Source organism: Bidens hawaiensis, unplaced genomic scaffold (assembly GCF_021521415.1).
Source record: "Bidens hawaiensis isolate Kalapana, Puna unplaced genomic scaffold, B.hawaiensis_p1.1 tig00005080_1, whole genome shotgun sequence".
In the NCBI taxonomy this organism is placed as follows: domain Eukaryota; kingdom Viridiplantae; phylum Streptophyta; class Magnoliopsida; order Asterales; family Asteraceae; genus Bidens; species Bidens hawaiensis.
In genome coordinates, this window is record NW_027491324.1 from 742,843 (window position 1) to 814,931 (window position 72,089).

A 72,089-nucleotide genomic window follows, 5' to 3' on the forward strand; every position below is an offset into this window, starting at 1 on the left:
TTGATGAACATAGATACTTTGAACGATAAACCGAGTCCGAAAAACATGTGACGAACATCAACGAAACTTGGGAATATAATAAAACATATTATAAAAATAAAATAGTAAAAAAAATAAAAATTCAAAAATTCGAAACGGGCCGGGTTTTCGGGTTTGAAAAGTAACGAATGTTACAGGATTCACAACTTTTGAGAATTTCGTCCCGAAATTAAAATAAAGGTAAAATTTTATAAGAAAAACAACTAATATGAGTAGTTGTTTAAAAGTTTTAATAATTGTTTTATGTACATATTTAAATACAAACAATAACGTCGATCTTTGAATGACCCGAAAGACGCCACAAATGGTAATATGGCAAGGACACTTATATATAGGATTTACCAGCGGCGTATCCACAATGCCCTTATCAAATTTCATTTGTCCCGTCTTTCACAATCATTCCAGGTTTTGAGTTATTGCACACAACGTATTTATTATGTCTTCCATGTGAGGAGTTGAATAATTATGTGTCGACCCATAATTACCTTTGTCGTCGAATGGTCCACATAATCCATCCCATTGTGTGGGTTTTAGGATAAATTAAATTATTATATGAAAACTTTTAAATCAAGAACAATGAACTATAAGGATCAAAACTAACAAAAAAAATATATAAGCGAACCCTTGAGGTCAAATATCAAGATAAATAATGTAGCGTCAGGGTTAGCAACAACCAACGAAATAATTGAATAAATTTAGATAACGAAGTTCTAGAATTAAAGAATATCCAAACATAAGGTTGAATAAATTAACAGGGGATTAAAGCCAAAAGAAAACCCTTGGTATTAAGAATATTATGGTAAATGAGAAATATTCATCATAAATTAAATACATGAAACATCGGGGTCATAAAAGACTAAAATTTGCGAAAACATATGGTAACCACAAGAAGCTATCAAATAATTAAAAGAAGAAATATAATGACGCAAGGATTTGAGCATTATTAATCTCGGGGAAGTTTAACCGCCACAAGGAAGGGTTATGTTTGAGACGTCCACGTTGAGATAGATATTGGTAACACACAAATATAATATCAAATCATTGAAACAGAACAAGTGCATGAGGCTCCTATTAGATAGCTATGTCTTACATAGCCCCAGTTTGAAAGTAAACCGGTCATAGGCAGCCAAAACTGTGATTACGGTTTCTATTAGATAACCATGAACATGGTCCCGGTTCCCACTAACACTTACATTTAGGGTTGACCGGTCATAGACCGCCGAAAAGAGTGATTACGGTTTCTGTTAGATAACCATGAACATAACCCTGAACATGGTCTCGGTTCCCGCTAACACTTACGTTTGGGGTTGGCCGGTCATAGACCGCCAAGAAGAGTGATTACGGTTTCTATTAGATAACCATGAACATAACCATGCACATGGTCCCGGTTCCCACTAACGCTTACGTTTGGGGTTAACCGGTCATAGGCCGTTAGATTGAATTAATTCAAGAGTTAACTAAATCTTATTCTATAGATAACGTATGGAATGTGTGTCATGCTTTGTGAGAATAGTAAATTAGATCAATAAAATGCAAACATAAATTCACCAATACCATTGAAAATTTAGTGTACATGGAGACATTATTCAAATGGTAAGAACAAAGACAAAATTACAAATGCAAAAAGAAAAAGAAAGTTGTCCGCAGCGTTTGTCTTCTCGAGGGTAGGTGTGTCCTTGGGTAAAAGGGCTAGTGTGGGCCGATGCCATGATTTCTTAGCTAAAAATCATTGGCGTTGATGTATACGCGTCCTTGCGTACCTTGGCTGGTTTGACCTACTTGGGTTTGATCGGTTTGGTTTAATTGGGTTTGAATAGCTTTGATGGGTTGGGCTTGCATTGGTTGGGCTTGATGGGCTTGTGCTTGATTGACTTGGGCTTGTGGTTGGAAGGTTTGGGCTTGATATAGTTGTAGTTAATTGGTTTGGTTTGGGTAGGTTTGGATTTGATAAATGAGTTTTGGGCATGCGTTGCGTAGATGATTTGGGCTACCACAATGATAACAGGCTCGTAGGGTTGGGAAAGTGGAGCCAGGTGGTTGGGCATATGATTGTTGGAGTGGTTGAATAGCGGGCTGTGGGATGAAGGGGTGCGTGTTGAGTATGCATTGATGCTCGACATGTGTTGATGTGGTGACCGAAACAATCACAGTTGGAACATCTTCGGCATTGAGCGCTAGTGGGGTGGTGGAATTTACATGTCTCACACAAAGGGTGTGTTCTCGTGTAAGGCTTTTTGTTAGATTGGGTTTGGGTTGAGTTTGTGTTGGCTATGGCATAATTTTTGTGTTTTTTGTTGTGGTTGGTGTAGGCTGGTTTGGATGACTCAGGTTTAGTTTCTTTTGGTTCAGATGGTGATTTCTCGTTGTTTTTCTTCGAACCCTTCATTGTCAAAGTCCCGGATTTGACATGGTGAGGGTTGCAGCAAGGTTAATGACGTCACCGAGTTCTTTAGGAGAACTGCTGAGGACACTGTCTTGGATTCCTCTTGGTAGTCCTCTGATGTACTTGTTGATGGCACGCGAAGTAGGAGTAACAAGGTGTGGTACCAACACGCTAAGTTCATTGAAACGGGAGATGTAAGCAGTGTGCTCACCACCTTCCTGCTTGAGGTTCCAGAATTCTGCTTCAAAGTTCATGATTTCGTTTGGAGGACAATACTGTCGAGTCATCAGGTCTTTCAGTTCGTCCCACGGCAAGGCAATGGCAACTTCACCACTGCGGGTCGACTTTTCCTTGACCCACCATGTAAGAGCACCTTTCTCAAAAACACTTGTAGCGAATCGGGTTCACTTATCATCAGGACACTCAATTTGGAAAAACACGTTGTCCATCTTTTCGTACCACTGAAGTAGGACAGTGGCACCTTGAGTTCCGTCAAAATTGGTAGGTTTGACATCAGTAAAATTCTTATAGGTCACAACGGGAGCTGAAGGCGGGAGAGGAGGGTTAACGTTAGCCATGATGTTCTGGTGCATCTGGGTCATGATATTAGGGAGGACCACTGTCATGTGCTTAGTGATTTGGGAGGTTATCTTGTGGCTAGAGGTTCCAGATGATCGACGCTTAAGGTTACGCGAAGCCATGCTGCGAACAAGGGTAACAGAAATGGTGAGACTCGGAATGGTGCATGATATATAAAGAAATCTTTGATAAAGTTTTGTTAAAATATAAAATCCATAATAATGGTAAGTGTTGTGAGGAACTTAGAGTTTTCATGAACCACCATGGACTCTTATGTTCCAACACAAAAATTGAAATTTCGAAAATAAATCGAACCAAAAGCTGATTATTCATCTATCACCATGACTTAACAGACTTTCGATTAAAACACATTGTAAATCATTGAGGGTTGGAGTCATACGTCGTATGAACCACCATGACTTGTGTGACATCCTAAGAGTGCAACCATATCCTTATCACAAAGCCTTGGATACGTCGTATGAACCACAATTTGTAAGTTTTTGAAAACTTTGTTTTAGGCCTAAGCCTTGGATTTTGTGTGTGAACATGTGTGTAGGCGACGTTAAGAAATACTATAAATATAAATAAAAGCAAATGAATGAACTTGTAAGTGCGGGCACATAGCACATAAAGTATACATGCAGTTTGGGCCCTAAAAAAACTATAACTATACTAGGCTAATACGTCTAACAACCTATCTTATAGTTACGACTCTGATACCAATCTGTAACACCCCGGCTAAAGCGGAATACACCCGGGTGTGACGTACAGATCACTCATAAGCTAGTAACGCTATTAAAGCAATAATAATTATATTTATTTCATTTCATACATCACAAATACACAATCAAATAACAATACAATATTCTTTGAATTTCAGTATGATGTGTTTCTAATACCCTAATGGTCTGACTAATCTAGTCTTCAATCCTTAGACTTCAACCTGCAGCATGTTTAAAATAATATAATTTGTCAATGATGTGCTAAAAGTAGTTATATGAAAACACGCTAATCTAGACACTAAGTAATAAATTATAGACTCTTAAACTTAACTAAACTACTAACCGGCAAGTGAACCGATCGACTCTAGTTCAGCTAAGTAAGTCCGGATATCGAATCCACGAGACTCTTTGAATTACGTTTATTAGCTAATTAGACTCGACTACAAAACACGACTTATTATTTATATTTGTTTGGGGGGGTTTTATTAAAAATAATAATTTAATACTATAATTAAAAACTAATTAAGAAAATAAGTAATTTAAACGAAAACGAAGATTTGTTATGAAAATAAGATGATGATGAGAAAACTACCTAGGCTAGACTCCCCTAAATTTCAGTAATGAATTGACTCGGACAAATATTTAGTTATGGACAAGGATCGTAAAATAGACACTTAAAAGAAAACCCAAATAGGACCACTGACCCTTCTCAAGAGAAACCTATGGATTTCTAACAAGTTTTAACGTACACTAGTATTAAAAATCAAGTTCGTTTACGGTCACCTAATTATTTATGACTTAGTTTCTTTATACGAAATCCTACCTTACAGGGCAGAAATTGAAGGCAGTTTAATATATCAAATTGATTCAATAGACAATAATTAAATAATCAAACCTAGACGGACTCCTTATGAAGAACTAAATCTAGCAAGATTAAATAATAAAGATCTATCAATAACCTAGCACCTTACAGCTATTTAGGTTAGCAGCACACTTAGGTTTATTTAATTAATAATTATTATTCCTATGATCTTAGTGTACATCAATCATAAAATAATCAAAAACACAAAGTAATTGATCTAATAGCAACCTATCATAATGACAAACAATAATCAAGGCAACTATGGAATAATAATAATTAATCAAACAATCCTAAATATCCATATGCATCAATTTAATATAAGTAAACCTTTTACTAGATCATAAAAACCATAACGTAAATAAATCCCAAAGTCAAATCAAAACATCAAAAATAAGTTCATCATAAGCCTAGGCAGTTCATGCAATTTAGACTAGCATTTTAGATTTAAGCAAAACAAACAATAAATAATTCATGGTGATAAAATAATGAAAACGAAAGAAACAAAAGATAAAACCCGTGTTATTCGCCTTCAACTAATATGCACAACACCAGCTAATTCTCTGACTCCAAAGCTGCCGGAAACTCGTCTCGGACTCCTCGGAACTCACCAAATTCGTCTGGACTTTATGGTATGCTTAATGGTGAGTGTAGGGGTCTTTTTATAGGCAACAGGTGTCCAAAAATAGGTTAAGACGGTTAACAAAACGAAAGTTCTGGAAACTCACACCGCTGCGCCGCGCGACGGGCACTCTCCCCCATTGCGTGGCGCTTCGGCCAGGGGGAGGCCTGGTCCATCCTGTCTGGTCTGGTTCACTTCTGGTTCGGTCCGGTTTGTTTTCTGATGCGTCGGTTCTCTTATTCGGCTTGTTTTTGCTTATTTTTCGCCCTCTTTTTACCAAAATTAAAACCCGAAACCTAAAACATAAAACCATGTTTGTAGTATACAAATCTTACAAGAAACCGAACAAAACTAATAAAATATACACGGGAATTAAGTATAATAAACGTTATATCAAATATCCCCACACGTAACCTTTTTTCGTCCCTGAAAAAGTCTCATTGCAACGGGATCAGAATCGGAGAATTACAGTATTAACAACATATAGGTTATCTTAATTAATTACAGAGAACACAAAAACCGCGATTGCCGATATTGTTGTCCACTTAAACCCAACCGCCGACAAATCAGACCTTTAATCATGTTTTACATTAAGTTCAAGTTAACACTCAGTCTAAAGGTCTCACACCTAGAATCACAAATCCACCTAATTTGTTTCAGGCATGTTGAAGCAAAGAGAAAACCAAAAAGATTTTATTCTACCAGTACACCCTAAAAACTTGTAACTATTAAAATTTAACTACATAAATAAATACTTGAATTAATTTGAGCAATTTAATATTTCAACATAATTTAGACCTCACCCATGGATGTTCTCACCGTGGTTGCTAGCCCAGTGAGAAGCATGTAAGCTGTTGGTCATTACTCATGAACGTTCTTTTAATCCTCACCTAGAGGCCTATCAGTCAAGCTACCAACTCGAAAGAAAACACATAGGTTGTTGGATTTTATTTATTATTTTTATCGATCCTCATCCATAGATGTCATATCCAAGTCACTATCTCAGAGAGAGACACATTAAATTATTAGATCTTTTTCAACTTTATTTATTTATATATATATTTATATGCTCAATACTTATGTATATGAAATCAAATTTTAATATTTACAAGGTTTTAACCTACACTGGTGTTTAAACATTACCTTAGACATTTCAGTTTTTCTATTTTCCTAAGATGAGAACCCACAAGACTTAATGATTTAATTATAGGTATATTTATTACATTCTCAAAAGCCTTTCACTATTAGCTGGGCCCACCGACACATCCCAAATTAAGTGTGTTCCTGTTTTTATTATATCTTATTATTAGTAGTTTGAAAAACCGATTCCCGATAAGTATCCTCATCTCCCATTTAAACGCAAAAAGAAACAAAATCAAGGGACATTTTTCAAAACTTTTTTTTTTAACTATGACTCAAATGTCCTATCCCACCACTTAAATTTTGCATTCTCCTCAATGCAAGGATAAGGACTAAAAATAAAAATAAATTCGGATTACAAAAAATTAAAAACCTAAAAATAAAAACAAAAATAAAAAATAAACAAACAAGATAGATTAATCGAAAAGACTTAGCTGAAAATATGCGCATGAAATATGATGCCAAAGTCTTCTCATAAGTGCCCTCCATCTCCGAACGTGCTCAGCAACTAGTATCTTTTTCTCTCGTACACGAACGGAAACGGTGAAAATAAAATCTATATCTAAAATTCATCTTATCAACCTCGATAGATATTAATCATTCAAAGTATGGAACCATAACACCCAACCAAACCAATAAACATGAATCAAAGCAGCAAATAAATAATAATAAAAGTATACGGCTACAGCTGCTCCATCCCCACACTTGAATGTTGCATTAGACTTCATGGGGATCTCTTTTAGCTCAAATCCTACAAAACTTAAAAAAAAAACAAAAACAAGGAAGAACTACGAAAAACTACGTTAGTGACTCGACAATTATGCAAACTTCGCGAAACCACCCCACACTTGAACTTAATCCGGAGGTTTCTCTTTCACCTGGACCCTATCTAACCCGTTCAGTTTCACCCGGTACTTGTTAAACATTAAACTTTTCTCGATGGAATTGAAAAATACTTTAAAACTTCTTAACGGGTCAGACCACCAAAATTTAAACTTAACTGGCAAGAACCGAGTGCATGACATGTATCAAGAAGACTGGTCATTCTTGAACTTTAATGGCTTCTTCTTTCCTGTATACCATCTTCTGACTTGCAAATTATTTCGGTTCGCAGATGTTCTTCTCTTCGCCTTATCCCGTGGCTTTGATTTATGAGCAACATTTGTAATAAGTGCCACGGGCCAGCTATGGAGGTCTTCCACTACCACTACTTCTATATCTTCTAGCAGGGATTCAAAAAATGCTAAGTCACCCTCCGAATCAAACTCTCCTATTTCATCGTACTCAGGAATCCCTTCTAACTCCAAATCCAAAAACTCATCCACCTCACACAACTTATTCTCAACCTCTTCCTCCACACCAAACATTAAATCAACTGAATCTCCCAAATTTACTTCATCCTCTATCTCTTCTTTCATCACTAACGACAACTCAAATGAATCTCTCACACACACTTTCTCCTCTATCTCTTCTTCAACACCAAACATCAACTCAAGTGAATCTCTCAAATCCACTTCCTCCTCTATCACTTCTTTCTTCACTAAAGATCTCTGATAAGCAACCCAGTCTTCCTCGTCTACTTCATCATCAGAGTCACTCCAGTAATTAGCAATAGTGACCTGTGAAACCGGAGGCGGGACTTCATCATCCATTTTTTTCTCCGTTACTTGAGTGATCCATTCATCTAACTTGTCAACATAATCCAATAACTCCAATCTCTTTTCTGCTTCCATTTCTTCATTCAATCTCCTAGTAATGCTCTCTAATGTACGTTGGAGATCTGTAATAACGCTCTGCCAATTTTTCAAGATGATATCATGCTCAGCTAACTTCTGTTGGGAATCTAAAGCCAAATATTGAGCCATCATATTCTCTAAATTCTTCATACTACTCTCGGACAAACTATTCTGAACAGGGTTGTTATTAGAATATTGACCATCAAATTGACCCTTATAATGTTGGGGCTGCTGATATAGATCATCATAATAATACGAAGGAGGCCCCTGTAAAATATTCTGTTGTGGCTGCATAGGAGGGTTAGCATAATAATGTGATAAACACCCCACATATTGAGGACATATATGCGTAAAATGGGGTCCACCACAAATCTCACACATATTTACGATACTCAAAAGAAATAAAAGTCACAGAAAATTAGACTCCTACTGATACACCCCGACCAATGAAAGCGGAAACGTCGATGCGCGACATGATTGCTCATTGCACAATGACACTATAAAGTTAGAATATTTAAACAACTCATTTAAATCCATATCATCAAAAATAACACAACAATTGTTCATACAAAATGCCAAATAGATAGATAAACAAATAACTTGTTCTTTTATTTTCTAATATCCTAAAGCCAAGATAATAAGTTTCTTCAAGTAATCCAATCAAGCTAACATCAAACCTGTAACATTGCATAAAATAGAGTTTGTCAACACGAAGGTTGGTGAGCAATTTTCATAGTTTTGGACAATAAGTATATAGTATAAAATCCACAACTAGTATATGAAAACAATAAATAATAGCAACAATTTAGATAAATGAAACCGTCAATATGAATACATTGACGAACCGTCAATAAGAATACATTGACGACAATAATGAAATCGTCAATAAGAATACATTGATGACACCTTTCTATATGGGGATACCATATATACTCGGAATTAACGTATGATCATACTTTGATGAGGCTACCCGCCTTAGCATTCAAGAGGCTACCCGCCTTAGCATTCAAGAATTTGCACATAATCATGTAAAGCATATAACACCAAATCGAGTATTTATTTAAGTAAACATATACAATACGTGTTGTGGTTTAAGACTCAAGTATAAATCATTTGAATTTGAATAAGTATGCAATGCCACCCCCAAAACGAAATATGGAAAACGGGGGATGAAAAAGTACTCACATTAACAAGTTACTTGAAAGATAGTGTCGTGAATAATCGGAGAGATCGGTTTAACGAGCAAGACCAATATTAAATGGGTCTTGTGTTAGTAGGTAGTCTTGGAAGGGTTTAAAATAAAATACATGACAAATAAAGTAAATAAATAAAGTTTAGGATTTAAAATGTAAATATTTGAGAAATTAAAGAAACGAGTTTTGTAAAATAAGTTTACTCGAAACCGGGTCTCGGTATTTTATTCATTAGTTTTTTTCTTTTTTTTTTACTCAACCTATGTTAAGTAATAATGTGGGTTAAAATGCAATATTCCAAAACCCTTGGTTATAAGAATACCAAAACAAGGTTTAAACGAGTGTTCGGGTTTGTCGGTTCGAGACTTGATAATTGACCAAGCTCACAGTTAACTTCCCAAAATAATAAATGTTATGAGATAACTCAATAAAATCAAAATAGACTTAACCAAGTATGTAGTTCTATTGTGAAGAACCTTAACGTTCGTTAAGCGAGTATACGACCTTATCGGTTCGAACTTGTTATAAGATCAAGTTGGTTACCGACATGCCAAGTATGTTTAGAAATTAACTAAAATTGATTTAAAATATAATCTTGAAGAAAAATATGAGTTTTGGTGGCTAAAAACACACTTGTGTGTCTTAAGCGAGTGAACTCGGTTTAGTTCGGTTTTTGGTTCGGTCCTTGACTCGAAATAAGACCGAGGATGGTTACCACATACCCAATTACCATGGAACTTGTAAAATAACTTATAAATAATAATACTCAAGTTTTACATTCAAAAAGTTAACAATAAAGCTTTTAAACAAAAGTTCGGTTTTTGGTTCCGTCCTTTACTCGGAATAAGACCGAGGATGGTTACCACATACCCAATTACCATGGAACTTGTAAAATAACTTATAAATAATAATACTCAAGTTTTACATTCAAAAAGTTAACAATAATGCTTTTAAACAAAAGTTCGGTTTTTGGTTCGGTTCTCAACTCGGGATGAAACCGAGGCTAGTCACCACATACCCAATACCATGGAACTTGACAAAAATGAACAATAAACTAAAATATGTAGAAGTTAAGCAAGTATAACAAGTTATATGGTTAGATTTGTTAAATATATAAACAAGGACTACAAAGTCCTCCATGTAACCTTGCCTTACTAGCCCGACATTTCAACCGGCCGAGACCGGAGAAATGAAAGACCGAAGGTAAAAAAGAGTGTATATTATATATATGTTGTAACATCAAGCTTTAAGTATTGAGAAGTTAGTTAAAATGAAAGATTAGCTTATGAAGAACAACCTTAGAATTCAAGAATTTGAGAGAGAAATGAAGAAATGAGCAAGCACAAATGAAGAAGATGGGTGTGTATATATAGGGTAAGTTGAATGGGTCTTTCATAAAGGGTGTTTCATGAAAATGGGTTGGTTATAGACCCAAGAAAGCACAAACTACAAATGGGTCCTTCAAGTCTCCATTTTGGTAGTTTTAGTCCCTGGAGTTCGTTTTGAGCGTTTTCGGGGAATTTTAAGAACCGAAAAGGGTGTTTTTTTTTATCCAACAACTATAAAACAAATATTTAACATACAATTCATCATTTTGATAATATAGAAAGGTTCGGGATACAAAACGGGTCGAGTTTACATTAAAAATACAAGTATAAAATAACCCGAAATTGACAAATGTCACACCTACGACTCTAAAATAAATACTAAATACAAAACAAACTACTTAGCCTCCTACGACTTAAAAACAAAAAAACATAGGTAGCACGTATGTAGCAAACAAGTCTAATCAAAGCTAATAACGCAATCGCCTAGAGTCTCCGGCAACGGCACCAAAAACTTGATGTGCTAAAAGTAGTTGTATAAAAACACGCTAATCTAGACACTAAGTAATAAATTATAGACTCTTAAACTTAACTAAACTACTAACCGGCAAGTGAACCGATCGACTCTAGTACAACTAAGTAAGTCCAGATATCGAACCCACGAGACTCTTTGAATTACGTTTATTAGCTAACTAGACTCGACTACAAAACATGACTTATTATTTATATTTGTTTGGGGGGTTTTTATTAAAAATACTAATTTAATACTATAATTAAAAACTAATTAAGAAAACAAGTAATTTAAACGAAAACGAAGATTTGTTATGAAAATAAGATGATGATGATGAGAAAACTACCTAGGCTAAACTCCCCTAAATTTCAGTAATGAATTGACTCGGGAAAATATTTAGTTATGGACTGGGATCGTAAAATAGACACTTAAAAGAAAACCCAAACAAGACCCCTAACCCTTCTCAAGAGAAACCTATGGATTTCTAACAAGTTTTAACGTACACCAGTATTAAAAATTAAGTTCGCTTACGGTCACCTAATTATTTATGACTTAGTTCCTTTATACGAAATCCTACCTTACAGCGCGGAAATCAAAGGCAATTTAATATATCAAATTGATTCAATAGACAATAATTAAATAATCAAACCTAGACGAAGTACTTACGAAGAACTAAATCTAGCAAGATCAAATAATAAAGATCTATCAAAAACCTAGCACCTTACAGCTATTTAGGTTAGCAGCACACTTAGGTTTATTTAATTAATAATTATTATTCCTATGATCTTAGTGCACATCAATCATAACATAATCAAAAACATAAAGTAATTCACCTAATAGCAACCTATCATAATGACAAACAATAATCAAGGCAACTATGGAATAATAATAATTAATCAAACAATTCTAAATATCCATATGCATCAATTTAATATAAGTAAACCTTTTACTAGATCATAAAAACCATAATGTAAATAAATCCCAAAGTCAAATCAAACATCAAAAATAAGTTCATCATAAGCGTAGGAAGTTCATGCAATTTAGCCTAGCATCTTAGATTTAAGCAAAACAAACAATAAATAATTCATGGTGATAAAATAATGAAAACGAAAGAAACAAAAGATAAAACACGTGTTCTTCTCCTTCAACCAATATGCGCAACACCGGCTAATTCTCCGACTCCAAAGCTGCCAGAAACTCGTCTCGGACTCCTCGGAACTCACCAAATTCGTCTGGACTTCAAGGTATGCTTAATGGTGAGTTTAAGGGTCTTTTTATAGGCAACAGGTGTCCAAAAATAGGTTAAGACGGTTAACAAAACGAAAGTTCTGGAAACTCAACCCGCTGCGCGATGGGCTCTCCTTCCCCTGTCGTCCGGCGCTTCGGCCAGGGGGGGGGGGCTGGTCCATCTTATCTGGTCCGGTTCACTCCTGGTTCGGTCCGGTTCGTTTCCTGATGCGTCGGTTCTCCGGTTCGGCTTGTTTTTACTCATTTTTCGCCCTCTTTTTACCGAAATTAAAACCCGAAACCTAAAACATAAAAACATGTTAGTAGTATATAAATCTTACGAGAAACCGAACAAAACTAATAAAATAATAAATAAAATATACACGGGAATTAAGTATAATAAACGTTATATCAGTCAACAATAATGTTGGTTAGAATTCATATAGTTTTGCATATATATAATACGAAAAGTGTAAAATTCACAAGTCAAGATGTATTGCCTAAATCATAAAGCAAAGAAAAGTAAATACATGATAATCCCGTTTGCTTGACAAAAGTTAAATCTACTGAGGAACCCCTGTTCGCCGCGCTACTTGGAGTATAAAATAATGATACCGCCATTTAAAAATGGACGGCGCAGGTACGCCCCATCGAACTCTCCCACTATGAATATGTGTATGGTACCGCCATTAACAAATGGACGGAGCAGGTACGTCCCGTCGGACCCTCCCACTATGATATGTGTATAAAAAAAAACAGTAAACAACTAGCACATAATCACACAGTTTACAAGCAATATGATACAAAACAAATACATACAAGACACGCATGTGAATTTTAGTTTGACACAAGAAAACCAAGTTTGGACGTGCTACACCCCAAAACGTGTAAAAGTAAAAAGGGGTTATGAAAACTCACCTTATAAGTTGATGTGATAAAGAAATCCAATATTGCTGAAAAGATTGAGAATGGTAAAGGAACCCGAAAGCGTCTCAAAAGTCCAAAAGAGCAATTTACACTAACAACGAAAAATAAAAAAAACGAGACTCAATTGATAATCTAACGGGGTTAAATATTGTATAAGCTTATATTGAAAATTTAGGAATTATTTTACTACTTTTATAGATTTTGATTACTATTTTAATATTTATGTTTTAACGGAAACGCGGTTAATGTTATAATACTATTAGTTATTGACAAAGACGCAAAGTTAACATGTTCGGTATTCTAGAATTAATAATTATAAGTTAGATATTTATTTAACGTGTTAACGGAAATGGGTTTTAATATTTTAAATGCTACGATATGGATGTTTAGCGATTTTTAATTAACGTATTACGAGAGTGGAAGTTTGGTTTTCAAGTGAAAAAGGGTGAGATAGAATTTATACTTAATTAATATAATTTTTAATTAACTTAAACTGATTTCTATAATTTATTTATGAATTTAAAATGATTATATATATATATGTATATATATATATATTAATAATAATAACAGAAACAATTAAAACTAAATAATGCTTGAACCGGGTTTCGAACCCGAGTCTGAGTGTTATGAGTGAAGCGTGTTAACCAGTTGATCTAGGGGATATATTTGTTAGAGGTATGGTTTTTATTATTTAAATATACTATAAGTTTAAAGGATATATTAATTATTATTAATAAAATAATAAAACGGTTGACCCGGGATTCGAACCCGGGTCTTTAGTTTAACAAGACACAAGCTCAGCCACTGGACCAGTTTAGATATTCGTTAAGACATGGAAAACAATAATATATATATACAAATTAGATTCGTCTTCTCCAATTGAAACCCTAGGTTTTCAATTGGAGAAATCGGCTCCATGTACGATGAATTAAGCTTAGGGGTTTGTATCATTGGTTGAAAATCGGTCATTTGCATATTATGATTACCTGTTTAAGACCTTGGTTCGTTGGAATTGGTAGTTCGCCGGAAAACGGAAGCAAGAGGTTGATTACGGCCAATATAGAGAGGTTAAGAGTGATAGAAGGATGTGAGCGAGTAGAAGAGGTTGTGCAAGGTCCTATTTATAGGTGAATTGCAACGAGGTGGTCAAATCTTGAAGTTAATTTCCCAGAATTAAGGCCGGCCGTAGTCACGGGATTTATGGGCAGTTATCGGTTAATATGATCAAATTAACTGGTTAATTATAGTATAATACCAGTGGTTAGTGATTTTCATTTATCTTAATGGAATAAAATAATGAGTTTAAAGGTGAAACGGAGATCTCTAGCGCCGGATTCCGGTGACCGGAGGGTTGCCGGGAAAACGGGGAAGGAGGGGGTGGGGTTGGGTTAATATATTATATTTTAAAAATGTTACAAAATCAGCCATTCAACTATTAACTTTTATTCAAACAGTTTTATTATTTGTATTTTTCCTTTATAACCCTGAACTTTAAGACTAATATGCCTTATGCTTTAAAATTTAGATTTTAGGATATTACGCATTTGACCCTGGATATGTAAACGAATAAACGTACCAACAATTGAACAAACATTGAACATTGATGAACATAGATACTTTGAACGATAAACCGAGTCGGAAAACATTTGACGAACATCAACGAAACTTGGGAATATAATAAAACATATTATAAAAATAAAATACTAAAAAAAATAAAAATTCGTAAATTTGAAACGGGTCATGTTTTCGGGTTTGAAAAGTAACGAATGTTACAAGAATGGTATGCTAAATGTATTAATAAATACTATAAACCTCATGTCCACATTTGAGTATAGCTACTAAATGTTACACATGATCTATTAGTCTAGTAGTATATTGTTTATCCTTCATAGACATGATAGTAAATTTAAATATTGAATTTTAGGTGTTAAAAATGCCGTTAAGAAAAAAAATATTAAAATCTCTAACCCGTTAAGAGAAAGGGCTTTGGGGGGGGGGGGGGCACTCATGAATACTACCCATGAACCGGTCAATCCTACACTACCACCTTATTTCTACTCTCAAGTACCCACAAACAGCAAAATCACTAGTAGCACCTACCCATAATAATGTGTGAAAAATAATTATTAAGTCATTTTAATCCTCCAATAGTACAATTGTGACATTTGAGCCAAAACAAGGTACACCTCAGTACGTATTTACCGATTAAGCAAATAAACGCCTTTTGCGTAACAAACGAACGATTAACCGAACAGGTCGGGTTATGACCCAGATATCTCAAGGGTCCATCTATAAGTGATATACGATCAATACAAGCTAAAATATTAGAAATATGGTCTTAGTTTGATAGCAAACAAGTTAAACGAAAACATGCTCGTTTAACCGCCCGCTATAGATTTAAACGCGAAAGATAGTTACAAACCAAGCATTGCATCATCCGTTAAGCCGAAAAAGACTTACCAAACACTTATTTGAAATGTTTTAAGCGATCCGTGAAAATATTTTTGATTTTTACAAACATATAGTATGTTTTTATAATTTTACACAAAACTAGCCGAAAAACACTCGTTTTCGCGCTGTTTAACGCACCCGATAAGTTTTTCGCGCCAAAAACCGAACCCGAACTAAATTTGGACCGGGCTTTTCGTATTTGGTCTTGAGGAATCAAAAACTTGGGCCAAAATGAGCCCAAGGTGGGCCCATATAATCCCGATCGCAATTCAGCAGCCCCCCCCCCTTTTAGTTCTTTCATATTTAAACTAGATCCAAGATATTTTAACATCATTTCCTTGAAAATTCTAGACACAACTTCGTCTCCAGCCAAAAACAGCAAGAAAACCTAAGGTAAGAGCTTAAATAAGTAGCTTTTGAACTTGTTTAAACTTGTTTAATACCATAAAAACATGTCTTGGTTACTAAAAATCATTCCTAACCGTGTAAAAATCCTAAAAATGGTCCATAAACATGTTTTGATCATACACATGGTAAGGAACCTGTTTTGATAGTTTTTTTGGCCATAAACACGGATTAAAGGGTTGAAACGACGTTTTTACGGTTCAAAAGTTCGTTTTTGTGCACTAGCCGAAACCCTAACTTAAGGGCTGTTATGTTGATGAAATATTGCTTGGTTTATGATATAGGACTTATACCTAGCTTGCTTAGAAGCACAAGAACCTGAAAACTTGATTAAAAGGTCAGAAACTAGCCAAACCCGCTAAGGTAATGCCGAAACACTCGCTTACGGGCTATTTAGGTTACGGTTGTTATGTGCATATTGTTAGGACTTAAAATTTTTCAGGGACATCAGGGACCATGTCAATGAGTCCCTGTTCAAATTTGGTAATTTTTCGACCATCCGAGAATATTTGGCGAGTTTATTACCGAATTGGGACGTTTATTTGGGAAAAATAGCTAAAACACTTCAAAAATTATGAAATTTTTCTGGGAATACATATTTGATGTATTTTTATCACATATGAATTTTGGGATCATTTGGAGAAGTTTAAAGGTGTTTTGTTTATTTGCGTTCGTGTGAATTTTTACAGCCGAATTTGGGCCGAAAAGAATATCGCACGAGCTTTTTACATTCTGGAATTGATACAGGTTGTTTTGGGGCATGATTTGAGTATTCAGGAATTTTTGGTGAATTTTTGGAAATTGTTTGGGGTAAACGGACGATTTTCAGACGAATTATAGTTGATAAAAGGAATTTTTATAAATGAACAAATCAATAAATAAATTCCAGAAATATTTTTATAAAATCTACATATTTTAATTGATAAGTGGTTAAATTTTCATAATTTAATTATTAACGGTTAATTAATTATGCTAATCTGAATATTAAACAAATTCAGTTTTTATAACAACCGGCAAGTTCGCGACTAATGAACCTGCGGAAAAATCAAAACACCAAGAGTGATCAAAAATCATATGTTTGGACTAATTAAGTAAAAATGAACTTTTCTATGAGAAACATAGACAATTCGGGTGGATTGTGCGCGTTTCTTCTTAAATCAAACTGAATAAACGGAAACGGGCCCCGTGGCTAATCCGGGACCCCAGTATGTGATCATTTTTTATAACTTAATCATTTTATTAACCAATACATTTACCCAAGCTTATTTTCCCATAATTGCTTTCTGAACGCGTAAACGAGCAACTTGGCCAGCTAGGAAAACGGGAGTCTGAGCCAAGTTCAGTTTTAAATATTAGACATTGAACAACATCACAACCTAAGCCTATTGCCACTTTCTGGGCGTTCCAGCTACACCCAGATTAGTTATACAGCCCAGTTTAGTATTGAAATTATAATAATATTAAAATATTAATATTATTATAATATTGATTATAGGAACTACTGATAGCAGACCGATCAAACCACGAGCTGATACAGTACTGAATATCTACTAAACAGTGAGTTTCATGACCCCACTTTTAAACTGTTTTACGAACTTTTGGAGTGAAAAGCATGTTTGATTACATATACATACCTGAAACATGTACTGATGTGAATTATCTAAGTGCTAACACACGAAAGTCCCCACGATCACAGTGATTAACTTCGAGCCGGTGGCTTGTGAATAGTACTATTGGTTTGACAAACCCAAACGGAATCGACCTGGTTGCCGTGTCACATAGCGCCGTTTGCACATGACCATATTTATACAAACAGGCTATGTAGTGTTAGACATAGCTACCGGGGCATGTTGTGGCGGAAAGGGGCCACAGTGGTTGATTGAGCGTGGGAAATGGATGCACGCAGCACATACAGTCAAGGCTTCACTGTAGCTTAGCATAATTACATCATTTACATACATACATACTTATTTCATGATTACAAGTGTTGACTTGTGAATACTCATTACTGATTTCTTGAAACTCGTGAAACTCACCAACTATAGTAGTTGACCCGTTTTAAACTGCTTTTCAGGTGTACCTAAATCGGAATGATTGGGTGATCTGTTACTTACCTGAAGTGTGTGGTTGATGCTATGTGAATAGAAGCAAGGGCGTTATTAGTAAGAACGTTTAGTTAACGAACTAGTTTTGTTTGTACCACCTAGACTATAAAACAATGATAGAACGAAGAAATGTAATATAATGTAAATTAGTTTGTAATGTTTCTTTATAAACAATGTGTTGATACCAGAGGTGTCTGTTACATTCCCGTTTTACGCTTCCGCATTTTGCTAGTCGGGGTGTGACAACAATAATTATACAAAAGAATCAATTTTATGTGACAAAACTTTGTCATGGAATGAAGCCATAATGTAGCCATGTATCATACCCAGATTGGGCAATAGAAGCTAATAGGTTTATTTGATTTGACATAAAAGTATGCTAATAGTAAAAGCAAACTTGAATGACTTTAATATGACAAAAGCTTAAGTGAGTTAAAAACTTAAAATGCAGTGAGGTCTAGCTTTTCCATCCCATACTCAATTGGTTTAAGAAACAAACACTTCACAAATTCACTGGGTAATTTGCATAACTTTAAATAATGTCTCGTGTTAGTGCTTGAAGCAAGTTTGAGATGATGCGGCTCAATCTATTGTGGGGACTAAAACGTAATCAAAATTTAAGGTCTTTTGATGAAACTCTCCTCTTTTATTCGGGCTTGGGACCAACAACGATAAACTAAAAAGTTTATAGTCGGCGAAATTAAAAGATTTTATGTTTATCTATATTGGTGGGCTCGCAAATTTTGTCTCTAGCGGGGCCATTTGAGGCGATCTATTAAGAACCGTTAGAACTTGAAAAGACCGAGTTTAATATTTAACTAACTTTTTAAAAGTTTGTTGGGATCTTGAAGTTTTCAGTTATGAAATTAAAGAAGAATCTTTTGTAAGGGAGGAGGTTCTTGGTCAAATTGAATAGTTGTCTTGAATTTTATGCATCTTTTTTTTTCACTTGTGTTCATTGTTACATGAAATATTAATCAAAGTATCTTCATATGTGCATCATATGATTCTCAAATTACAACCAAATTACAACCAAATTACTAGGGCTGTAAATGAACCGAACATATATGAACGGAACTTGTTCATGTTTGTCCATAACTTCAATTGAACAAACGATTGAACACATACAAAAAAAAAAAAAGCGAATGATTTTTCTTTTCTGGAATTCCATTTTTTAAGAAAATGAACGTATTTGTGTTTTTTATGTTCGTTCATTAACAATATAAATGGATGACCCACGTGTAAATGAACGGATGTATCTGAATATAGATGAACGAACATAAATGAGCCAAAATCAATTAAAAGGAAATGTAAACAAGAATGTGCCACGCCTAAAAAATTAATAAAAGTAGATAATGAGCCTAACAAATTTAAATGCATCTTAACAAACGTAAACGAAAGAATAAAGCTGAACTTTCACGAGCATCTATGAACCAATAAAATATGTGTTGATGTTCTTTTGTTTAACTAAATAAATATTTTTTTCATCTTCGTTCCTTAATTACTTAATAAATAAATATAAAAGAACTTCATGTCGAAGTTCATGAACGATTTAATGAAAGATTGGTTTGTTTACAAGCCTACAAATTACTATTACTATTGATAATTACACGTTAGGGAACAATCATAATTAAGTGAGGGAATCTTTTTCAAAAAACAATTCGTTATAAAAAGTTTTTTGGATTGGGAATTTATATAAGTTCAAAATATTATGTAATTGGACTATAATTTTATGGTTTTCTGTACATATTTTAAATGATCAACTATTTTGAATTATGTAGATTGTAGTTGTTGGTTGAAGCAATTTTTCGTCCATGATTGTTATAGATCATGTCGTGAAAGATACCAGTGTGGTCATGTTATAAACCTTCCATCATTTGATTTATATAGTTTGTAAACGTGTAATTTGCTTTATTTAAACAATTACAATTTACAATGTCAAAATCACAAAAGATGATAATCCAAAACCCATATAGAAAGCCTAGACTTATACAATAACTAGATAATTTTAAACTCTTATGAACTTTCAAACCAACAATTTCCGAATTTCATGAAAAAATCTTTCTTAACATTTAATCCTAAGAAAGATTGCGTGACACAATTAATATCTCTATTTATATTTATACTATATATAATATGGGTTAGGTTCAAATAAAAAGTTTGATTTTTCTAAGAAGGCTAGGAAGAAGGGTACTTTAGTCAAACACTTAAATATCAAAACTCATTTACTTTAATCTTAAAACCCTCTTACATAAAACCCAATTATATCTTCACTCATCTCCTACAACCACCACCACTCCACCGCCCACCGCCACCACAACCGTCACCCACCGCCACCATATCGCCGGAAAAGTTCAAAAAAACACAATGAAAAACACAATGTAAAAAACACAATGAAAAAAAAACACTATGAAAAAAAACACAATGATAAAAACAATAAAAAACAAAATTGTATGACACAATGTAAAAAATACAATGGAAAAAACACAATTAAAAAAAAACACAATGAAAAATAATATTGTATAACACAATTTTGTAAAACACAATTTGGTAAAACACAATTTGTAAAAACCCACTAATTTTTTTTAATTTTTATATTACAATATGGTACTCATATTAAAGATAAAAAGACACTCGTTATTATGGTGAATTTGTTTTTCAATAAAAACGTAGTAACAAAATGTTATGGACGTTTAAAAATGATGGGGGAATTTGACATGTGCCTTGCATGTGGAGAGAGAAAGTCAACAAATGTGTTATTTCTTTTATATCATTTCCCTTATGCTCACACTTGTTTTCCTCCTAAACTAATCTCAACCCTCCATGTTCAAAATTAATGGACAAGATTACTTCTTATCCTTCCTACAAAAACTATACTTCCTATTATAACCTAACCCTATATAATATATCAAAGAGGGGCAAATTAAGACATTTCATATTTAGGGATTTATAAGCAATATTGCACATGATACAATCATGAATGAGGACAAAAGAGTCATTATCGCATTAAAACTCACGTTTATTTAATATAGTTATAATATTGTCCCATTAACTATAATCAACACTTGTAAATATAAATAATAGTTACAACTATTACCCTTAATCTTTTACCTATATCTTATTTTAATTTTCACTTTTAACCCCCCCCCCCCCACCCCCCAATGATTTTTTAAGCGTAATAACTTTTTCATACTTTAATATTTTTAAACTAATTACACCATAAAAACGGGCATATTTTTATCTTTAATTTGAGTATGATATTGTTATGGTTTTTTTAGTTAAAAAATAACATATTTTACGTGTGTGTAAGTGTTTGTGGTCTGGTTTTGATGATTTTAAAGTTAATCGTGAGCAAACCGTTAGTAACAGTTTTTTATTGTTGAAAACCAAAACAAAACCTTTGAAAATTGAAAACGACCGGTCAAAAGTTAAAGAATAAAAATCACCGTGAAATCAAATCGATGACCAGTTTGAACTGTTTTACGGTTTCAAACCGAAAAATTAACACCCATAAACTATTACGTGATTACTATGGTCCGCGTTTCCCACTGCGAGGCGCGGGCACCAATATAATTGGTACCTAATGTTTAATTATCAAAGATAGGTTCGTTACAAGTTAAGAATCATATGTAGATTAAAAATGTACTTTGATGATTCATGTAATTATTAACACAAGCGATAAATGAATGATGCCCCGAATTTATGAACAGAAATTCGAATCACGCACAATTCCACAAAGAACATCCTCCCTCTTAATGTTCTTTGGGATCTATCAAGAAAACATTAAGATCCATCAAACTTTTAAGCGATTAATTAGATATTAAAGCGTATCTTATATTTGATTGCACAGTTCTTTTAGCCTCAAATGGTTCCCTTTTGACACGCAATATCGTTATCTTTGTATTGGTTAGAGACTTAGGGTATGTTTGGTATGACGTAATTGAATGGATGAAGGAATGGAATGAACGTGAGAATGGAATGTACAAAGAAATGAAATGGACCATTACCATTTCATTATCATGTTTGGTTACCATATAGGAATGGAATGATCATTATTACTACCACCACTACCACTACTACTAAATAATATTATTAATATGAATATTCGTATTAACTCATTTTTAAGACATGCGAGCTTCAACAAGACCACTAAAGAGAATAAAAATAACCATAAAAATGTTGAATCACGCATGCGTGCTATGAAGCGTTGATTTGTCAAATAATTTTAATAATATTGATAATACGATAATAACTCTAATATAATAATTGTTATATTATAATATAAAAAATAGTGATAATATAATGAAATTAATAACGATAATATAATAATATGATAATGTAATAATAATTCTAATATAATAATAATTATAATATTTTATTGTTGTTGTTGTTGATTCCATTCTTTGAATGAATAGAAAAAAAAACACATACTCCTTAAAGAACGAAAATACTATATTTGGAAGGAATTTTATTTATTATGGAATGGTTCATTTCATTACCACATGATAACCAAATATAGTTTTTTTTTCATTCTTTTGGAATGACTCATTTCATTCTGCCTCCCATTCCCTTCTACCAAACGCTACCTTAGAGACATATAATAATACAGTTTTTTTTTAATTAATAATATAGTCATACCTCATATATTCATACTTCACCAAACATAATCATAATCAATTAATCAAATATAAATATACGTAATAAAATGTACACAATATCCATCAAAACACATTAATCTTTGTTTCAACAAAATCGAAACTAGTTAGCGATGATGTAAGTTCTTTTGGTGTGGCCTTTCTTCGGCTTGTGGAGAGGGGCGTCTTGTTTGCCCTTTTTACCGGTTTCTACATAAAATTCGAACTTCGGAAAAAAAATAGTTAGTCATATTTATTTTTTAAAATATAATCTCTTTAAATTAATTTGTTAACCCATTACGGCATTACCTGTTTAAGCCAAATTTTATAATAAACTGCAAAATAATCCAAGCTTTAAACTTTGGGTTTCAATTACCAAGCATGCTAATTATTAGAAAAAATTCCCAAAATGTCCCATTAAGGAAGATATATTCTATTTTTGTCCACTTAAATAAAAGTTTCTGAAATGTCTTCTACAAACACGTATTTGACTATGTGTTAGGCCTCAACGCGTCTTTCACGATCTGTTAGTCTCCAACACGCATCTTTCACGACCTGCTAGCCTCTAACACGCCTTTCACGACATGCTAGCCTCTAGCACGTCTTTCACGACATGTTAGCCTCTAATATAAATTTATATATTATTTCACGACCTTTAATATGTAAATTTATATATAATTTCACGACCGTTAGCCTCTAACGCGTCTTTCAAGACATGTTAGCCTCTAACAGGACACGAAAGACGCGTTGCGGCCTAACACGTCGTCAAAGATATGTTTGTAGGAAATATTTTTGTAAACTTTTATTTAAAAGGACAAAAATATCTTTCTCTATTAATTAGACATTTCTGGAATTTTCCCTAACTATTAAGTTGTTATGCACACATTAATGACTATTCACAACATTTTATTACCTAAAATATAATTATCGCTTAAATGTCAAACTTAAGCAATTCTTATTACAGAATAGATTTTGTGTCGGTTGAAAAAAGATCCCTTTTATTAAAGAAGTCTCCATGTGGTCAATGTATAGTTTACGTAACAAACAAAACTACAATAATACTTGAACACCACCCTATAAACTTGTATTTAGAGGTGCACAAACCAGTTTTTTTGACCTAAACCGGTTTCAGGTTAAACCGAACCGGTTTTCAGTTAAAAAAGTTAAAACCGGTTTTGGTCTAAACCGGTTTGAATCTGAACCGGGTCTCTGCAATGGAAGTCACAAACTGGTCTAACCGGTTCGGGTTGGTTCCCAACCGGTTTTTATTGAATCGGTTTAAAACCATTTTTGCATGTTGCTTGTGTTGGAATTTGAAATGGCACTTGCAAACTTTATTTGTTTGAGACTTGCACCAATTAATGTATTAAATGCAAAAAGAAAAACTAGTTTATATTTTTAAATTAAATGCACTTGTAATTCGAACCGGTTTTCCATATTGGTTTTGAACGGATACATTGGTTATTCTTAATTTATTTACTCCAAAATTTGGAACTTTGACTTAAAATATTCTAATATAGTCTCAATATTATATTATATAATGATATTATGATAAACATGGAATGTATTTGGTTGAATCATTAAAATACTTATCATATTTAAGGCATATTTAAATGATTGCATTTGAAAATGACCATATTAAAAGACATTGAATGCACATAAATATCTACCACTAATTTACATTTACAAACCGGTTTGTAACCGGGTCAAACAGGTTTTTTTTGAACCGGTTCCAACCCATCTGGTTCAACCCGTTTACACCTAAGAAACTCCAAGCCGGTCCTAACCCGGCGGTTTACAGGTCCTCAAAACCGGTTTTCATAAATCGTGTTCAAACCGGTTCGGTTACGGTTCAGTTTTCGTTTCGGTTCGATTAACCGGTTTGTATGCCCACCTCTACTTGTATTGTACGTTCCATATGTGTTTAAATATTGCAATACAAAGTGAAATAAGGAAACAATAACTACTTGGGATATATAACAATAATAGGAGATTATGAATATCTCAAACATTTTATGGGAGATCTCGAATTAATAATTACCATGGTAAAAAAGTACTTACTATACGTACAATAATATATATATATATATACACACATACTAGTAGAGGTGCTCGCGCATTGCGGCGGGAGAGGCGACGAGGATTTGGTTGGTAGGGGTTTGGTTTGTTATGTACCGACAAAGGGAACCAAAATAGGTTATAGTAGTTTTGTGTGAGGCAAAATAAAAGGCATGCAAAGTAAACTAAAAACAACCAATTTACAATTATCAATTTGGAATTGTTCAACAAAATCATGTTTGAGGCAAAACAAAAAACAACCAACATTGTTTATAGTAGCTTTGTGTTTGTGGCGTGGCAGAACACAAAACCTAATATTTCAAACTTGTATTCTCAGTCATGACTCTTGATCAATCACACTCACCCAAAAAATATGTTAATCTCCAACTCCTCCACTTTAGCATCACCTAAAAGTTGCACTTTCTTAAGTTCATTAATAATCTCCAACACTCATCTGAAGTTCATAGAGCATGAAAAAAGCAGGAAAGCCAAATAAGCCCATTCTTATGCGCTCGTTGATAGCCCTCAAAGCTATTAAAAGCTGTTCATTTTATCGACACCTTCACCAATTTCAATCACTGCAAAATCATAATTTCATTAATAATACAAATAAAACACAAAGATAAGATGTTTTTAAAAAATGTTAATTAAATATTTACTAACTTTGACTTTTGCTATGATGAAGTCAAGATAAGCATAGGCCATTGCATTTTCACTTTCTGTAATTAATTGAACTGAGGGAAAAACAAGCAATCAATTTATTATGATATGTAAAACATAAACCTTTTGAGCTGCATCAATTAAGGGTGGCAAATTCAATATCTCCATTACCTGCAAAACGACCATCTATCTTAGCAATAGCAGCAAAGATAATTTAGAAGACAAAACGGAAACAAATGAACATGTCAAACTTCAAACTCGATCAAAGTGAAATGTACTTGGAAGTGTATTCAAAACGGGTCAACGAATTCAAATGAGCCAAATGGTTTGAATCACTTAAATGGGTCACGTGGACAACAAGCGCAATTTCTAGACCACTGTCATTGTGGACTTACTAATAGTTGGACAAATAGTATGCATAATGAGGCATCTAGATAAGGGTGGGCAAGTAACTCACAATATAACAACCTAAATCAAAAAATGAGGTATTAAACTTCGCGTAAATCCACGTATATTTAAAGCCGCTGTCAAAGTCTACTTGAAACATTGGTATTATATGGTTTAAAAATTAATTTGGAAGTGCTATGAGAGAAACAATACCTTTGTGGAGTTTGGTAAAGCAAGTTCTTCAAAGTCAAGCCTTTTTTCTTTCATATAGCTAAGCCTAAACCCTATCTTTGTACAGGTAAGATGATAGTTGCACATAATGATGTGAAAATAAATTATAAGCATTTTATCAAGCAACTTATGAGCTCCCTTTAAAATAAAGGGAAAAAGGGCCTAGGAGGAAGATACCAAAACGATGTCTCACATGCGGCTTTTTTTTTGCATTTTGAATGACCGACATTTCCGCATGGAGGGGGCGTAAACCGAAATTTCATCAAAGAAAGTCTTAGAAGGCTCATAAACGCTAGGTCATCATGGCTGCAACTAAATTGCCATGCCAAAACAACAAACGTAGTAGTTTTTTTCATCATCGCCTCCAAAATAGGAACAATAGTCACGCCTCATACAAGGTATATGTGATTCATAAACTCAACTCTGTTTATGGTCTTTAAACAACAACTACAACGGATGAGCTAAAGACATATGGCTGCAATGCCACAAGTCAATAAAATAATGATAATTGCCCATATTTTTAACCCACGTATGAAAGAAGCAACATGATAATTACATAGAACACGAAAGCACAAACCGTAAAACCGTAATTTCAAAGAAAGTCTTAGAAGGCTCATAAACGCTAGGTCGTCATGGCTACAACTAAATTGCCATGCCAAAACAATAAACTTAGCAGTTTTTTCATCATCGCCTCTAAAATAGAAGCAATAGTCACGCCTCATGCAAGGTAAATGTGTCATAGTTGCATAATGCAACACATTAAAGACCAAGGTGATTCATTAATTCAACTCTGTCCATGGTCTTTAAACAACAACAACTACAATGGATGAGCTAAAGACCTATGGCTGCAATGCCATAAGTCAATAAAATAATTACATAGAACACGAAAGCACAAACCATCAAATTGTATCGATGTAGCAAACAAAACTCGCAGGCTCAAATTCACATCATTGCCTCATAGATTCAAGTAACAAAGTTGTTAACAATGGAGCCTCATGTGACCGTTATAGGCTCATAACCTCATCAATTGTTACATCACCACATGTAAAACTCTTGATAGAAAATGCACATCATATAATGCAGGAAAAACAACAATATTCGCCAACTCCGCCGTTAGAACAATCAAAATCTGAGATTGACAATCAAAACCGGGGCCACAAAGGTGGCGTGTGCAACATCACATTCTTTCATCCGCCACCACCGCTGCCTGGGTTCCAAAATGGAAGCCGAAAATAGTCGTAATCTGAGCACAAATCGCGAGAAATATCAACGTCACATAACTGGGAGCCGCTTACATGTGACAGTCACTTTCATATCTTTGTCATTCTAAGTGCACATACAAAATTTAAATTTGATCAAGTTCACCTTTATTAGTTTTACCAAGACTTGCAACAGCTAATGGGCTTGTCTTCTGTCTTCTTTTCAAGTGAGCTAACCGAACCCGTGTTGGATGTGGCCACATCATACTACAAAACGATTCTTGTAAGAGACTGGGACTAACGTTTAACTAAATTATGTAATTAAAATGGAGGGGCGCAGGTCTGTTTTGGGCTCAATCTGAATTAAAAACCAAAAGCCGTTTTTAACACCTTTCGGCTTCAGTTTTTTGGTCTGGGTTCAGCTTTGTATTTTTAATTAGCGAGCATTTTTTTAACTAATGCTTGGCCCCTTTAGCAAATTGAACCAACCCGTAAAACATTTTATATCAAGCTCATCTAACACAAGCATAAGCCCAAACATTTACAAACCGAACCAACCTGCTTACTCGTTTACAACCAAGCCGAATTCAAATCTATCAGCTCGGTCATTCTTTTTTATATGTAAAGATAAATACAGCAATAGGGAATGAAAATGCTAAAAAATTTAGACTGTAGATATGTCAAAACATTTGATTAAAAGGGTAATAACCATTCGAAGACTTTTGGTTTTTAACTATTAGTATTACCATATTAACTATTTATAATTATAATCTTAAAGTTAATGAAATACAATTCAAAGAAAAAATAATACCTTCAAATTCCCTGCATGCAGGTCATCTAATCACACTATCTGGATGTACACACTGATTTACAAATAAAAACAAGGTTATAAAATCATGTAATTTAATGAAACCCTTCAAATGAGTTGAATTAATTAAGTTCTTACCACTAAACCTAACGGTTAAATCTTCAAATATACAATCTTCTACATATACTCTAGGCCCAAAATTCCCTAAGATCAACATTATGTAAATACATAAAGTCATAATATGCCTCGATCTAAAATCATAACACATGAATTGTAGATAAATGAAATAACAAACCTGTAACAAAATATGTGTTTTCATAATCTGCTTTCAATATGATCGTAATGTCATGTAAGCAAGTAGATAACGGGTCAATTGATTGCACCACTACAACATTCAATTGGCAATTTATATTAAGGTCGTCTGAAGGAGAGAGAGAGCGTAGAGAGATCAAAAGTTGCCTATATGTTTTATAGATTAATATAGATATAGATAATATAGATTATGCAAAGCTTTAGAATGACTCGTCAAATGGCGGGTGTTCTTTTTTCTAGCTTCTCACTTCATTTTTGTTTAACAATAATACTTGAATACTATAGACAAGGAGAAATTTCACCACCCTATAAACTTGTATTGTACGTTCCATATGTGTTTAAATATTGCAATACAAAGGGAAATAAGGAAACAATAACTACTTGGAATATATAACAATAATAGGAGATTATGAATATCTCAAATATTTTATGGGATATATCAAATTAATAATTACCATGGTAAAAAAGTACTTACTATACGTACAATAATATATATATATATATATGAGGAGCTTTCAAATGAGACCCCTTTGAGTTTTAAGAACTCGAAAGAACTCAGTGTAACGATTTTTTTTACACATGCGTAATATATGTAAGTTATATACACGTAAAAAAATTACATAATTTTTTACGCACCGAGTCGACTTTTTACACATGTGTAACGGACGTAAAAGTTAGTGTAACCACTTGCATCTTTATTCTCTCTCATATTTTGACTTTTTTGTCAGATTTAATCTCAACTATATATTCCAATCCACCTAATTAAATGTGTGGCCTAGAATGGAGTTCTTAAGATCTTACAACTCAACATGGTTCTCAAAAGATCTCTCTCCTATATATATATATATATATATTATGCAAAGCTTTAGAATGACTCGTGATCAAATGGCGGGTGTTCTTTCTAGCTTCTCACTTTATTTTTGTTTAACAATTTTCATAATCTTTCAGATTGTTTGCACCACATCTGCGTTTAATGATTTCTCATCATTGTTTGACCCTAGCAATATTAATGCTGAAAATGATGTCGTATCATTTGGTGTTCCTGGTCAATCAGTCTCATATCCTTTAGGTATTTCCTTACATATTCATAAGATTTTATTTTATTTTCTGTCATTGATGTCATATAGTTGTTTTTTTAAATAGCATGCAGATGTATTAAGCTAAAAAGTATGATGCTTTTTAAAATTTGTTTGATATATATATATATATATTCAGGGCTTGAATTGATAAGTTTGATTCCGAATTAATGAGCACCTTGTGTGTTTTTTTATACTTTGTAATATTTTGATTACTAGATTTGTAATCTTAATAGTTTAATTGTGTATTAATTACTTTATTATGTTTTAAAACATTAATTTTCTAAACAATATATAAATTTGTTTACATGCAGGTGGTGGGGATTTTGGAAAAGGGGCAATTAATCTTGGAGGATTAAAAGTGTATTAAGCTTTGTACTTCAAGAAAATATGGACAACACACGGTGGTGGTCCAAAGGGTCTTGGTGCAACATTTTATGAACCAACTTCCATCCCAACCGGCTTCAGTTTGATCGGTCACTACTGCAAACCGAACTCTAAGCCCATGGTTACAGCAGTTCTTGTAGCTAAAGACACCACAGGTAACCCATCACATGGTGCACTAAAGAGTCCCATAGACTACACTCTTATATGGACCAGTGAGGGTTTGAACGTAAGCAGGCGAGAAGACGGTTACATTTGGCTCCCAATTGCGCCCTACGGTTATAAAGCCGTAGGTCACATTGTCACGACTTCGCCTGAAAAGCCCTCACTTGACAAGGTTAAGTGTGTTAGATCCGACTTCACGGAGTTAACCAAGGTGGGCAAATGGATATGGGGGCATAAGATGGGGATGAGTTCAAGTATGGTTAACTTGCATACCACAAAACCAAAAACTAGAGGCCGAAGTGTCCCAACAGGTATGTTTTTGGCGCGAAATGGCTGGAATGCACACGAGTTAGCGTGTTTGAAGATGGTCAAGAATTACGCTTATTCTGCTATGCCTAATCCCTCACAAATCAGTACAATGATCAATGCTTACGCCCCATTAGTTTATTACCATCCTGATGAGGAGTACTTTCCATCATCGGTTTTGTGGTTCTTTGAAAAAGGGGAGGCGCTACACCAACTCGGTCAACCTCCAAGTGGGGTGATCAACGATGGCGATAACCTTCCGAACGATGGGACAGCGGATGATGCATTTCTAGACCTCCCTTCAGTCAGCCTTCCAGTGAAAGGGTACGAAAAGGGTCTTTGTCCAGTGCAGTCGCTTACATACATGTGAAACCCGCACAAGGGGTACGTTTACCGATCTAGCCATATGGTTGTATTACCCTTTCAACGGGGGAGGGAGGTTTCAACTGGGACTGGTGTCCATTGACATAGGAATTATTGGGGAGCATGTTAGCGATTGGGAAGATATAACGTTAAGGGTCGATAACTTTAACGGGGCTCTAAAGGCGGTATATCTATCACAACATGCTAAGGGAACATGGCTAGCGCCTAGTGAATTTGAGCTCATTAATGAAACTAGACCGGTGGTGTATGCATCTTTGCATGGTCATGCACATTACCCTAGTCCATCTTCTCATATACATTTGGCTGGCAAGCTTGATCCAACCGACATACGAATGTTACACAATGAGCTTATCACAAATTGTCCGGCTTGGGTTCCATTTTGGGTTTGGTGCTAGGGATGACGCTGCAAAAAGTAACAACGTGATGGATATCGCGTCAAGCTATAATGTTGTGAGTTTTGGAAACAATAACGAACCATGGTTGGATTATACAGGGAGATGGGGTCCTAAGTTAACTTATGATTTTGTAAAGGAGATACCATGGCCATTGAAACAAATATTCACTAAAGCTATGAAAAAGATCCCTCCTGAGTTTTTCGGACAAGAAGGACCGCAAGGCCCAAAAATGAAAGTAAGTTGGTGGGGAGATGAGCTTGTTTGATAGAAGATGATCACGAAAACAAATGAAGGCTACTTGCCTTCAAGAGTGGTTGATATTTATTATTAAATACTTCTTTTTTCAGGGTTGGTCATCCATTATTACGATATTTTTGTCGCTTGAAAGTTCTCCCTGTTTTTTTTCCTACGAGTATTACATCTTAATGATTAATTGTTACATTATTATTATTATTATTATTATTATTATTATTTAGACAATTAAGTTAAAGGAGGGTATGCTTATTTATGATATCAAGGGGTGTTTAATATAAATTTGTTTTGCTATGAAAGAATATTTGACTCAATTACCTTTTATCTTTTAGCTTACTTCTTCTCCAAGGGTTCTAATGCTATCGTCAATGATAGTTAATTGTTTTGATATAAGATAAAAGGAATAATGATCAAACAAGCTTATCTTCATTATAATCACATAAGGTTAGAAATTTGGTTCCTACAACGTAGATTCAGATATCTTTTCTTCACAAAGTCCCTCTAGTAAACCAATTTTTAAACTTTAAAATAAATATATGGGTCAAGCCATCTGCACTTTATGTTACCCACCGTTGTGAGCTCCTAACCTAACTCGCTGGTGACCGCACGCATTGTGGCGGATCAAAGCTAGTTAACGCATGTATGAATGTTGGTCAACAATACTATAATTACAAAAGAGCAGGTGATTTTTAATAGCTACAAATTAGAGTATCATAACTGCAGAACAGTTGATTTGCTAGGTAAATTACAAAAAAGAAGAGGTTGGCAGCCTTTTCTTCTTGGTATGAACTTTCAAATAAGAGAGTAGTTATCGGTTCATGTATAGTTTGTTACAAATAGTGTACACATAGGACGACTACGTATGCTAGTAACACGTTAAAAGCAAAAAACTACATAATCATGATGGATTATTGTACTGACTATAAATAGAACTGAACCGCAAAGAAAACTTGGTAAATCCATACACCATGATATAGTAGTTGAAATAAAAACAAATAATAAAATTGTGTCTAGTTATTTGGTTGCCGTGGACTATTGCATTAGTTAGAATTGTTAGAGCATTCTTATCCAACCCTCTATTGTGAAAGAAAAAGAAAAGTTAGTGAAAAAGGTATAAAAAGTATTATTTAATTGAAATGAAGAGAGAAAATATAGTGAGTTTTAGTGTAATTTTTAGTTTAGAGATGGGGAGTAGGATAAAAATGCTCTTAGAGCATTCTCATCTCGTTCCTTATCCTTATATCCACATATATCATATAATTACACTAAAAACACTATATTTCTCTTTCATGTTCAATTAAATACTAGTTTTTTATACCTTTTTCATTACATTTTTCTCTCTCCATCCTATAATTTACAAAAAAATCACTATCTTTTTCCCAAATTTACAAAAAATCACTACCTTTTCTCTCCCACCCTATAATTTACACTCATAACCACTCACAACCCCACCCAATAATTTACAAACCCTCACATAATTTTAGAGGATGGATTGGGAATGCTCTTACACCTCTATATATTAAGATGAAATTTACAAAGGGGGTGTTTGACCTAGCTTATTTAGCATGCTTATAGGTTTTTTTTAGCTTTTTACAAAATAAACTTAGTTTGGTGTTTGTTTTGACTTTTTAAGCTTATGCTTATAAGCTTATATAATATAAGCTAATTTGAAAAGGCCTATTTAAAAAATTTTTAGCTTATTTGAAAAAACTGTAAGTTACTCATTTGCTCTCGAATGAGGGTGGATTAATAATTATTAAAACAACTTATTAACAAATTAAAGAATGGTAGATTTAACAACTTATTATCAACTTATAAAATATAAAGTAATCCAAACACTTAAAAGAAGTTTATCTAATAATAGAAAATAAGCTATAAGTCACTTTAAAATATAAATATAAGCTAAAAAATAGAAGCTAGGCCAAACACCCCCAAAGTAGCAAAGCGACATAATTTCAAGAAAGCCAAATGACATAAGAACAATAAAAAGTCTCGCAATTAAGATAAAGTTTTTAAATTATAGGAAATGCTTCTTAATTAGGATATGAACCTATCATTTGTGCAGGCTAATTGGAGATAATGTTTACCCTCAGTTACAAAAGCCCTAATTTTCTAATCCAAAGAACATCAGTGAAAAAATAACTACTAAAAGTTACATATACACTCTGTAAAGATTAGCCTCAAATAGCCAGCTCAAATAATAGGCTCAGATCCTAAAAGTTAGCTTCAAAGCCGTAATGTTCCGTAAAGACCTGTACCATTTCATGACAAACCTGCACCACAATACACATTAGGAAAAACAATAAAGAACCAGCAAATAATGAAACCAAGAAAACAATTTCAATAAAACATAAAGCGGCATCATTAAAAAGGATTTACAACATAGTTTGATTCAGACATATGCTTGTCATTGTGTAAGTTTTTTCTTAATCAATTGCCCGAAAAAAACAAACATAAATACTGGATTCAGTTTATGGGTGGTGATATAACAGAATGGTCGGCAAGGTAACTGTTCATCACCATTACGACGAACGAGACCTTATCACATATTATCCGACTTTTTACTAAACAAAAACAATAATCTAATATAATTTGAGAGTTCGTCAGATAGGAGCGAAAGACTTAACAGATTTCTAATCACAGAAAATCATTTGAACTATGCAATTTAATCATCATCTGAACTTCTCAAAATATAAATTCAAAATCAATGAAATGAAAACGTAACAACAAACCTCAGAAGGAAGGCAGTAGAGTTAATGTAATCATGATTAATCATACATTACGCAAATTCATATCTAATCATCATTGGTTTGTACATTAAACGTCTACTAAGAAAGAATAAAAAAACAAACGGTTGCAAATAATAAATTAGTGGCCTCATAGAGAAGATTAGAATTAACAACACGGTTTGATTCAGACATATGCTTGTCAATTTTTATATTTAATCATCGGCCAGCTAAAATAAATGGGCTCAGTTTATGGGTGGTGATATAACAGGATGGTCGGCAAGGGGATTGATTATGAACCACCGTTACGACGAACGAGACCTTATCACATGAGATCGTCATAGCCCTTTCTCGGGAAATCAAAACTAAATAAACAATAGAAAATGAAGAATACAATACAAATTTGACCCTTGATCGAAAACCCTAATGCTAATGCAGAAGCAAAGAAAAAGAAAAAGAGGTGGGAGGATGATGTTGTGTTGTTTGTCTTATAGAAGAGGGAAAGGGTTTACTATCGATTGGGCCTTGGGAATAAATGAAATAGTTTTTTCGGATCACATTTTTCTTCCATCAAGTGACTTTTAACAACTCACATTTTCACATGTATATCACAAGCTATCCATGCTCCTCCCCTAGCATTATCGTTTCATGTATAAGTCTCGGCATGCCAATTTTGTACAAATCAACTTCAACAGGACATTTACGGATTATACCTTATCATCCTATCACCGTAAAAGAAAAGGGGAAAACAAATAAAACTAAACTTCACGAGCAGAAATTACGCAACGTAAATAAGAACATTGTTCACACACTACACTAAAATTAAAAAAAAAAACTCACCACCAATAAATGTTTGATAAGCAACAAGAACCTTCACTTTTGTACATCAATTAAAATACATGCGCAAACAACTCGAACGCATGTAGGAAACAAGTAGGTTTGTTTATGAGCCGAGTCGAACCGAGCGAGGGCTTGCTCGCTACATGGTTCGTTTACAAATTGAGCCGAGCCAATCGGCTAAAAATCAAGCCGAGACAAAATCAGAGCATTTTTCAAGCGCTATCGAGCAAGTTTTTGTGCATTAACTTTCTTTTTTTCCCTTTAATTTTTTTTTTTTAAAAACAAGTTTGAATTTGAATATAATATACATGAATATAAATTAGCTTTCAGAAAAACTAGTAGTATGTCACACCCCAACCTAAAGTGAAAATGCAGGGCGTGATCCGATTGCTCACAGCTCGAAGATACTATTATATATAAAATGTGACAATATCTAATTAATTATTTTATTCAAATAATACACACATTATCCAATTATAACAAACAAATTACAAATATGAATATAAACTCAAATAATGTTTATCTTGATTATATCCTAAGGTCTTGACTACGTGTCCAACTTCAATCTTCAATACAAACAACCCGCATATGCGTAGAAAATGGAGTTTGTCAACAACACATGTTGAGTGAGATGATCACCAATTTTGACACAACAAATAATATATATATATAATAGATAATTGATAAATGATAAGTGATAAATGCGCAAACCAACCATGTGATAGTAATCAATCAAATCATAACAAAACATGTATATAACCAAATCGCGCTAGTGTGCCAATGAATCGTTGCCAAGCGAATCGGGCATTGATTACAATGACTAAAATTGTCGGTTTACCTTCGCCAAGCGAATCGGGCTCCGGTTACTAAGACGGTCATATGATCATAAATGAGAATCTCCAAATGTCGTCAAGTAAACAATTCAACATGTAGCAATTAGCAAATAGCATTAAACTGATATTCACACAATGATTATGTTTGCGATTTTGTGTGTGTGTATATATATATATAGGATAGAAAATATGAGTAAGTACGCATATGTCCCCAAAACGTTTGAAAACAATGTATGAAAAGGGAAATGGTTAAACTCACCGTAGATTAATGACAAACGAATATATATATATATATATATATATATATATATATATATATATATATATATGAATAAGCGAGCTAACGAATAAGCGAGTCGTCCACTACATGTCAAATGCTATAAACAATTCAGAATCTAAGACTTTATGATATGATAATATAAGTAAAAACGAACTTGTTGCCGCTGGAATCAACCCAAACGGACGTTTAGAACTCAAGTTATGTTATATTTAAGATTTAAGCAAGTTGATACTGACCAGAATCCGAGCAGCGAGTCGGAAGTCGAGTTTTGGTCAGTAGCCTTAAAACCATGTTACGAGAATAAAATCTTCTGGACCGAACGTTGAATCCGACCAGAAGTATGAGAAAACGGATAGTCAAACTTGTTGACTATTTTGCCCTTTAACGAGTTTTAAACGATTTGACCAGTCAACACCCTTCAACCACTGAAATTGATTGAAGGTTATTGACCAGGGAATGTATATGAATGATTACTATGTTTACAAATTACCTGGAAAGTGAAAGAATCAAAAGATATGATGAGTCAAAGGTCCATACGCATGCAAAGTCAAACAAACGAGCATTGTATCTTCAATGAATAAGCAAAAACCGAAGGGTTTGGCGGTAGTCAGAGGTAGGTGAAGGCTAGGAGGTCTCTCTAGGGTTAGGATACAGGTTTGTGGCAGAGAATTATGATGTTTTTATATAGAGATTACAAAAACAAACTATATTTGGAAGATTTACTCGTTTAAGTAACAAAATACGATTTTAATGAGAATATCGATGTAATATATCAAAGATTTCGTGATTTATCAGTAATTTAAGAATATGGACTTGTATTTTAGTTATAATCCTTTTCTTGGACCTTAGTTTACCCGATTTATGCCAAAAATAAGCGATTTGGATGCTAAAAACAAATTAGTAAACAAAATAAGCTATTTAATGAGAAAATCTAGTACAATAACTAACAAAATTTGGCTTGGACACCAAGAAAACGAAATTGGACCAGCTATAACATTTCTTGGAGTTTATGTTTCGTTAATTTAATCGAAAATAGGAAAGAATTGGCAAAACTAGTCCATGTAGTTCTCGAAAATACGATTCTTAGCCGTTTTAAGTGATTTTAAAGGTTTCTAAGGGCTATTTGGCATAATTGAAAGTTATGAAATTATAAAATAAGTTAAACCAAGTTAAATACCAATAAATACATGTTTTAAATAGTTCGGAAGATCCAAATTACGTTCCCGAATTGATTTAAACTTAAACGAATACAAATACGAAAAATCCGAGATGTTACATAGTAGCTTGCAAATTTTTATAAAGTTAAAGTTTGAAGATATAATGCATATAAAACAATTAATAATTCAAAAATAATTATATATATATTTATATTTATACAAATATATAATTTGTTTTTATAATTATATTGAATATTGAAATATTGAATACTAAATATAATTGCTTTTTTCACTTATCAATTATTTAAAGTACTTGAAAATATTCAATAATTAGAAAATAATTATATTTCATATTTAATATTTTAATATTCAAGATTTAATAAAAACAAATTACATATTTGTGCATATATAATTATATATAAAATAAATTAAAAATATTCAAGCTGAACCAAGCCAAACAGACTTTTACTTGTTGCTTGGCTCGTTTACAAACCAAATCGAGTGGGGCACTCGTTTACAGTCGAGCGAAAAAACGAGCAGGCATTTTCCAAGCGAGCGACAAGTGGTTTGGACAACCCTAGATACAAGTAACCGACTTTGCGTTTTATTTCATTTATCATTAAGGTACAATCTATAAATATTATTAAAGAAATACAATCTAGTCAATTTCTATTGGTTGATTTTACTAATTTTAAAAAATAAACAGGATTCTTAAAATTTATTTATAATTTAATAATTCAAAATTAAATTAATAATTTACTTTGGAAAGCTCTTCTTTTTCTCTACACTTTAATCATTTTCTAAGTGCACTTTAATCTCTCCTCTAAATAGTTGAAGTTTAGTTTTGAAAAGCATCTATACCAATTAATAAATAAATGTTTACTTATGCCACGTGTCCTCTTTTTAGCCCATCATTCATTTCAATTTCCCGCCTCCCACCACATTCCTTTTACAAATGCGGTTCATATCCTTACCTGACCCAGTTAACTACTTATAACCTGAACAAACACATTGGCGATTTTCCAGAAACCCTATTTCTTGTCTCTTTCTTAATGTTTAACATTCCAATCTCTCCTCTCATTGATCTGCCAAATTGATTCCAAATTCCAAAATCACTGGTGGCAATACTTCGAATTTCATCTCTAGAAAACCTAAATCAGAAACTTCTAATTTCATCTTCAAAATCACTGGCGACTAGAACTAATGGCTTTCTTCGATTTCTCTCATATCATATCGGAAACCCTAAATCATTTTTCTGGAGTTTGGTAATGTTTATTTGAGAAACTGTAAACCAATCTTTAATTATAGGAACTGAATCTGAATCATCACCTACCATTCATCATTTTTCTTGTGTCTAAGGTATCATATATAATAAATTCGTAATCTTTCTGAATTTTTAATTTATTATAATTTAATCTATCTTATACAGGTTTAACCAATTTTGATTACTGTTCTTACAAATATGTATATGTACTAGGATTTTTTTATATGAAATTATAGTCATAAAAATAGTTATGAAAAAACCATAGCGCCGCCATAATTTTGACTGTGTAACAAAAATATAATTATATTTACAAACTTTTTTTTGTTCGCATGCCTATAAATCTTCTTTTCTTTTGACCTAATCTTTTTTTAGGCTTCTCAAACACTTTCACTACAAATATTTTCTGTTATACTTAAGCGAAAATACTTGCATAACTATTTAATTTTGTTTTGTAATTTTAAATAAAATGTTCTTTTTCAAATTTTATATAAGATTTTTTACAATTTTGTGTTCATATGACATAATTGATACCTATTCGATGTTCTTTTTCGAAAATTTAATAAAATATTTTTTTCTTTTTATTTTGGAATAAATAAATCATATCTTATGTAATGGTTACTATAAATAACTTGGTATCACTTCTTATACGGTACAAAAATATGTTTCGAGGTTGACCTAACCCGTTTTGACTCATTTAAGTTCTTGAGAAACAATTGACTTGATTATATAATTTTAATCTTGGAAATAACTACTAATTTTTACTAACTGGTAAGTTTTCTATGATTGAATATATCATTTATGAATAGAAATTATAATTAATTAGTTATAGTATTTTTCGTATTTTGCTCCCTAATTACAGTTCTCTAAAAACGTTTCCAAATAGCAAAACTTGTCAAACTATTTGAATCACGTTTTGTTGTGTGAAATTCAAACGATTCAAATTACGATTTTACAATGACTCTATCTAATTTAGCAAGTTGACTGTGTTATTTAATTTTTGTGCAAACTTAGATATCAACCTAAATTACATCTATCCTTCAATTCAGTTACAAACTTATTTATATCAACAACAAATTTCGTGTTTTATTATACAAATTATGGAAATTTTATTAACACTCAAAATAATTATTCTGTTTTCAAAGCAAACGATTAATTCATTAACAGTTTGCTAATTCTATAGTGTTATAATAGCAAAGCGTGATGACATTTTTATATCAAATTAATGCATTAACAACTTGGTAATTCTATAGTGTTATAAATAGCAAAACGTGATGACATTATAATGGATGGGGAGGAAAATTTTCAACATCATTTTTAGTTTTTTATATTCATCAATCACAACTTGATTAAACTTTCAGGGAATGAAGACGCAAGCAAGCCGGGTTTAAAACTTACTTTCCTAACTTTGAATCAGTATTTTCTTAATAGGCATACACTTGCTGAAAATGTGCTAAAAGTCAAGCATGTGTAGAATACCCAGTAAATCTCATTTCGTTGGAAAACGTCACTGATTTGCCGATTTATGATCAATGTATTGGTTACAGGAATTTTATTTATCTAATAATTGTAATGTTTGTTTATACCTTTTTGTTTAATAAGCAAATTTATCTATCATGGCTTTTCGTTATTAAATTTCAAACGTTTTGGAGTTATAAAATTAATTTTTTAAACCCGTGTTATACACGGGTAGCTAACCTAGTTAATATATATATATATATATATATATATATATATATAAACTAGGTTAGCTACCCGTGTATAACCTTTCATATATATATATATATATTAACTAGGTTAGCTAACCTAGTTAATATATATATATATATATATATATATATATATATATAACTAGGTTAGCTACCCGTGTATATATATATATATATATATATATATATATATATAAAAAATATATTCTAGTCTCTTCCTATTGGTTCATTTTTCTATTTCCATAAATAACAAGCCTTTATAGAATTTTCTTATTAATAAAATAATTCAATAATAAAATAAATATTTAAATTTAAATTTAATGCGTTTTTAGTAATGTTTTAATTACATGTTTTTACACCTACATTGAATACATTAAAATATGTTGTGTAACCCTAATTATTTTCAAGAGATGATCATACTTGTACCTTTGTGTTTTAAATTTTATATGTTTATTGGATGATTTCTATATTTCCATCCGTGACGGCCACGGGTCAATTTGATTCACTTTCAAAATTCATCTTTTGGCCAATTTTGCAAATCTAGATATTATCAAACAATGAAAGGTATCGAAATCAAAATGGATAACATTATGCCATATCCAACACATTTCATGTTAACCTATTATCGATCAAATAAGTAATAATTTTTATTCCATTTTTGAGTGTTTGCGTTTATTTGATTTTAACATAGTCTTAACAATAATGTAAGTTTTCATATATTTTATATTTTTCTCACAATCTCACCATTCCATCCATCCCAAAGTATCTATGTATTCCAAGTCTTTATCCTCTTTACATCAAGGTTTGTAATTTCATATTTTATTATTTTTTAAGTTACCCTCACTATAAGTTGTTTATAGCATGATTTGAATACCATTTATGCATTATCAACCTAACACACTTGTTATTATGAAGAATAGCCAAAAGTCAAATTAAGGTTAGCGGGTCCGCTGAACCTATTCTTTAAACGTATATAATATTCTAGCGTTTCTTGTGGTGTTGATTTTACTATGCTCTGTTGTGTTTGTGAAACATTTTTGTAAAGGAAAAAATGATACAACAATTAGGGACGTACAAATATAACTATATATGATCTTTTATGATAAAAAAACATTTTAATTTATGATTCTCTCTCCCTCTCTCTCTCTCTCTGTATATATATATATATATATATACATACACACACATTATTTATTAATCATAATCTATTATTTTACAGTTGAACAAATTTTATAAGAGAATCGCTCTTCATTTTAAGGCTATGTCATCCTAAGGCACTACTAAATTGATGCATCAACTATATGTTTTAGGTCAAGCAGGACATGTATGCATCAACATTGTCTATAAGGAAATCTTTGGTGGTTTATGAAGTTTAGGTTATAAAGTTTTAAATTTTGTTTGTAAACATTCTACTATGTAATTTCATTTTTTGTGAGCTCATGTTTTGCAATACTTTCTTTTTGTAAAAATATCAATTGCAGTTTTATATCATAGCGACATCTCAAAAAACATATTAAAAAATATCTTGTTGTTTGAAATTATATGTGTGTACTTGACAACTTCTATATTTCCACCCGTGTCGTACACGGGTCAATAACCTAGTGTAAACAATATTCATAACATTTTATAAGCTTCATCATTTTATAAATGTAATAGACTCATTTAAACATCAATTCGTTTTGAATCATATGTTTCGTGCTAATCCACTAGATTCATCAAAACAATCCCAATATCTAGGTAGGTGATGTTGTTCTATTCATTTTGTAGTGTATTCGTTAAGAAAACTTTTAAAGATTTATGATTTGTTTATAATTTTATAAATTATAAGTGTAAACTAAAGTCATCTTTATTTAATGTTATGAAACTTTTCCTCTCACATATTAAGCAAACCCAAACATCTTTTTTACTTTTTAATAAGTTATAAGTCAATATTACAATATTTGTAAGTCAATCTTTTGATATTAAGCAAACCCAAACATTTTTTTAACTTTTAGTTCTTTATGTTTGCAGTATTTATTACAATATTTATTTGTGAAATATATATATTTTTATAGGATTTTTCATGTTTTAATGATTTTACATTACATTTATTTGTGTATTTAAGTTACGTACGTAATAAATATCATGTTGTTGTTCCAAAAAATATACTACAAATTATCTTGTCATTTATTTAAAATTATTTATGTTTGTTAGAGGATTTCTGTATTTCCAACCGTGTCGTACACGGGTCAATAGCCTAGTTACATGATATAAATGGAGGGCTGCTAAAAAAAGATATGGAGATTTAAATTTGAAAGATTATTTGTGGATTAAATGAATGGTGTTGCTAAAAGTACCCTTCCACTTCATTTTTACTAAACATACTCTCTCCTTTAAGTTTTACATTACATAAATATGATTTAAACATTTTTGTTTCTCCTTCTCACTTTGTTATCTTTTATTATCATTATTATTTAAAAACATTTCTTTATTCTTTAAAGAGTTTTTGGTTTCCTTTTTATATTATAAAACATTTTTTTTTGTAATTTTTTAAAAATAACAAAAAAAAATTGTTTATGTTAAGAAAACAATATTTTTTAATTAAAAGAAAAAAAAATCTTGGTCCAACCCCCTAACCAAATTAATACTTTCTAAAAGTGCTCCGTTTTAACCCGATCACAACTTAACTTCACTCATCTTGAACAAATTCGTTTCGACCAATTACAAGGCTCGGTTGACCCGTTCGATTAGCCAACCTTGAGTTTTAGATACCCAATATGAAACTTATCAAAGTATTGAATTTGAGACGAGAGGAAAGAAATTTTAAAAAATCAATGTTTTCTTATAATTTTGGCCTTTCAGGATAGAAAAAAGAAAAGAAAAACACTAATGCTTATATTAGAGCAGTTGCCATTCATGAAGGTTAAGTTGGAATTTCTATAAACAAAAGTACTCATGGCCAACAAACTATATCATTTTATCTTGAAAAGCACTCATGCCCACTATATTCCCACCAAATTATGTCCATTTTCAGAGCCAAAAAAGAAGAAAAGAAAAAGTTGATCCTAGTTTTTTAATCAAGGGTAAATAGGTTACCACATTTAAATTTAATAGAGGAAAAAGGTATGAATAGAAATCTATAAAATTGGTTAAGAAATAATATATACAACACTTAACATCTTGATATTTCGTTCGGTCTCTTCGAATCCAAAGTTGAAAGTACCTGTGGCATTGACATGCCACCAGATACCACAATTTCTGCAACCAAAACAAACACACAATTCAGTATTTCACTACAAAAAACCCACAACCATCCGTCGGGTATTTGCTATATAATATTATGAGTTCACTTACCAATTTCTTCCCGAACAGATAAATTCGGTCTGATAACGTCTTTTGCATTCACTAAAAAAATATCCCCAATGTAAAGATGGTTTGTCGAGACATATACCGTATATAGATCCTCGTCCCCCAAAAATTCTACGTTACAAACATTTCCATCAAAATCCTCAACAATGATGCAAAAACATAATATACATACATATATGTACGAAGTCTGGATGTCTTCAAAACTCTTAACAACCAATCATTTTATTTATTTATTTTATACATTTAATATTATTTGATGGTAGTTTTTGTCATTTATTATATGTAATTTTGTGATTACATAAAAAATATATGACAAAATGACTATTAAATAATAATAAAGATATAAAATAAATAAATAATGTGATTGGTTGTTGAAGAGTTCTTAAATTATTTGGAAGTTTTAAAACGATCCCAATCCTATATATAGATACTAGGGGTATGCAGTTTTCAGAATTCTATACTTAAAATTGGTTTATATATGTATGTATATGCATAATATGCACCTGTAGAGTGACCGATGAAGTAATAAACCCAAACGCATATTCACCAATACGAGGATGACGAATTATCGCGACTTCCTTAAAAGCTTGCGTGTTCTGATCTGCATTTAATGAATAAACAATCATATTTAAATAACTATTTTGCTCAAAATCTCTAAACTAAGCATGCATTAACTAACTACCAGGATTAATGGCTGCACGGATCTGCTTAGACGCGTTATAAATATGACCCATAAATGGCAATCTTTTGATAACCCATTCTCCAAGACTCAAAACAGAAGCACCCAACCATGATGACATAAACACCCCGACCAAAAATATAAATGTTACCGAGGTTATAAACCCCAAACCTGTAAAAGTAAGATTTTTAGTCAAATACCTGGATAACGATAATTTAATTTGAAATAGAAAAGAATACACGTTTCTGTTACCAAATATATTTATGCCAAGTTGATCGTATACTGGCGAGAAAAACCCGTCAACAAAATGTATGAACCACCATGTAATGTAGAAAGTAATAGCCATTGGTAATAATATGACACTGTAAAAAGTGTGAAAAAAAATTAAAAACTTGAATAAAATAAATATATAAGAAATAATAAGAGGTTTTTTTTATGCTTACCATCCTGTCATGAACTTTTTAGAAGCCCAACTTCTGATAACTTTGACAAAAGTCTACATGAAAATAATAATATTGAGTGTACAAATCCATCTAGAATTTTGTAACTTACGTTCATTTTATAAGTTTTATATATAGGTGCAAACGAGCCAAGCCTCAAATGAAGCTCCTTTAGTTATCGAACCCAAACTCGAGCTTTCTATGGGAAGATCATTTAGGCTTGCTTGTCCACCTTAACGAGCCTATTGCATTTCTACGGTTTAACTCTTTTGGATTTCTATGTATTAAATTTCACACTGCAAAACCAAACCCGAACTGAGCTTTGGCTCGTTTTTAAGGGGTTTTTTTTCCAAGTATATTAATAATTCAAATGCATATAATTTAATTAATAAAGAATAGACGAGTCGAGTGGTACCCAATCCAATCTCAAGCTCTCGTAAGTCAAACGAGGTCGACCCGATTGCACCCCTAGTTTTATAAGTTGTTTTCTATGAAACAAGCATTCAGTAAACAAATCCCCCAAATCTAGAAGCCTAATTACAATTTAAAAAAAAACCATAATGAATCGACCAGAGTAAAAGTGACCTGAGAAGATGGAGTTGAAGAGGGTGGTTTAGCGTCGGCGCCATTACCATTGATCTTTCTCTCTGCTGCTGCTAATCAGCAGTTTTTCTTCCATTATTACTCTCTAGTCTAGAAACTTAGCGATTACTGGAATTGAAACTTATTTATAACTGTGAATACCTGCGAAGGTTTCGAGGATTGGATTGATTAAAAATTAAAATGGATATTTAAACCCTAAACTGTATGTATAGATAGATTATAGATTGTTTGTGTCAATATTTATTTATTTATCAGGGACGGTTGTTAATGAGCTGTGTCTAATCATAGCATGACAGCTCTGCTCTTACCTCCACTTTTATAAAACCTAACCCCTCACTATAGTTAAACGCCAGATTTGGTCCCTCTGCTTTTAACTTTTCGATCATATCCAAAGACGTTATATCAGGTTTTAACTTTCGACAATAATAGGATTTTGTCAAGGCCTAGGATTAAGGTTAAGTGGCCTTTCATATTGGCCTAGCATTACTTGTCTCATTTTAAGGATGGAAATTTAGACAAATGCACTATATGATCTTACATGTATCATGTATGACTTTAACATGTTTCGTGTACTAAACAGGTAGACACTGTGATATTTGTCATTTTCGGTTCACATTTGTACTCGTTTTGTATTGTAAACCCGACCCGTTTTGGCTTTCGAATCATTGGATATTAATAAAACAAAGAATTTTATGTTATAATCATGTTTCATACTTTTTGGTTCGTTCCAAAGTCTTTAACAGTGTTTAAAACGTTTATTTTGTGCTCAAAACGAACTACATGGACTAAAATTGCCAAAAACAAAGTTTGGCAGAACCCCACCTCATGTGGCGCGTGGGCTGGTCTCAGCCCGCTGCGCAGCAGCCTACAGTGCAGTTCAACAAAAAAAATCAGTTTTTTTAACGTTTTCGGTTCGGTTAAGCTCGTTTAAGGCTTGAACTCGTGTTGTAACCATCCAAATCAACCAAGTCTCAACCCATAATTATTCTATAACCCTCCAAAAATGTTTTTATCTCTAGTTATAATTTATTTAAATCAAAAGTCATTTTTAAATAAAGAATCAAAGTGTACTGGTTATCTATTGGATAAAGCTTTTACACAATCCTTCAAACCCTAATCTTTCCCCATAAATACCACCCACCTCAATCATCTTTCCCTGCACATTTTCATTCTTCTCTTCAAATTGTTTGAACTTGCTAGTTGTTCTAGCTAGTTTTGCATAAGTTTGACTTTGAAGTCAACGGAACCGAATCTTGTATTTCAAACCTTCTCGGGTATATGTTTATGATATTTTCAGTTGTTCTAAGTTATTTTATGTTAATAAAATCATTTCCATCTTTGTTTAAGGTTTTTGGACTTTCAAACACTTATTTTTGCATTTTAGGCCCGTTTGGGTCGTGTTCGAGAAGTTTATTCGTTTAACTTTCTTGCTTGATTTTAGATATGAAAATTTAAATTATTTTAGTTCTATGGTTTTGGACATGTGGTAACAATCCTCGGTCTCATACCGAGTCAAGGACCGAGCCAAACCAAACACTCGTTTAAACACTTTAATTTAACTTTTAAGCAACCATGTTGAATCAAACACTTTAGATCTGAGTTTCTCTTCATATTTTAGTCATTATATGGTCGATATGGAGGTGTAGAACAAAACTTGGCTTGAACCCAAGTTTCGAGTAAAAACCGAGTAAAAACCGAACACTTGTTTTAACAAGTTAGTTAATGTTCAAACCACCAAAAGTTCAACTTATCCTTTTAGTTACGTTTTATTTTATATTACTCATGTTACTGAAGATTTTGGAAGTGTTAGAACAAATCTTGGCTTAAACCAAGTTTCGAGTAAAAATCGAGTAAAAGTCGAACTACTCGTCTTAACGAGTTAGTCACTGTTTAAACCACCAAAAATCTTTCCAAACCTTTTTAACTCATGTTGCATTTTATATTATTTATATTGCTAAGATTATGGTGTCTCGAAACTAAACTTGGTTTTATACCGAGATCGGGCCGACTTACACTCGCTTAAACCCGAGTTTGGGACTTTAATTGATAAAATCCTCAAACTTGTTTAAGCTACTGATTTTATTGAAGTTATTCATATATTTAAAATGCTTGGTATGTTGGATGTGGATTTGCTACTTTATCAAGTCCCGAACCGACTAAATCGAACAAATCTTAAAAGTCGGATTTTGATGCTTACATTAGCGTGATCGTGCACACTAGCACTAAACCAACTCCCTTATGTAAGAGTTAACAAAGGTTGAGTAAAACTAAACATAAAAGATCAGGTTTCATGTAATACCCATTTTATTGTCACACCCCAACCGAAGGCGGAAATGCCAGGGTGCGAACCGTTGGTTTACGGCTCATAAGGTACTATCATACAATTCAAATATGACAACATCTAATTATTTATTACAAAATTTCAATCAAGTACACAAAGTTTAACAAATTATCAAAATAATACACAAATAGTCTTTTATTTCATTAACTAAGCTCTCTCTAAGTGTTTCTTCATCTTAGCTTCAACCAAATGTCAACCTGTAAATGCGTACAAAATAATATATATTTGTCAACACGAGGTTGAGTGAGAAAAGTCACCAGTTTTGACACTAATAATAATGTATAAGTAAAATGAGCAAAACTGATATTGTGAGTATAAATCAATCGAACCATGAGCAAATAAAAGGTGTCAATTAACCATGCCTCTCGAACACGGGCTATGGGTACTATGACAAAACAATTGTAAATAAGGGTGTTGGTTGACCATTGCCTTGCAAATCGGGCTTTGACTACTAGGACGGCGTATGATCATACTTTAATGTGATTATGATGGACCTCTCCGAATGCGATAAAGTAAACAATTAAGCAATTAGCATTCAATTGATAACACACAACACTCACAGTTTGCTAGTGCGAATAATATATAATATGTAAATATTGATAAGTACGTAAGTGTCCCCAAAACATTTAAAAGCTGTAAAAAGTGGGAATGACTTCTCTCCTTGACGATTAAGCGAATAAACTGAGAGATAGAATAAACGAGCAAAGTTAACTTGCCAAGTTTTTTGATCCAACCAGACCTGAGACTTATAAAAAAATAAAATAGAGTCAAAGCCGAGAAGATAGTTGCTGGAATCAATCTAAACGGATATCTAGAACTTGGGATATGAGATTTTCAGTAAATAAGCGAGTCGGAAGTCGGGTTTTTTTCAGTACACTCAAAATATCGAGATAAAACTAAAATTCTTCTAGACTGAAAGTCATGTCAAATCAGAAGTGATAGAAATCAATTGGTCAATGTTGTTGACCACGGGTTGGAGTCCAATTGACCACCGGGACTCCGTCAATCAGCAAAATTGATTGAGGTCTTTTGTTCTATAGATAAAAATATACAATTTTGAAGAAGACAACTTACCCTAGAGATGAATAGAAGAATGATAAAATCATGGTCAAAGATTTCTTGAATACTAAAGTCAACATAGCAATACGAACTTGATTAATTCTTGAAGAAGATGATGAAAGATGAGAGGTATTTCATGGTTTTAAGGATATGAAAGGCTGGGGTAAGGGTTTTAGGGTTAGAGAATGTTTTTAGATGAAAAATACAAAGGTTGTGTTAGTTGTTATAGTAACTACTCGAATAAGGAAACCGAATATTATTTGGCTTGCATGCGGGTCCAAGGATGGTTGTTGCAAAAGTGATGAATGCTTGATATTATTTGCCGAGGGTGCACATTGATGCTGTGCGAGAAATTTGAAAATGTGACTCATGTCAACGCCATGCGCCAAATACCCTCCGTCTTAAGAATTAGTTTATTCCAGAGACTGCGGCATGGGAATTCCAGAAATGGGCCATAGACATTATGGGTTCATTCCACGAAGCTCCAGGTCATGTCAAATTTTTAAATGGGGCAATTGACTATTTTACAAAATGGGTATAGGCCAAACCAGTAGCTTCTATTACAGCTGCAAACATGTAGAAATATATATGGGAATTTATCATCTGCCGCTTTGGTCACCCATTGACAGTTATGAGTGATAATGAAACACAATTCAGAGACAAAGGGTTACAAGATTGGTTGGCAGAACTACACATTTTCCAATTTTTTACCTCTATGGCCCACCCGCAAGCCAATGGACAGGTGGAACGTGTTAACAGGAGTATCAAAGATGGAATCAAAGCCAGACTTGGCACCAAGCGCACAGGCTGGGTAGATAAGTTGTCACACGTGCTATGGGCTCACAGAACTCAGAAGAAGACAAGCAACTCAATCCCCCCTTTTAGTCTTACATATGGCTCGGAAACAATGATTCCAGCTGCAATTGAGGTTCCATCGGTGAGAACGCTCCTCGTAACAAATAATGAAAAAGAATTGCGTTTGAACTTAGACTTATGGAGGAAAGGTGTAAGCTAGAAATAATAAAGGAAAGCAATTATAATCGCCAACTCCAAAAGTAATATGGCGCACGGGTAAAAATTTGTCAATTCCATGTGGGAGATAATGTGTAACAACTCGGGTTTTTCACGTACAACTTATCTCCATAACCCGACCCGTTTATATTCGAGAAGTTTTATCATCGAAAAATAATCGCGTTTATCGAAAAATTATTATACGATTTATATTTATTTATCATACTTATTTAATATGTATTTAACTTTGGAAAATATACAATTTTAATCCAAATCTAAACTTTAAACCTTTATTGTATCCACATCAAATCTCCTGGGGCTAGAATGCAATTATAATAATCCATTTAACCAAAATCTGTAACCCATTAACCCATATCCGTTTAACCATACCCGTAACCTGTGTATCTTGCTTGAGCCACAATTTTCGTCGTAATCTTGGAATTGAATCATGCTTGTGATTATTCATACTATCTTCGGCCTAACCAACTCTCTTAATTAAGAAACAAGATCCAATCTAATGTGTAATTGATATGATTATGAACCAACTTGACCTAAAAATTGATTATATAACTTAGGCTCGATCATAACTCAATTACTATCGTCTGCACACCTCTCATACCAGCTGAACCAAACCCCTAAGGTTAATTGGATTGTCGGAGTTTGTTTATACCCTGTTCGTGGTTCTTATTTCTGGTGCTGTTGATACGAAGTATACCCGTTTTTAAACATCGAATAAGGTAATAGATTATACGTCTGAGTTCGTCTTAATATTCTGATCAATAACCCTAACATCAATTCTTCACACGATTAACGAATTCATCAATTGATGATCTAGGGTTCTAGTTCGTAATCTCGTTTGGGCTAGGGGTGTGCGTGTAAGGTTTCTGGCTGAGGTCGCGGGTTCAAACCCCACCCAGCCCGAATTTTTAGTATTAATTTTGTTAATAATTTGTTTAGTTATTTTATTAATTATTTAAACTATATTACCAATATTTAAATACACTATTTATTCAATGTTTATACGACACCAACGATTAAACTAGACGTTTTCCGAATTCTTGATAAAAATCATATATGAATATACGTATGACTATGTATTACGTATAAACACTGATTTTAATAAATTTATATATATATATATATATTATAATCTCTTTAATTAACGTATTAAAAGTATAAATTTAAGTATTTATAAAAGATCATATTTTATATAAATATTACTATTTATTGATTATCCTTTATTAATTCCTTTATTAATTACCATATGTATTTAAAAAGGAATCTATTATAATGGTAAAATTATATATAATTATATTAAATGTATTTTTGGTTAAAATAAATTATTTAAAACAAATCTCTCTATTTTTGGTTAAGATAATCTATGAAAAATTGTAAATACTTAGTTATTTAAGTATTTTGTTTATAATTATAAATTTATTAAAGATAAGCTATTTATTATAAAATTGATAAATAATAAGTCTAAGTAATATTTAACCTTCGTAAGAATACACTCGATCATTAATTGTTGAGTCTCTATCTAGTTATTAGGTTCGTTGTTGGATTCATATTTAATCCCGTAATTGCTGTAATTAGGATTCTTGTCGGTAATTCTCGAAGAGCGTGATTATCGCTTTCTTATCATATTCATTCCAGTTTGGCTTATTCGATCAGGTGAGTTTATCATTCCCCTATTTTACAACTTTTCTAAATGTTTTGGGGACATATGCGTACGTATTCGTATTTCATACTATATATATATTCAAAAAAATGCATACGTGTTATTGTGAGTGATTTAATCAAACATATGTGCTACTTGAGTTACCATTCAATCAATCTATATTGGGATTACTATTCAATCAATCATATAGCGGGAGTTCCTGCTCCGATTCGCTTGGCAACTGTCTACATACTTGTTTTTGTTTTGATTATATTTACTACACTTATCACGTTATGCTTATTTATTGTATTGTGTCAAAACTGGTGATATTCTCACTCAACTTTATATTGACAAAAACTCCATTTTATACGCATATGCAGGTTGCTCGAATTGAAGATTGAAGCTTAGACACGTAGACAAGACTTTAGGATATAATTAAATTAAACTTTATTTGAACTCATATTTTTTATTTAAATTGTTTAATGTATTTGGATATTGTGTGTGTAATTGAAATCAAATAATTAATTAGATATTGTCACACTTATATTATGATAGTATCTTCGAGCTATGAGCAATCGGATCACGCCTTGGCATTTCCGCCTTAGGTTGGGGTGTGACATAATGTATTCTGAAGTAACAAGGCTTTAAACGTAGAAGTGTCATGGAAGTTGGCACTAACTTGGAAGGTCCTTATAAAGTTAGCAAAGTCCTGGGCAAAGGTGCATACACTTTAGGAAAACTGGACAGAATGCCCATCCTGGGAACTTGGAATGTTGCACAATTAAAAAAGTGTTATATGTGAGAATGCCCATCCTGGGAACTTGGAATGTTGCACAATTAAAAAAGTGCTATATGTGATTTGCATAGTCATAAATATAATAGAAGGTCTCGCGTGCCATTAGTTGTTTAAATATATTGTAAATGCTCTTAGCCATAATTTGTTTAAAACATACTTTAAGGGGTCTGCGTGTCATCCTTTATTTGAAAATATATTAAGTCATGTTTAAATACATTTATATAGTTTTCAATATAACACAAAAAAATTGATGATAGAACTATTCCATTTATTTCCAAAAAGAGGATTCAGTTACATCAGGTTACATATACAAAAAAGGTTCACAAAACATGAGATATCGTTTCCTATTCTATGGAGGGGGGGGGGGGGGCGATCTCGAGCTGCGCTTGAACCTTCAGGATTAGTATGACCTCCATCATTGAATTCAGGGTCAATGTGAAAATACTCTTGGAGACACTACACGCCATCTTCTTGCGTAGAAAATTGTTGGATAGCTCCCTGAATTACAAAGGATAATTCATTAAAGGCTTGTAGCATAACATTATATTCAGCATCCATATCTTGTTCTTGAAGTTCAAATTCTTCTAACGGACACTTTTCTTCTGCAAATTTCAAGCCTTCTTCAAACCCAGCCTAAGAAGAGGCATGCAACAACTCCACTAAACAATATCCTAACTCTTAGCCATCCCTGATATGTTCAATAACATACAAAATACAACAGTTAGGAGAATCCTGACTTATGTTGCAAAAAATTATAAAAGGAAGTATATGTTACCAACGGGAGACCATGTGACATAAGCCACTTCCTTTCATACACTGCTTGCTCATCCGCTTTCTTCATCTCTACATACCCTTTAGCAAGATGGAAGTTATCAGCCGTGAGTTCAGTGACAAGTTTTTCTCTTTCAGATGCTTCAACCTTTAAGCGTTTGACTTCCTCGTCATAGCCGGTGATTAAATCACCATGCGCAGAAACCTATTGTTCTAAGCCAGCATTAGCATCTAAGGCTTTGGCGAGGTTAGCTTCTTTATGTCGTGTTTGTTCTCACGCGGCCTAGAGAGTAGCATTTTGTTGCTTGCACGCCGCTTCCCAAGCCTTAGCAGCTGTGGCTTTCCTTTCTTTCTCTGTTTTGAGGGCCTTTTCAACGTCTTTAAGTTGCCACTTAACAATGTTAGCTTCCAAGTGATACTTATCCCTTTCTTCCTCCATGGCCTTCATTGTATTCTCATTTTCCCCCCATTCCTCCCCCATTGACACCCGTTCCTAATATATTTCTTAACCCGAGGAAACAACGTTGGCGAGATTATAGTTAAAACTATCAGCCACCTCGAATCGGGGACGTCCGCGTTGATGTGCACGCTCGGCGAGAGGAAGACCTTGGCTTAAAACTCATGGCATACATCCACATCCGAAAATCGTGAACCCTGGAGCAACGTCCACCGCGATCAAATTATCATCTTGCGGGTTGGAGTGCCCATAATAATTCGTGTCCAAAACTCGAGACGATCCCCCTTCTCCTTCTTGTAAAATTGGAGAAGATTGAGAAGGCTGTTTGCTTGACGCCTGAAGAACCTCCCTCCCCTCCTTGTAGCAAATAGGAAGAATGAGGAGTTTGTTCAATATGTATTAATAGGTCAAATTGAGATGCATCCTCTTCTCCCGCCACATGGTCTTGTTCAATAGATTTTCCTTTCCCACCAGAAGGAGAGGTAGTGTGTTACATCACTCTGGGTGGAGGGGAAGGTTCATGGATAGCAACCGTTTTCACCGCCGCCTTCACAAGACCTACCAATACACCAGTTTTGAAAGTTTTAATTAGCTAGAAATACCAAGCGCGTAGTAAACATGGCTTGTACCTTGGGAGGTCTTCGTGGCAACATTATGGATTTCCTCACTCAAATGAACTTTCTTCAGTTTTGGCGGCTCCGACATTGTTTTCCATCCCTCTTGATGACCATTCTCTTTTTCCACATGGGCTTCAGCATCTAGGTCGACAGGCTCGGGCTGTTCTTCATTATTAAGGTTAGAATTGCCAGGAGCCCCCTTTTTTATTGCTCCACGACCACTTGGGTCAGATTGGTGCTTTCGCTTGTGGGTTATATCTACAATTGCACCAGAACACCCGCAAAATCATTGGGAGAAAATTCTTCATCAAGGGAGGACGATTCTTCACTAGACGAGAGAAGTACAATTGTCCTGTCAGAAGTAAGGGCAGTAACAGGGCGAGGGTTTAGGACATACTCACATGTAACAAAGAAAGTTTCAGTTACAACAAGTTTCGCACGAAGAGAATGCGGGAACAGAAAATTGCCACGCATCTTGTCCAAAATGTAACATAAGCAGTTAAGGGCAGTAACAGGATCACGTTGGCGACGATTCATTCCACCAGGAACATTGTTCAAAACAGTATAAAAAACGGTTCCCTCCGCTGAAATAACAATTAAGCAGTTAAGTAATAAATATAATACATGTATTTACATTCATCCGCTTTAGCATAATAAGGATAAAGATCACGATATGGCCATAAGAGACTCATTCCCACACGTACAAGCGCGGACTGCGGCATGAGACGCATAGGGCTGGGCACATGAGTCAAGGTTGTAAACCAGGGTTGTTCAACATAAGTGGTGATCTAAAGATCAGGAAGCTTCTCGGTCATAGGGCGGATGACCATCTAGATCGGAATAGTGTCTTCTCGAATCCAAAAGAACTTTATTCCCCAGTCATGAGCACTGTGCGGTGGCTCAGTTCCTATCAAACACTTCCCAGTGGAAGTACAGTTAAACCAACTCCCGCATCCCGGCAAATTGTAAAAAATGTAGAACTTATCGACCGTCGGGACAACACCTTGGGATCTGCAGCAAAACTCGAAATGGCAGATCCTCATCAAACAAAAAGGGTGCATATGCGATATATGGATCCCATTTAATGTTTGGAGGTTTCCCAAAAACTTGGTGATAGGAAGCCAGAAATTGCCGATAGTGAAGAATTCGCCGTGCAAAGCCATCTTTCCCTTTGAAGGCTTATCAGCAGTGGAACCGGCAATCTGAAGTTTAGGCTCCCATTCTGGAGCCAAACCATAACCATTCAAAATATCCAGAAAGTCCTTTTCTTTTCAATTGATTGGAATAAGATCCACAGTGAGAGAGGGGTTTTTCTCTTTCGCCACCAGCCATAAGGGAATCAGAAAGAGATTCGTTATAGCGAGCTATGCGACAAGAGAGAGAGAGAGAGAGAGAGAGACAGAATCGATGACACAAGGTCTGGGAAGAAGAAACTACTAGAAAGGATGAAGGATTAAGGAAGGCATACGAAATAAAGGAAGGTTTTCCCCTATTTATACTCATCGCAATTAATGTGATGAGAAGGCGTACGAAGGAGAGAGGAAGCGACAGTCCAATAGATGATCGACACGTCAGGCAGGAAAAGCGAAAAAGGGGAGGGAACACTTTTCAAAACACTCATCAAACACCTGCAAATGCTAAAAAATAAGCACCTGGCCCATTCAGAGCAGCCCCGTCACATCCTAACCTCAATGCTTATCTTAATCCTCTGATTTAATTATAATAAAAAGTGATACACACGTGAGAAGACATCCAGACACAACTACACCTCTAAGAAGTAATAAAAAAAGTCCAAAATTCCATTCGCAGAAATCAAGCACTGAAGAAACAATGGACTGGGGGGACTTATAGAGGTAGGGTAGGAAAATGAACCAAGAAACCGCGAAGATCTCGCGGGTCACCCATGGTGTAACACTCGAATTTTTCACATACAGATTTAAATATGTAACCCGACCCGTTTTATATTCGGGAAATTTTAATAATGAAAAGTATCGCGATTATCGAGAGGTTATTTCACAATTTATATTTATTTATTATATTGATCTAATATATATTTAACTTTGAAATATATATGTTTTTAACCCGAAACTAAACTTTAACCCTCTAATGTTTCCACCTTTAATCTATAGGGACTAAAATGCAAATTTTAACATTCTCTTTATGACCCATTTACCCAAATCCGTAACCCATGACCCGTATACCCAAATCCCACCCGTTTAGTTTACTTGAACCTCAATTAACGATCTAAACTTGGAATTGAATCATGGTTGTGATCTATTTTACCATAAACGGCCTAAACAACTCATGGAATAAGGAAACAAGATCAATTATAATGTGTATTGATTTATTTAATAAACCGACTAACCCTATAATCGATTATATATTCTAGTCTCGATCATAATTCAATTAATCAAGTATGAACACCTCTCATACCATCGCCAATCCAACCCCTATGCTTAATTGGATTATCGGAGTCTGTTGATGCCTGTTCCTTCGTCCTCGTCGCCGGCCCTGTTGTGACTTAATTAAGTCGTGTGTAATCATCAAACTAGGTAATGAATTATATGTATGAATTCGTCTCTGAACGTTTTACAATAGCCCTAACTTTAATTCAATTAACATTTAACGGATTGATCGATTGTGTTATCTAGGGTTTATGAATCAAAATTGATTTGTTTCTGTATAAGTTAAACTATTTACAAGCTTTTACCAACTGACACACCAGCACAGACGGCTGGTGTGTGTGTGTTAAACCATTGGGCAGCCGTAGGTCGCGGGTTCGAGTCCCAGAAGGCCCTGTTTTTGTTATTATAATTATTTTTAACCTATTTTAATAATTTATACATTATAATTAATATAAAATATACAATAAATAATATTTTTTTTAAACCGACAATTATAAAAGTTAAACTTTTCGAGTCAAATAATCTCGTTACTAGTTTTCATATATGTGTATATATATATGTATGTATGTATGTATGTATCTTATTCTTAATAATGAACCAATATCATTTTATTAAAACCCGACATTAAAGATTGATGTTTCTCGTTGCAAAAGACGTTTTTATAGATTTGCTCATATTTACTAGATATGTATTATTTGTTTTAAACAAAGTTATAATAAACATATTAAATACGTTAATATATTTTTTCATCAAGTTTCGTTAACGATTTTAGGATATAAATTTTATTATAATTATATATTTAAAACGATTATTATTATAATAGCTCTCAACTTATATTTATTCAAATTAATTATTTCTAAGTTCGATTATACGTTAAACAATGATTTTTATAATTAAATAATAACAATAGTTCGTAGTGATCAATCGTTCAATCCATAACATATTAAACATAATTGTAACTCAAATCATATCGAATCCTAAATCCGTTATACGTATTATATCATTTATAATTCACTTATGTCATTATTTAATTAGGATTCTTGTCGGTAATTCTCGAAGAGCGTGATTATCGTTCTTGTAGTATTCATTTCCGTTTGGCTTAACCGATCAGGTGAGTTTGATCATTCCCCTTTTTATACATTGTTTTCAAACGTTTTGGGGACATATGCGTACTTATTCATATTTTCTATCTATATATATATACACAAAATCGCAAATATAATCATTGTGTGAATATCAGTTGAATGCTATATGCTATTTGCTACATGTTTAATTGTTTACTTGATAACGTTCGGAGAGGTCCAACATATCCCCTTGTAGAGGGTTCTCATTAGTATGATCATATAACCGTCTTAGTAACTGGAGCCCGATTCGCTTGGCAAAGGTAAAACAACAACCTTAGTCATTGTAATCAATGCCCGATTCGTTTGGGAACGATTTCATTGGCACACACGATTTGGTTATATGCATGATTGTTATGATTCGATTGATTATTATCACATGGTTGGTTTGCGCATTTATCATTTATCATTTATCAACTATATATATATATATTAATGTTTTAAAATTGGTGATCATCTCACTCAACATGTGTTGTTGACAAACTCCATTTTCTACGCATATGCAGGTTGCTTAGATTGAAATATGGATATTTAGTCCAGACCATAGGTTATATTAAAGACAATCTTAAATTTAATTGATTATATTTATTTATTTGAATTGTTTTGTTGTATTTGATTATTGTGTGTACATTTGAATTAAAATAATTAATTAGATATTGTCACATTTATTTATAATAGTATCTTCGAGCTATGAGCAATCGGATCACGCCTCGGCATTTCCGCCTTAGGTTGGGGTGTGACACATGGCACTCGCGGAAGTCACCCGCCAAAAGATTAAAGTCAACGTTCCCTTGGAAATAGTGGAAGCTACCCGTAGGCAAAAATATATATGAGACGCGGGTGAAATCGACAAGCGGGAGAACGATAAAGAAGAACAACTTCACATTTCATAAGGAGGAACAGTGGTGACTAGGGGTGGGCAGCTAAACCGGTTAATTGAACTGACCTGAAAGTCAAACCGAAACTGAACCGGTTTGAAACCAATTATGTGGAAACCAGTTTGGAACCATTGAAGCCATATGTTCGGAACCAGTTTGTTATTTTCTCCACCAAATCCTGTTCCAACCCGGTTAACCGAACTGAAACTGGCTAAAACCGGTCAAAACCCAAACCAAAACAGAAATCGATCATAACATGGTTAGAAACCGGTTTCAACCCGAACCGAAACTGATAATAAACTAGTTTTGACTTTTGTTGACCAAACCGAACCGGTTTCACCCAAACCGATTTTGAATTTTAATCCGGTTTTGAGTTTTAAACCGGTTTGTGCACCTCTAGTTGTGATAATATCATTCTAGAATATTGTTAAAATATTCCCTCATAACGACAAATAACTCCTTCACGGAGAGCATGAGGTGGCACAACCAATCCGGAAAAGACAACTAGACGCCCCCTAAAACCATAAACATGGCTAGCTGTCACTTCCTATAAATACCCTCTCCATCATCATAAGGTATTCATTCACAACTCCCATATTACATCAATCACTTAGTACTTTCTCTCTAAAGAACGACACTTATTCTCACGCTGGAGGGTGGTTACGGGAAGACCCCCATCTTGTCCTTCTTGTAACGAGGCTCACAACGATCATTTTTGCAGGATAGAGATCCGGATTCAGCTTGATTATTGGCTCATATTGACCTTGGTTCAAGTTATAACCCTTACCAGGTGCAAATATTGATCTAACCCTAACAGGGCCGGCCCTGAGAATTTGCGTGCCCTGGCCGAATCGAGAAAAATATGTCTTCTAAGCCTTAACGTACTAAATAATGTAAACAATTTTTGTTAAATGAAGATTAAAGCTATGGCAATAAACATAACAATTAGCAAAATAATGTATTAGAATGAGTTTATGACATACCGAATAAGCCAATAGCTAAACGAGGATTTGTGAAGCTCACATAACATTCTTGATTGCAATTTGGTGGGATCAACTCATCGTTGTTTATGCTCTCTAATATTCTATTCTCGATAGCTATGATCACCAGCCCGCTAAGTCTTTCTTGGGGCATTGTAGATCGTAAATAAGAATTCAATAACTAGAATTTTGAAAACTCCTTTGACAGATGCTACCGTGACTGTTGGTGTTCGAAGCCGATGTTACTGTTATCTCGCTTATTCATTTCATTTTCTCTATTTATTTACCTTTTATTGATTAATAAAAGGTAACGGATCTCTTTCAATTTTCAATGACCTATAAGTCTTTAGGTAATTTTAAAAAATTGGGTCTAAAAGGTGTGTGAGTATCATAAAAATATCGGGTATTCTATATATATAACACCGGGGATTTTTAAAAAATTTTGTGCCCCTGAAAAAAATATGCCTCGGCCAGGCGCCCACATTGCCCGGCCTTAGAGCCGGCCCTGAACCCTAATACGGTTTGAATTTGTTTTTCTTTTCAGAGAGCATCTTTAATCGAAACATTGAAGGAGTAAGGATCGGTGTTGAAGAGAAAGAGAGATTGGTTATTGGGTTGGATGGGAAGGATGTGATGAGCAACGACAATGAAAATCTATATCTACAGGGCGTGACAAAGATGAAGATGTAAACGGGGAAAAGAGTGAGGGTGAAGCTTTTGATATGAATGAGAGGTTGTCCACCCATGGACCCATCATTTAAGTCAATAATATTATTATTGTAACGATTTAATACAACTAAACTACTATAGCAAGTAAACATTCATTTTTGTTCTAGAAACGTTTTTTCTTTCACACTTTCAGTCACATGTCAACATGTGATTGGTTGTTACTTGTTACTTTTTATACTTTAGGCTTTAAATAATAAATATATTAAATCAAACTATTTATGAAAGAAGATTGCAACAGAGATAAGTGAGTTGACCTTTAAATGCAATTCCTGCCCTTTGCTAGCCATGAATTAAAAATTCTTTAATTTAGATGAACATAAAACATGCATCCACGTTTATACTAATCTCCCAATACATAACTTTCCAATTCCTTTATTTCCAAAAAAAATGCTACACACATTCATATCTTCTTTTCATGAAACAGACCCATAAACCTCGACAAACATCAACAATCACCCAAAAACAAGAAGCATGTCAAACGATCCTCAAAACGACAAAGCTCCAGATCCACTTAAACCACATAATTCCGGTCAGTTTTGTTGGAAACAACTATTTACTTCTTTTTTTTTTTTTAATTTTGTTTTAACATTTTTTTTCTTTCTTTTGTAGACATTGAATTGATGAAGGAAAGATTTGTGAGGTTGCTTTTGGGAGAAGATATGACGGGTCGTGGACAAGGGGTTTCATCGACTTTAGCTTTATCGAATGCGATTACAAATCTTGCTGGTAATATTATATATATATATATATATATATATTTATTTCAGTTTAGTTGAATATTTAGGAGGTTTTGATTTATGAATCTTCAGAGTTCTGGGGAATTTGCAGCTTTTGTGTTTGGAAAACAGAATAAACTTGTTCCGGTTCCTGAAGATAAAAAGCGAAAATGGAGAAAAGAAATTGATTGGCTTCTGTCGGTGACGGATTATATCGTGGAGTTTGTTCCGTCTCAACAGATAGGCAAAGATGGATCGAATATGGAGGTTATTTATGTGCTTTTCTTTGGTGTTTTAGTGTGTGCTTTATATGATCATTTGATGGGTTTTTGGTGTTAACTCAATAGTTTTTGTTAAAAAAAAAACTAGCTCTTCTATCCGGTGCGTTACACCGGGGCAGCTGATAAAACTCTAGCATTGAAACTCAAGCATTGGTAAAACCCGAGCGTTATTCGGTTAGAATAGTTATGTTCTTAGGGTGTAGACATCGTTAGTAAAGTTTGAGCGTTAAAACACGAAAAATTAATTCGTCAATTTAACTTATAAAAATATGAACATATAAAAAAACAAAATATTTAAAACGATGTTTATTTGGTCGGCAAACCCGGGTGGTGGAAAATACAAGCGTTGTCGGTCTCGGTCATTGTGGCAGTAATTCGAAACGATTTCGGTCGGTTTTGATTACGCTCGTTACGGTACTGGAGCTAAAAAATGAAAAAAAAAAATGAAAGTGAACTGATGGCCGAGGGGAGTCGGACGGTAAACTTGCGCGTTCGTAAAACCCGATCGTTGTCAGTCACAGGCGTTGAAGAGGCGAGTCTACTCGAATTTGGTCGGTTTCGCTAGCTTTGTTATGGTACCGCAACTAAAACAAAAAAATTGACGTTTAGTCGGTTTTCCTTACATTCATTATGATAACTAAACTAAATAAAACAAAATAAAAATTACGAACTAATACGATACCGCTAAGTGACCTAATAAGGCACTTGCGACACCAAAGTTCTATATTATATATATATCAGTAATAGTAATTATTTCATACACTTTTTCAATACTGGAGTTGATAAATTTTTATAAATAGTTTGTGTTAAATATGATTAAAATGTTACATACGTTTTTTTTTTCCCCGATAATGGTCTAGTCTTTTAGTATAATGATTTAGAGGAGACGGTTGAATTGATGAACCTACATATATTAATATTTGTGTTGAAGAATAAAGATAAGAACCTTAACCTGGAAACACTTAAAAGTCTTGTAACATGAAAATGTCCCCATGTAACACAATTGTAAAAATGTCAACTGGGTTGGCGGTTATGTTAAACAGGGCCGTAAACGGGCCGACCTTATAAAGCGTATGTTCTATATTTCTATTCTGACTTTAGATGGTTTGGTGGATCAGCGTGTTAAAAGGTTAACACAAACACAACCAATTAATTTAACGAATTAAAAATGACAACCAAAATCTTATTTATCTTTTGAGTTGTGAAAGAATTACCACCCCTAATTAAAATTACAATTTGAACAACTTTCAACAAGTTTTTCCCATTTAATTTGTTCCCTTTTTACATATATTTTCTGATTAAGATTTCTACAGATTATGGTGACGCAACAACGAAGAGATCTACTCATGAACATCCCTGCTTTAAAGAAACTCGATGCAATGCTAATTGTAATAAAATCATATAAACTCTTAGAATATATATATATATATATAAAGTCAAATATTCGTGTCACGACATAAAAACATGTTTCAGGATTGTTTAGACAACTTTAAAGATAAAAAAGAATTCTGGTATGTACCCGAAGATGCAGACGAATCGATTGAAAGGTGGTGGATACCACGGGTTAAAGTTCCTCCAGGGGGGCTTTCAGACGAATCAAGAAGATGGATCCAACATCAAAAGGATACCTGCAACCAAGTTCTTAAAGCTTCCATGGCCATAAACGCGCAAGTTCTTTCAGAAATGGAGGTCCCAGAGACCTACATCGATACCCTCCCAAAGGTAATTTTGAATTTTTTTTAAAGATTTGCTGTCAGTTAAGAATATGATTAAAGTGCACGTATAAATCCGAGATAACCAACCTGCAACCAAAATAACAGACGTACAAACGAAATAACTGAACCTAACCCAAAAACTAACAATTGTATGTGTTTTTTCAAAAAACCAAATTTGTGTTTTGGTTTCGGTTTTGCATCTCCTTTTTAATTGATGTTAAGTATTTATAAAAAAAATTAATAAATGCTGAAAGCAAAACATTTTATAACTAAATTTGTATTAATCAATTAATCATGAATTACAAATAGTTTTAGAGCCAAATTCATTATTCTCCAAAATTTTGAAGCCAAAATGGCAAGACGTACTGTAAAATGAAACCGAACCCATAAAGAAAAGCAAACCTGAATATTTAGTTTTTGGTTCGTTCTAAGCCCAAACCCATCTAGTCCTACCCAAGCTATTATAATTTCTACCTCATGATTTGATTTATGATAAACAGAATGGTAAAACCAGCTTGGGAGATTCGATCTACAAGAGCATTACCGACGAGTTTTTTGATCTGGATCAATTTCTATCGACAATGGACCTGTCATCAGAGCAGAATGTAATGGATCTGATGAACAAAATGGAAGCTTCAATTGTTATATGGAAAAGAAAAATGAATTATAAGGAGTTGAAGTCTTCTTGGAGTTCAAGTGTAAGCTCTGAAAAACGAGAAGTGTTTGAAGAAAGAGCAGAAGCCATTTTACTACTCATCAAACAAAAATATCCAGCACTTGCTCAATCTTCACTAGACGTTAGCAAAATTGAGCATAATAAAGTATGTTCATGAATATTTCCCTCTACCGTGTTTCTAAATATATAAGCGAGCTGATTCGAGCCTAAGGTCTGGTCATTTAGTTTAACAGAACTCGAGTTTAAGCTCTGGCTCATTTTAAGCTCCGTATCCGTATCCAAATCCAAATCCAGAGCTTGGCTTGTGAAAGATTTTTCAAGCTCGAACTCGGCCCGCTTGTATATGTTAATTGCTTTATTTATTATATATTTAATGATTTTTTTGTATATTTATTGTGATAGTTTTATAATATATATAATAACATATTATTTAGTTATTTTTATGAAAATTATTTTTATTATGCAATATATTTATTTTTTATATGCAAGTACAATATTAAGGATTGTAGCTCAGCCACGCTGAGTATATAAAGCTTGGGTAATGAGCTTATTTTTAGGCTTAAGCTTAGGCTTGCTTAAGCTAACTTTAGCCACGCTGAGTATATAAAGCTTGGGTAATGAGCTTATTTTTAGGCTTAAGCTTAGGCTTGCTTAAGCTAACTTTAACTGATCTTTCAGCTGGTCGACTTAAATAGCTCACAAACGACTCGGATCTATTTGGCTTGTTTATTAATTTATTGTATACATACACAGTTTTTTTCTGGATATGTATACCAGGAGTGAAACAAGTGTCCGTGCGCCAGTGGGGGATACTGATTTCTTTCCTTTAGAGGTAGGTCTTCACCAGGGGTCAGCGTTGAGCCCGTTTCTTTTTGCAGTAGTCTTGGATGAGTTGTCAAAGTCGATTCAGGGGACTCTCCCGTGGTGCATGATGTTCGCAGACGATATTGTGTTACTTGCTGAGAAAAAACAAGATCTAAACATGAGGCTTGAGGAGTGGCGAACAACCTTAGAGACAAAAGGTTTAAAGATTAGCCGATCTAAGACGGAGTACCTACACTGTGATTTTGGTGAGATAAACGACAGTGAAGACGCACACATCACAATTGAAGGGCAGGTGGTCCCGCAGGTAACGAAGTTCAAGTATTTAGGATCATTTGTACAGAGCGATGGGGAATTAGACAGTGATGTGACCCACCGAGTTCAGGTAGGATGGTGTAGATGGAAAGCAGCCACAGGTATATTATGCGACAAGAGTTTCCCGACTAATCTGAAGGGAAAATTCTATAGGGTGGCAGTTAGACCTGCAATGCTATATGGAACAGATTGTTGGGCCATCAAGAAGGCACAAGTGCGGAAGATGGAGGTAGCAGAAATGAGAATGCTACGTTGGATGTGTGGGCACACAAGGCTAGACAGAATAAGAAACGTTGTGCTTCGCGAGAGATTAGGGGTGGCGAACATAGCAGACAAGATAAGAGAGTGGAGATTGAGATGGTTTGGACATGTAAAGAGAAGACAGACGACGAATCCTGTTAGATCCGTAGAAAACATTACTATAGAGGGGAGGAGGGGTAGAGGACGACCGAAATTGACTTGGGATGAGAGGATTAGGCATGATTTGATAGACCTAAACCTCTCCGAGGACATGGTTGAGGATAGGAATTCGTGGAGAAGTAGAATTAAAGTTAAGGATTTTTAGAGAGAATTGAATACCTTAGGGCTTAGACTTAACTTATTTAGGTCACATACCATAATGGTATTTCCCTTACATATTTTATTATTATTATTATTAGCTTTTATATTGCGGTTAAACTGTGATCTTTTTATTAATATTATTATAATTAGTGGTAGTTTTTTATATAACTGTTAAACTTTGATTTCCTTTTTTTTTGCTTCATACACATGTTCTTAGAGCCGAGGGTCTCTCTGGAAGCCACCTCTTTATTCCTTTGGATAGAGGTACGGTGTGCCTACATCCCACCCTCCCCAGACCCTACCTATAGCTCTGCTGTCAGTGGGATTTTACTGGGTATGATTGATTGATTGATTGATATACACAGTTTTTTTCTATAGTTATAATCTTATAAATATAACATAATATACATTATTTAGTTACTTTTATCATAGTTAGATGTATAATTAATTTATTCGTGTAATATATATTTATTATATGGTAAAGCAAGTATTACATTCATATGAATAATATGTTTATTTAGGCTCGCGAGCCTAGCCACTTTGCTTAATAAAGTTCAAGCTCGTTTAAGAAATGGGCTTATTTCTTTTGGCACAAGCTATGGCTCGTTTAAATGCAAACCTAAATCGAGCTTTTAGTTGTAAGTAACTTGGCTCGTGTACATCCTTATTTCTAATTGATGGTAGCTCTATGTTATGTGAATCATGTAGGATGTAGGTCAGTCTATACTAGAGAGCTTTTCAAGAGTGTTGGAAAGTTTGGCAAACACAGTAATGAGGTTAATAGAAGAGGTACTCAAGGCAGATGAAGAGGCACAAAATCTATCATTGGGGATAATCAAGAAGAACCAATCAATGGATTCCATGTTAACACAAAATCCATCATTGGGGGTGATCAAGAACCAATCATTGGACTCCATGTTAGCATTACCGCTACATATGCATACACTTGGCAAACTATTGGATCGAAGTCCTTCAATTCAAAGTCCTAGAGGAGCATATATGTTGTCGGATACTAAGGGGTGGGGAGTGGATCAAGGAGAACTAATGGAGGAAAATGGGAACTCTAGTCCTAATTTAAAGATTAAACATGTTAAAATATTGACAAAAGCAAAGATGTCATATATTGAGAAGCTTGAAGCTTATGGATTAAGAAGCCCAACGGCTCGACATTAACGGCTTCCTAACTGCTAGACCAAGAAAGATTTTGCTATAGCATGTTTCCTTCCTTAGATTAATGTTTGTGCTTTCTCTCAAAACTTATGTACCTATCTTAATTGATTTTTGTATGTTACATGGTAATTCGACCAATAATTGTATGGGAAGCTTCCGTATCTAAGTCAAAATGTGGTATCGACAATGCATACATAAGATTGAATTACCTAGACTCAGAGATATATGTAAACTTGAGAGGAGGTGATATACATGTTGTACTCATATCATTCAATTAAGTCTTATCCCTGAGTTTTCATTAGTAAGGTTGCATATGTAGAGTTTAAGGTCCAATATGATGCATATGATTGAAGAATAATAATAGTCATATTTGACCAGTATTGAAGAGTAATAATGGTCATATATGATCATTCTTTCAGTTGCATATTTCTAGTTTTTCATTAAGTCTAATTAATTCTAGTTAATTCCACCTTTAAGGTGTACGCTATTGAATTTTTATTATTTCCTTTGAGTCATGTAAGGCTATATATAGCCAAGTTTTATTAATGAATTACGTTACGATATTGTGTAAACATAAACAGTTTTACTTGATTACCACAAGTGGTATCAGAGAAAAATAGAGTGATCCATCGAAGAAAGAGCAAGATGACTGAAGGAAACTCGTCGCAAGGTTTCATCATCCCTAAGTTTGATGGTGATTATGACCACTGGAGTTTGGTCATGGAGAATCTGCTTTGGTCAAAAGAGTTTTGGGCTGTCATCGAAGTCAGGTATGAAGAACTCATAGCAGGAGATCAGATATCGACAGAAAGAAGAAAGGAACTGGATGACATGAAACTTATCGATCTGAAAACACGAAAACTATTTGTTCTATTCAATCAATAAGAGCACCCTAAAAACCATTACTCAGAAAGAGACGGCCAGGCAATTATGGGATGCAATGAAGATCAAGTACCAAGGCAACGTTCGAGTGAAAATAGCCCAGCTTAAGAGGCTAAGAAGGGTTTTTGAAACCCTCGATATGAAGAATGATGAAACAATAACAAATTATTTTGGAAGAGTGATGATTGTAGCAAACGAGATAAGGAACAACAGTGAAGAGATTACAGATGTGAAGATAGTAGAAAAGATCCTTCGCACCTTAACCCCAAGCTTGATGTTTGTGGTTTTGTTCGATCGAGGAATCAAAAGATATGGACACTCTTTTGGTCGATGAACTACATGGTTATTTGGTTGTTCATGAACAGAAGATACAACGTAAAGAAACCTACGATCAGACCTTGAAGGTAGACGAAAACAGTTCAGGAGGTGGTAGACACCGAGGAAGTGGAATATTTGGCAAGGGTAGAGAACGTGGTGACTTTGACAAGTCCTCTTTAAAATGTTTCAAGTGTCTCAAGATGGGCCATTTTTCATATGAGTGTCCATAAGGGGAAAAATGTGTTAATTACACAAAATTCAATGAAAATTAAGAGATAATTCTCTTGGCACACATACATGAAGAAACAATAGAACACACGAGATACTGGTTCCTAGAATGATTATACTCTAATCGCATGACTGTAATGGGGAGCTGGTTCACAAGTTTAGATGGGACCTTTAAGCATTCTATAAAATTGGAAAAATGGTGCAAGACTTTATGTGAAAGGCATAGGAATTGTTCATATTGAAAAAGAAGGAATCATTCAGGTCATCATTGGAATTTATTTTATGCCACAATTAACTTCAATTTTATTAGTATAGGTTAGCTCCAAGAGAAAAGGGTTAAAGTGGTGAGTTTCATGTCCACCATTCAAAGAAAGGGTTGGTCATGAGGTCTAAGATGTTCAAGAATCGGATGTTTGTTGTTCATGGAAATACAAAGTTGTCTCCTATACAGTCTTACAGGTGAGTGTAGATAATAAGACTCATGTGTGGCATAAGAGGGTTGCGCACGTGGATCATAAAGTGATCAGAACCATGCAATACAAGGGTATGGTAAGAGGGTTGCCTAGAGTATGTGGAAAGGCCATGGTGTGTGAGACTTGCAATGTGGGAAAGAAAAGTAGAGAGAAAATACTAAAAAAGGCAAACTGGAAATCAATGGAGAAGTTGGAATTAATACATGAAGATTTATGTGGACCAATCACCCCTATTTCACAAAGTGGGAAAACGTACTTGTGTTCCTTGATGATTATACATGTACGACACGGGTTTATCCTTTGAGAAGAAAAGGAGAAACCTTTGAAATGTTTTAAAAATTTAAAGTGCTAGTAGAAAATGAGAGTTGGAACAAAATTAAAATTTTGAGAAATGATAGTGTGGAGGGGAGTTCACATCTCATATTTTTAATGAGTAGTGTAAACAGAATGATATTAAAAGGAAACTAACAGCTGCCTACACCCCACAATAAAATGGGATGGCAAAGCGCGTAATAGAACTTTCATGAATACGTGCGGTGTTTGCTGGTGGAAAAGAATGTGCCTAAGCATTTTTTGGCAGAAGCAGCCAACTAGGCATGCCGCATATTAAACAGGTGTATGAGTAGAATCTTGGATGATAAGGTTCTCGAAGAGATGTGATCTAGACATAAGCCAAATATGGATTATTTTTGTGTGTTTGGTTGTATAGGACATGTACATGTCCCTTCACAACTAAGAACCAAACTAGATGCACGTAGTCGTAAGTGTGCCTTATTTGGGATCAATACCGGTTCAAAAGCTTATAGACTATGTGACATGGTTCAAAAGAGCATCGTCATTAGTCGAGACGTGATCTTTGAAGAAGAAAAAGAGTGGGACTGGGGAAAGGATAATTGAAAAGAACAAGAATTAATAATTGAAGAAGATGAACCTACAAAAGAGGAGACAAATGAAGAAGAAGCTGAAGTACCATGCATAACTTCACTAACACAAAGTAACACGTAAAATGATGTTTCACCAACACAAAGTGAAACATCAAATGATGTTGATCATACACAAGAAGATGGGAATGATCAATAAAACACTATGAATCAAGGTTCTGAGTTGTCGAAGGCATTCACAGCCAAACCATCAAAACGAGTTAGAAAACAACCATCTTGGATGCATGATTACACCAGTGGTGAAGGGTTTTCAGATGCTCAAGAAGTTGGGAGCTATGTATAGTTTATTGGGAGATCCGATGGCATATGTATAAGCAAGTCAAGAACCGAAATGTGTAAAAGGCTATGGAAAAAGAGATTGGTGCTATTGAGCGAAACGATACTTAGGAGCTAGTGAGTGTGTTGGGCTATATTTTGTGGTTTATGCTTGGTATTGTTAAACTTAGATTGGGTTTAGTTGGGCATTTATATGTAAACCGAGATCCATTTGGATCTCGGTGGGCTTTTGGTTAAGTATTGGGCTTGAGTGGTTTGTTCCCTATATATATAGAATGCATTGTATAGGGTTAGGGTTGTTCGTTCACGTGGTTATTAGCCGTCTAAAGGTTTTCTTAGATGAGTATTGTATTGCTAGTGCTTAAGCACCCGACGTTAATATTAACGTGTGTTTTGAAGCCACTCTGGTGTTTGACGTGTTTGTGCTTTGTTTGTGTTCTTGAATCATCTAGTGTTGGAATTCCGCGCCAACACCTAGATTGTTGATATCATAATTGTAGTGATCCAGATTCGGGACTTACAATTGGTATCAGAGCCTTAGTCCTATTCAGGCTGGTTATTGTGATATCAAGGATTCAAGATCTTGATTTATTGGTGGCTTGCTTGTATTTTCGGTGAACAGGTGATCGGAGAAGAAGGAGAGTCAATTTTGGGAAAAGATTGGTTTTGGTTTGGAAACAACTCAAAATCCCAACTTTCTCGGAAGTTTGTTACGTTACAGATTGACTTTTGGTGAGAATCTGTGTTCTTGGCTACATCCAGTGTTCGACCACAATCATTTTTCGGTTACACTCAGTTCTCGGCCAAAAACTTGTTCTCGGCCAAAATCAGTTCTCGGTTACACTCAGTTCTCGGCCAAAATCTTGTTCTCGGCCACAATCAGTTCTCGGTTACACTCAGTTCTCGGCCAAAAATTTGTTCTCGGCTATTACCAGGTTTCGGCTAAGGCAGTTCTCGGTTGACTTTGGGTTTTCGGTCAATTTTTGTAGTTATCGGCATCTTTTCTCGGCTGCTATTAGTTCTCGGTCAAGTTTCCAGTGTTATCGGTTACTTTTCAAGGTTCTCGGCCTTTTGAAAGCATTGGGCTCACCTAGTTGGGCTTTGGATTTTGTTCAAGTGGGCTTCTAATTCGTTGGGCCAGTCATTCGAGGTAAGTTCATGGCCTTCACTACCACCAAATCCTCTGAGGTAAATTTTCAATCATGTTCTCAAGATTGTGTGGATAAAATTAATCTATACAAACTCCACAATGATAACTTTCTTAGAGATATGGAAAGAGTGAAATCCAAAAATTTTAAACTTAAGAAAAATGAAAAAGCCTTCTTAGATAAAATAGAAGCAAATAAAAAGGATTTTTCTAAGCTTAAGTCTGAATTCAGCATAAAATGTTGTCACCACCTAGATGACAAGCAGGAAATTGCTGAATTAACCGCTAAACTGGAAGCCTCCAAAATAGAAATTTTGAATTTAAATGCTAAATTTGAAAGAGCTGAACTTGATTTCAAAAAATTCGAGGGTTCCAGTAAAATAGTTAGTTCAATGATTGATAATCAGCTATGGTGGAAGGAAAACGAAGGTAGGGGTATAGGTTATAATCAGGTGCCCCCACCTTACAATGATAACTATGTTCAACTTCCTGTCACCAAAGAACAAGAAGAAAAAGAAAAGTGCATGCAGTATGGTAAGTCAACTGCAAACGACAAGGGTAAGGTTAGTTCAGTCACGACAACTGAATCAACAATCAGGGTGAAGGATTCTAATGTGTTTACTTCATGTGCAGATGAAGTAATTATTGAGGAATGGACTGATGAGGATGATGATTCATCTATTTTGAATAACAAAGACATTGACTCTCATGTTTCTTTAAATTTGCCGGTTTTGAACTCTATTACTGCAGATGTCTGTGTGGGCTCCGTTACAAAGAGCAATAAACTTGATGAAATTAAAAATCCAAATAAACTTTTTTCACCTAAGTTTGTTAAAGAAAGATGTTCATGTACTCACCACTGTGAATCCAAAGGAAGACAAACAAGCTCACATAAAAGAGCAAGATTGGGAATCAGCCATAACGATTTTTTCATTAAAAGGCAAACCTGTTTCAACTGTGGCATTCCCGGTCACATTGCTAGAAATTGTTCACGTCTCCCGTATGTTCCATATTACAGACGCTATCAGAGGACTATGCCTCAAAATACCTACAAAAACTTTAACTCACATAAAACGAGGTGTTTAAGGCAAAGCCCTCTGATGGTGATTGGAGGAGAGACAAGGCTTACAGGTCAAATTATCATCAGACCAAGCCTATTACGGTTCAAAAACGGAACAGAAACTCTGTTTCGGCTCCGAGACCAAAGTGGGCCTCAGAATTGAAATCGGTTAGAAAGTCAAAGTCAAAGTCAAAGTCAAATTTGCATTCCGTCCGTAAACCGGAGACAAAGCCAACTGTCTGTACAAACAATAAAGTTTTAAAACCCAAATACAGATGGTTGCCTAAATCTCTAGTGAACAAGTTATCAAAGCCTTCCTATTCGATTTTCGA

General features: G+C 33.9%; 3 protein-coding genes, 3 non-coding genes and 1 pseudogene across 6 annotated transcripts; 2 read left to right on the plus strand and 5 right to left on the minus strand.

The window, feature by feature from the left end:
- Window positions 1-30,097: 30,097 nt before the first annotated feature.
- On the plus strand, window positions 30,098-30,817 carry LOC143628887 (hypothetical protein At1g04090-like). Its single transcript, XM_077098340.1, has one exon. The coding sequence runs from the start codon at window positions 30,098-30,100 to the stop codon at window positions 30,815-30,817; it is 720 nt and encodes a 239-aa protein (XP_076954455.1).
- Window positions 30,818-33,940: 3,123 nt separating this feature from the next.
- Window positions 33,941-34,033, minus strand: LOC143628895 (small nucleolar RNA Z43; annotated as a pseudogene).
- Window positions 34,034-34,073: 40 nt separating this feature from the next.
- LOC143628894 (small nucleolar RNA snR60/Z15/Z230/Z193/J17) lies at window positions 34,074-34,163 on the minus strand. Its single transcript, XR_013152833.1, has one exon. It is a non-coding gene; the product is annotated as a small nucleolar RNA snR60/Z15/Z230/Z193/J17 (small nucleolar RNA).
- A 44-nt stretch (window positions 34,164-34,207) lies between these two features.
- On the minus strand, window positions 34,208-34,289 carry LOC143628897 (small nucleolar RNA U83). Its single transcript, XR_013152835.1, has one exon. It is a non-coding gene; the product is annotated as a small nucleolar RNA U83 (small nucleolar RNA).
- Window positions 34,290-34,445: 156 nt separating this feature from the next.
- On the minus strand, window positions 34,446-34,551 carry LOC143628896 (small nucleolar RNA Z43). Its single transcript, XR_013152834.1, has one exon. It is a non-coding gene; the product is annotated as a small nucleolar RNA Z43 (small nucleolar RNA).
- An 8,884-nt stretch (window positions 34,552-43,435) lies between these two features.
- On the minus strand, window positions 43,436-45,430 carry LOC143628888 (protein LIKE COV 1-like). The gene is made up of 8 exons (XM_077098341.1): window positions 45,384-45,430; window positions 45,167-45,284; window positions 44,755-44,807; window positions 44,564-44,673; window positions 44,315-44,482; window positions 44,136-44,233; window positions 43,618-43,771; window positions 43,436-43,521 (listed from the first exon to the last, which is right to left on the minus strand). Exons 1-8 carry the CDS (start codon window positions 45,428-45,430, stop codon window positions 43,436-43,438), a joined length of 834 nt encoding a protein of 277 aa, XP_076954456.1.
- A 15,217-nt stretch (window positions 45,431-60,647) lies between these two features.
- LOC143628876 (rop guanine nucleotide exchange factor 12-like) lies at window positions 60,648-66,633 on the plus strand. The gene is made up of 7 exons (XM_077098332.1): window positions 60,648-60,705; window positions 60,786-60,902; window positions 61,005-61,159; window positions 62,487-62,561; window positions 62,647-62,895; window positions 63,389-63,709; window positions 65,971-66,633. Exons 1-7 carry the CDS (start codon window positions 60,648-60,650, stop codon window positions 66,433-66,435), a joined length of 1,440 nt encoding a protein of 479 aa, XP_076954447.1. The 3' UTR covers window positions 66,436-66,633.
- Window positions 66,634-72,089: the final 5,456 nt, after the last annotated feature.

Bases quoted from the DNA above. Each gene is read 5' to 3' on its own strand.
- LOC143628888 (XM_077098341.1), bottom strand. From the start codon at position 45,430: ATGGAAGAAAAACTGCTGATTAGCAGCAGCAGAGAGAAAGATCAATG. The intron at 44,808-45,166 runs GTACCACTCGAC...ATTTTCATGTAG, and splicing joins AGAGCTTGAGATTGGATTGG to ACTTTTGTCAAAGTTATCAG. The intron at 44,483-44,563 runs GTAACAGAAACG...TTACTTTTACAG, and splicing joins ACTTGGCATAAATATATTTG to GTTTGGGGTTTATAACCTCG.
- LOC143628876 (XM_077098332.1), top strand. From the start codon at position 60,648: ATGTCAAACGATCCTCAAAACGACAAAGCTCCAGATCCACTTAAACCA. The intron at 61,160-62,486 runs GTTATTTATGTG...AGATTTCTACAG, and splicing joins AAGATGGATCGAATATGGAG to ATTATGGTGACGCAACAACG. The intron at 62,562-62,646 runs GTAATAAAATCA...AACATGTTTCAG, and splicing joins AACTCGATGCAATGCTAATT to GATTGTTTAGACAACTTTAA.
- LOC143628887 (XM_077098340.1), top strand. From the start codon at position 30,098: ATGGTTACAGCAGTTCTTGTAGCTAAAGACACCACAGGTAACCCATCA.